Source organism: Callospermophilus lateralis, chromosome 8 (assembly GCF_048772815.1).
Source record: "Callospermophilus lateralis isolate mCalLat2 chromosome 8, mCalLat2.hap1, whole genome shotgun sequence".
Taxonomy (NCBI): Eukaryota; Metazoa; Chordata; class Mammalia; order Rodentia; family Sciuridae; genus Callospermophilus; species Callospermophilus lateralis.
In genome coordinates this window covers 101952789-102024877 of record NC_135312.1, presented here as the reverse complement: position 1 = coordinate 102024877, position 72089 = coordinate 101952789, and the positions used below count along the sequence as shown (strand labels likewise).

At 32.8% G+C, this 72089-nt stretch overlaps 1 protein-coding gene across 2 annotated transcripts; it reads left to right on the top strand.

The window, feature by feature from the left end:
* The first annotated feature begins 16354 nt into the window (after nt 1-16354).
* Mmrn1 (multimerin 1) lies at nt 16355-69215 on the top strand. Of its 2 annotated transcripts, none has more exons than XM_076864794.2 (8): nt 16355-16938; nt 29221-29340; nt 32009-32115; nt 43389-43532; nt 47067-47240; nt 52215-54200; nt 67092-67238; nt 68457-69215. In XM_076864794.2, exons 1-8 carry the CDS (start codon nt 16355-16357, stop codon nt 68876-68878), a joined length of 3684 nt encoding a protein of 1227 aa, XP_076720909.2. In that variant the 3' UTR covers nt 68879-69215. The 2 variants fall into 2 exon arrangements, with proteins under 2 accessions (XP_076720909.2, XP_076720908.2); XM_076864793.2 differs by having other exon boundaries at nt 67086-67238.
* Nucleotides 69216-72089: the final 2874 nt, after the last annotated feature.

Sequence of the window (72089 nt, the reverse complement as noted above, 5' to 3'; positions counted from 1 at the left end):
GGTATTATTATGATCCTGAGATGAAGAAACAACCAAGGATTGAAAAGTTAGATCAACTTCAAAGTCAGATTCTTAGCCAGTGCTCATATTGCAGACACAGACTCCTCTATCAAGCATCTTAAATTAAATAAAAGTTTATGTATTAGCATGTTTGTCTATACATTGATGATCATAGACAGCCATTCAGTGCCATACTGGGAGTGAGAAAATAAGGTGGTTCAAGTGGGCAGAGATTTTGTTCTCAAAGAAATCACACTTTAATTGGGGAGACAATCAGGCAATGAATGAGTATATCCTATAATATCAAATACTGACAAGAGCAGTAAAAAATAAATTGGTAATACACTAATTATGTCATTTGTATTTTTGAGCATTCATATTACAATTTAATAATTTTCCACCTTATAAATTTTGACCTTTCACAAAATATAATATAGAAAACTTATTTTCCTAGCCACCTTTTGGATAGGATGCAGGCATTATCTTGTGTTATTCCAAATATTCTAGGATAAGGTTTCTGTATGGAATCAGTAAGACATGTGCTTCATTCGGGACACTGAATCTCTTGACAGATATTGTGGTAAGGAAATCTAGATCTTCAGAAGCCATACTGGCCAATCATGACAATTGGTTCCCAACAGTATTGGGATGAGTGAGGTCCCAGAATCATTGTTCATGTTGATATGATGTGTGTTACATAATATCATTTAATAATTTTTAAGCTGTGCATGGTGAATTCTATTCTATTTGCAACTAAAAACTATTATTGATATATGGAAAAAAATTGTAGTGGGTTTGCCATAAAAGGATATTGGAAAAGGTGATATTCCACAAGAGTCATAAACGCAAAGGAAAAAGCACATGGAGATGAAGCCAGAGGATAGAGCAAATAAAAAAAAAAATGTCTAAAACAGAATTTTAATAGAGGTTGAAAAGGAGTGGACAATGAATTGAGATAAAAATGCAGAACAGACATTCCAAGTGAAGAATGTGTTTCCAGAAAGATAAGGTCACCAACCATATCAAATGCTACTAAATAACTGTCATCTTACAAGGCCTAAGAATTGACCATTAGGATTTGTCAGAATAGTGTCACTGTGCAGTCAGGTCAAGGAGATAGTGAGAATAACTGATTCAGTGGAATAAGAGGTAATGAAAAATCTTATTTGAGAGCAAGAGTTGTTGAGAAAAAGGGGATGAAGAATTGAACAAGTCGAGTATAGTTCATTGATTTTCCAAAAAAAGGAACAAAAATAGAATTAGGTCTGAAAGCACAGAGCATAGGGAGGCTTCTCTTTCTCTGCTCTCTGTCTTCATTTTATTAATCGTATTCACCTCCACACATAAATCCATTAAAATAGAAATATAGGATTTTATCAAGTTTAATCTTTTAAATTTTATTTGTTTTGACTACTAGTATCCAGTGACTTACTGAGACCAATTTAGTGGTATTAATGTTTCCTTAAAACTACTCAGAGTATTTAAAAATGGGTCTAGAGTAGACAGACAATTTTGAATTACTGAAAAACTTACTGAAAGGAAATATTTCACATTATCTTATCATAGATGTGGGTTTTTTTTTAACATGCTAGAGAAGTTATGGAGTGAAAATGCAACTAAATATTTCAGTTTAAGAGTATTTAAACTTTGATGCTCGAAACAGTATGTAGAGTATTTAGAAAATAAGACAGAAGACACAGGGCAAGAGAATGGGAAGTGTGATACCCCGCAATTAATAATAAAGCAGTGCCCAAGGATTTTACCTTGACCATAGTAGGCACTCTCAGGGGATGTCTAAATGCTGTAGAGCGCACTTGGCTGTGTGAGACATGGCTCTTTACATCAGAAAAGGTATAGACAGAGTTAGGAAGACAAGGGGCATATGGTAAGGAGATAGACAAAACAATAAATCTGAAGGCAGAGGACATAATATCTGCCATAACATTCAGGGCAGATATGGTAACCATGAGCTTGAATCATTATTCAAGTCTTCTGTATGGGCAGAGGATGGAGAGGATGCATAAAATCTGGAAGGTGAGAAAAATGGGAAACAACATTCTCAGAAAAGAAAACAGAATTTTGGAATGATTTTTGCAACAATTCAAATTAAAATAGTTTCATTGATTCCTTTTGTTTACACAGTTAAGTCTGTGCGTACAAAAAAACAATGAAGCTTTTTATATTCACCCACCTAGCTGCAAAAACTGAAATATAGCACATATCAGATGCTGGTGAAGATATGAGGAAAGTGGAATCTTCTTATTGGTGACAGGTATGTAAATGATAAAAACTTTTTGAAAAATTTGACAATTTCTAAAAAGCAAGACATTGAGTTATTTTATAACCCTGCCATTTCACTTCCATGTACAATATCGCTTATAGCAGCATTATTCATTATAGCCGAAAGTTAAAAAAAAAAAACTCAAGCATATATCAACTAATAAATTATAAACTGTTATGTATTCATACAGAGAAAATTTATTTAGCCATAAAATGGAATGAAGCACTGGTATGTGCAACAACTGGAGTAAACTTTAAAAACGTCATCCTAAATTAAAGAAACCAGACACACCAAGCCATATATGATTCTGTTCATAGAAATTGTATAGAATAGGCCAGTATAGAATATATAGAATAGGCCAGTCACAGTGACAATGTCCTCTAGTGGTGGCCAGCGGCTTAGGAGACAGGAGATGACTGTTCATGAGTATGCGGTTTACTTAAAGGGTGATGAAAATATTCTGAAATTACATAGTGGTGATGGTTGTAGAACTTCTGGGGTATCCCAAATACCACTAAACTGCAGATTTCATAAAGTTGAATTTATAGCATGTGAATTGCATCTTATTTTTTTTAAGTAGAGAGAAATACCTAATTCACAAATAAAAGAACAGATGAAAGCATTCTCCTTGACTATTATTTCAGAGTCATATGAGAAGAGAAGTAGGTTCATAAGATGGGGAAACAGACTGGACTGACCAGAGAGGAGAATTTGGGATCCTAGGGACATAAAAGTGAAATGATGGGTTTTGGCAAACATATTATTTTAAAAATAAGTAGTATAAAGTCAAGAATTTAGAAAGACTGGAAAATCCAAGTCTGTTTATTTCAAGCTGTGATAAGAAGAAACGGGAAGGTGCTTGCCTAAGATCGTACAATAAATAAATAGGAGTCAGGATTTAAACCCAGATTTGACTAACTCCAGAGTCAATACCCACGGCTATTCTTTGTCCCCATCAATACTTTATCATGATGAAATTTCTAATATAAATAAAAACCACTCTTATAATATTAGCATTTTATTTTTCTTGCATCATAAGATGAAAAATTATATTTGATTTTGACTTTACTAGAGAACTAGTTTCTCAGGAGCCAACTAATATTCACTAAGTGCAAACAAAAATCAAATTGTTTTTTAGTGTGATTTATTATCATTGAAGTAGAAGCATTTTAAAAATATGTGTTCCTAGAGTATGATATGGAACACTGCAATTTTTCTTAGATTTAGCCAAATATATTTCATAAATTATAAAATTAAAATTATGGCAGAGATATAAGTAAAGAGGAAATTGAGGCATGGTCCAATGGAATACATTTTTATAAATATATTGAAGTTCATTTAAACCAAAACATAGTATTTTATATTGCTTTTTTTTTTTTTTGCCTTTGAATGTAAATTATTAAGGTGGCAGTTGGACACAAAATTTCTGATTATAACCTATTGTCATGTGGCCATAGTTAACTGTATAGACAACTAAGACATTTATCTGAATATTGAAAATAACGAATTCGATTATCATGGAAAAGGAAGAAATGAATATTTGCCGATGTGGCAGTTCAGTTTCTCTGGGAAGCAGATTCTGAGATGGAAACTCACTAGCAAGGAAGTTTATTATAGAGTGTCCTGGGATCAATGACTGTGGAAAGTCAGTGAAAAGAGCAATTGCGAGTAGATCAGTCCCAACAAGCTTGTAAGCCAATGCAATGGGAAACTCTGGAGCAGGAATGACCTTTATATTTGTCCCTAGTTGGAGGGAGGGGGCCATGTCCTAATATTTCAACTTTGATGATTTGTTGCACAATACTACTAAAAGGTGTGAGATTGGGCAAGGCTACTGTCTCCATCTGAAAAAAATTGTGAAGAAAGCTAACAGTTGAAGGCTGTTTTCCAGAATTTGTGGGGATAAATCCTTTGTTCCTGAAGAGAATCTGGGTACATCACGGATTGTGTCACTGCAGAATGCTAGCACTGTCTGTCACTGATGATATAAAGGATGAAAAAGGAAATTTAAAAACATATCTTGCCTTGAAGACATAAGAACTTATGTTTCAGCTATATTCCAAATAACAGACAGAAAGGATTAAGTGTCTAAAAATCAATACAAGTGAAGAATTTTGGGAGTTCAGAGGTTACTTTTCATCCACTCATTTACAAATATTCATTAAATGTCACTCAGATGCTAGATACCATGCATTCTAGGCAGTACAGGTTGAGTATACCTCATCCAAAATTCTTGGGACCATAAGTGTTTCAGATGTCACTTTTTTTAAACTTTGGAATATTAGCATGCACAGTGAGATAGATTGAGAATGGGATCTCTATTAGTCAGCTTTATATTACTATAATTAAATACTTGAGATAATTAACTTATAAAAGTATTTATTTATTTTGGCTAATTATTTTAAAGATTCCAGTACAAGTGTATCATGGCAAAAGCATGTAGAAAAAAGAGCAAAACCATTTACCTCATGAGCCAGGAAAGAAACAGGAAGAGGAAGAGATCAGGGTTGCACAGTTCCCTTCAAGAGCAATAACCTAAGGTCCTCCAGCTAGGCCCCACTTTCTAAAGATTCCACCACTTCCCAGTACCATTACTTGGGGACTGAGTTTTTAACACATGAACTGTGTTAATTGCTGTGCCAAAATTATCCAACAATAACAATTTACTAGAGGAAACATTTATTTGTGTTCATGGTTTCAGAACATGAACACACATAATCAGGTAGCGCACTGATTATGTTATGACTCTCATAATCTATTCACTTCACATCTGAACATTTCTGCATTGCTGCAAAAGCTTTTGGGAGGACATCTTATTTCTACAGTATAACATGGATCTTCACAGAAAACGTATCCAACCATAGCAGAACCCAATCCTAAACACAAAATTTGTTTTTGTTTCACATGTGATATACCTGTGAAGACAATTGTATATAGTATTTTTATTGCTACTGCTTTTGAATATGATTTGTCATATTAGGTGAGGAATCTTCTACTTGTAGTATCATGCCAGTATTAAAAGTTTCCAAAATGTGGAGCATGTGAAATGTCAGGTTTACAGATTAGAGATGCTCAATCTGTATCATCAGAGAGATGAAGATGACAGATCTGTTCTTTTGCCAACATGGAATTTAGTGACTCAGTTGGAAGAATAATTGAAACTAAATTTAAAAAAGTAAAATAACTCCTAATTTTGATATGTTGTGGGAAGGAAATAAACAGCAAATAAATGACTCATTCTGAACTCTGTTTTTCAAGAAGATGCTCATAGAGAAGAGGAATATAAACTTAGTTATATAATCTGAGAAGGAAGCAGCCACAAGGAGAATGGGAAGACAGAGGCAGGAGGCATAAAATATTCCAGACTTCTGTGACAAGTTGGAAGATTTACGAATGCCAGCAAAACTGGGACATAATTAGCAAAGGAGGAGGGAGTGGTCTGAGAAGAAGGGGAGTGTGGAGAAGACCCTGGGAGCCTGAGAATCTGGGCTGTGTGAAGAACAATGGGAAGACAAGGGCTTAGCACACAGTGGAGCACATGTAATCTGATTATTGGTTCCCATAAATTGTTTCTGGCTGCAGTAGAGAAAGTGATGTTGAAGGACGGAAGGAGCATCAGAAAGCTTAATGTCGTAGATTCTGAGAACTACTTCCAACTTTTATTCAACAATTATTAAATTTATAAATGTGCCACATTCTTGATAAAGTGACATGCAATAAAAAGGCCAAATTTCTTGCCTCCTGAAGCTTACTTTTCTTTGCAGAGATTCTCCTCCACTTTTCTCTCTTCATACCTATATACATACAGACACATACATGTATATATAGATGTATACACAGAGATTTGTGAAAATGAATGGATGAAAAGAAACTCTGAACAACTCCCATAGCTATTTATTTTTATTCTTTAAAATGCTTTTTCCTTTCTACCTTCTTCGTATAATAAATTATGTATGTATTCTACATGCTGTATATTTTATTATGTATTTATGCATATATATTTGTAAGTATACACATATATATATTATTTATATACTATATGTAATATATAGTCCTATATAGATATTATATTACATATAACATACCATACCACAAATTATGCAATATATTAAAAAGTTTTTACATTTTCTGTAATTTTTGAGTAAAGATAAAAAATTTAGGGCTGGGGATGTGGCTCAAGAGGTAGCGCACTCTCCTGGCATGCGTGTGGCCCGGCTTCGATCCTCAGTACCACATACAAAGATGTTGTGTTCGCCGAAAACTAAATATAAATATTAAAATTTTCTCTCTCTCTCTCTCTCTCTCTCTCTCTTTAAAAAAAAAATTTACTCAAATTTGCAGTTGGAATCTCAATTTTGTCATGCATTATACTATATGCATTTGGCCCACACAGTATTCCCTCTTGAATTCAAAGACATTTTTATATATTGTGATGAAATTAATCTTACATTTTTATTTAATAGATAATATTATTTTAAATATGTAGTCTTTTTTTCAATTTTAGATGAAAATATACCTACCCAAACATAATTAATTTTAAAATGTAGTTTTTAACTCTAACATTAGTATCAAAGCAAAATTATTTTTATGTACTTATGATTCATTATTCAATTTATTTTCCTTGTGATGGGATAATATAATTATAATGCAATTAAGCTACATACCCAGAGTTAAATACACAGAATCTAAATAAAGTTAGTGGCACAGAGTCAGAATAAACTGGTGGCACAGAGAGAAGAGTTGAATACAGTATTCTTCATGATTTTGCTGCCTTCTGTTTGCATAAAATTCTGTGATAGAATTTGTGTTCTTTAATATGAGAGGTTTAAGGTACTATGGTATGTTTCAATTCATTTCATAAAAGAAAGTCAACTACTAGAGAATGACTAATTCATTTTATAAAGAACATCATTCTAAAATTTCTCTGAGTATTTTTTGTTTTTATCTTTCAAAAGCCAAATATTAAACATTCACCAAAATTTAGATACAATGACTTTCATTCACATGTACATAAAGTTTCCAAAGTGGTTCTGAATGTGGTAATATCTGGTGACATTTTTAACAATGAACAGCTTCAATACTGATTTCAAAATAATCAGTATTATTTAGTTGGACACTCTCAGCTATCAGAGAAAAATCAAAAGAAAGTCAAATACAGTGGGGAATTCAAACTTAAGCCACAGCTTCCACTGCTTTAGGCTACCAAAGCAAATACTCTACTTCAACACATTTATTGATCATCTATCATGAAAGTTTGGCCTTGGTATTGGAAAGATGAACAAGGCAGAAGCTCCTTCCTGTCATCAGTTTGGAGAGGAAGATCTTTTACTTCAACTTAAGAAACGTGTCAGATGTTGCAACACAGAAGTCAAATAAGTGAAAAGGGACACAGATGACTAGAGACCCCCAGCTTCACTATGATACAGAAACCCAACATATCATTTTCTATCCACTTAAAGTAGCTGTCTAAGTAACTATAAAATTCTGTAGCACATAGCATATGCATCAAGGAGGTTTAAAAGACCATGAAATATTCCCAGGAATACCGTCAGAGCTATAATAGTGGTGGGGTTAATAAAAAATCCTAGAGCACAAAATGACCTTAGTTTCTATATTTTTTTCTTGTTTCAAAAGTGAATGGCATTAACTGTCTAAATCTTAACATGTAAGATGAATGTGCCTGTTTTCAATAACGATTTAAATATTATTGATTAACAAGCTATAATATCTCAATTTTTGAGAAAAGCCTCCTAGCCTTACTTCATTCTGAACACAAATCACCTTAGTGGCTAAACCTTCAGGTCAGAGCTTCAGCAGGAGCGCCAGGACCTTGTGCAATACTGCAAGGACCTCAGCAGACTGGGGGTCAGTGCCCTCAGACACAGTAGTTTCTAGGTCTCTGCACTTCTGTTGCTAGGCATTCACTGAAAGAATAATGGCAGGGCCATTGTAAGTGTGGTTTTCTCTACCCTCCCCCACTCTAAGCTCCTTTTTCTCTGCTTTCGAAAGTAAGTGAATATTTGAATTCAGTGGACAGAGAGAGACCCACAGAGGTTTCCACATGTTTGTATACATGGGTACCAAAAGTTAAGGTAAGAGCTATCAATAATTCTTTTAAAAACTTAATATTCTGCTTAATTTTTAAAAGTAGCTTGCTATTGTTGCTTTCAATGAGATTACAGGTCTATTTTGAGTTTTAAAGAACTTTGTAAAACATAAAACGACTTTTTATTTTTTTTATTTTCTTCTGAAATGTGTGGTACTTATAATCCAGTAAGAGTATGTGCAGAGAAAATCTGGCAGAAGTTAACAAGACATATGAAAATAGCTCGAAGAAAAGTGTTTATGTAAAAAACTGTTATGTTATTATCAGTTATGGCACTTTCATTGATAGATTGAATCAACTACTAAATCAACAAACTTTGTACTGTGAGACTTCAGTCTTTTGGATGTGGTATGCTGCTGGTTTAATATTATAGATATTCTGATTGCTCTTGATATAGAAACACTGGGGAGCACAGACAATTGAGTTAGGCATATTCACACATGTGAATTGCTACTCTTTTGAAACCAAGTTCTAGATTTCTTTCTTTCTTTCTTTCTTTCTTTCTTTCTTTCTTTCTTTCTTTCTTTCTTTCCTTCCTTCCTTCCTTCCTTCCTTCCTTCCTTCCTTCCTTCCTTCCTTCCTTCCTTCCTTCTTCATTTTCTAGTGTAGCAGAGGTTGACTTCTGTGTGTCAAAGAAATTTAAATCAAATATATGAAATCAAGATAATGGGTGAGAGGATTTAGTTTAAGCCCTTAAGTGAAAAGTCGTCGTAGACTTAAAGAATAGTTATATCACTTTTCATATACCACACCCTGGGCTTCTTGACATTATATCATAGGGTTGTTAGGGAAAATAAATAAGATTACATAGTTTATATGCCATTAAACTGAGAATGTGGCACAAAACCAGTACACAGAGAGTTAAAGAATTTCTATAATTATCTTGAAAAGGTAAGTCAGTGTTAACCTAACCTTTTGTTGGTATAAGAAGAGAAAATTCAAAGAAATAGTAATCTGTCCAACAAGAATTTATAGAAAGGGGGCAGGAATATAGCCCAATGGTAGGGTGCTTGCCTAGCATGCGTAAGGCCCTGGGTTCAATCTCTGCCACTGGGGGGAAAAATAATTTACAGAAAAGGTCAGTGACACAGAAGTCTTTTGGGATTTCTGGTGCTTAGAGTAAAGCTCTGAGAATTAAATTCAAGATCAGGTGGGTCCAATACCTTGATGAGGTAGGAAGAGAGATAATTCTACAGCTGATGGATGTTCTATAAATATCAATTACATTTAGTTGGTTGATAATTTTATTAAAATATTCTGTATTATTTGCCTCTCTGTGACTATAATAATGGATTTGTCTATATCTCCCTTTAGTTGGTCAAAAGCACTTTTTATTTTATTATGAGACATTTTTCTTACTAAGTTACCCAGACTGACTGAATTTACAATTTTCCTGCCTCAGCCTCTTGGGTTGCTAGGATTACAGATTTATGACACCCTTGGCAGTTCTGTGGATTTTTACTTTATGCATTTTGAAAGTATATGTGATGCACTTAAATACAATGTTGTTATGCCTTCTTGGTGAACTTTCTTTGAAGATTTTGAAATCTCCCTCTTTGTCTTTGAAAATTGTCTTGAAGTCATTGTTGTCTAATACAAATACAGTTTAACCAGTTTTCTAATATTTAGTTGGTTTACAGTTTATATGGTATTTATTTTTAACATTTTATTTTTAACTTGTTTGTGTAATATTTATAAAATTTGCCTGTTCAAATTGGGAAATAATGTAGGCTTTGCTTTATTTGTTATTTTGGCTGTTAACTGTGATAAACACTGACTTTTTGTTTGCCTGGATTTTTGTTTTTTCGTTCAAATTCTTCTGTTGGTGCATTATAGTTGTACATAATGATGGGATTTGTTGTTGCATATTCATATGTGCATACTGTACAACAGTATAATTTGACCAGTATCACTCCCCAGCACTTCCTCCCTTCTTCCCACCTCCCTTCCCTGCTCCCTTTCCTTTAAAGATCCCCCTTGGATTTTCATGACCCTCCTTGGTTTTCCTTTTTCCTCTCTAGCTTTTGCATAGAAGAGAAAACAATGGACCATTGACCTTCAGATCTTGACTTAATTTGCTTTACATAATAGTCTCAAGTTCCACCCAAAAGTATAAAAGAAACATTGACTTTTAATTGGAATATTTATTCTCTTTATATTTAAGGTATTTACACCCTTGTGTTGGTTGTAAATACCTTACATCAGCCTGCACTTTTAATTACAAATCTGATCAATGATCTGATCATTGATCAGATTTATAATTAAAAGTGATGCATACTTTTAACACAAATGTGTGATTTTTATTTAAATATTTAAATTTTTGAAAAAAAGATATAATGTATTATAATTTACTATGTATAATAAATAATATTGATTTTTATGCTTACCTACATATATAACTGTCCCACTGGTCTTCATTTCTCCCTCCTGGTCTAATTTCTCCTTAGCAAGAACAATTTCTTTAGCATGTCTTATAGTGTGGGTGCTCTGGAAACAACCTCTTTCAGGTTTTTCCTATTATGATGGTTTCTTCTTTGCTTTTGAAGGATATCTTTTACAAGATATACAATTTTAAATAGGTAGGGTTTTTTAAAAATCTTTGAGCACTATGAAGATGTCATTCTTCTTTTCTCTCATCTGTTTGACTTAATGAAAAGTCTTCTACAATGTTTTATCTCTTTGGTATGACATTTTTTTTTCCAGACTACAGTCAATAATTTCCTTTTATCTTTGGTTTTTCAGAATTTTACCTGCATATATTTAACTCTTATTATCTATAGGGTATTCCTGAACTTTTTGAAGGATTGGGTTAATATGTGTCATCAATTTTGGAAAATTTCTACCTATTATCTTTTAAAAATAATAATTTGTCCTATTTCTTATGTTAAAACATATGAAATTGTTCTATAGATCTCAGACACTTTTTGCTTTTTCTACATATTTACTTTTTGATGTGTTTTAGTTTGGATAATTTCTTTTTAAATTTTCTTCAAGTTAATTGATTCTTTAATTTTTTTCTGGTGAGCTTTTAAGCTTTTCAAATGAGTATTTTCTTAATGATGTCACATTTTGGATTCCTAACACATTTTTACTTTTCCTTTTAAGTAATTTTGTCGGATGAAATTTTCTTTCTGTGCAGACATGTAGTCCACTTTTCTACACCATTCTAGAATAGTTATTTTAAATTCTCTGTATATTTTCAATATCTGGGCTTTTTTTTTTTTGGATCCTTTTCTATTGAGGATTTCTTACATGTCTATAGGTCAAATTTTCTAATTTCTTCATTTGCCTCACAAAATTTGATTATATGAGAGACATTATGTGTAATGGAACAATAAAAAGTGTAGTAAATAATATTTATCTCAGAGACGTATATACCGTTATCCTGTCCTGCCTTAATATGGGGACTAAGTAACCCCAATTTGTAATGAGGCAGGTCTAATCTAAACCAAAATCAGTAAAGCTGTAATTAATTTAACTCATCATGGTTTTAAAATATGTCAAAGTCCATAACTGGGAATTTCTTTTAACTATACTTGATACCTGAGCATCGGCTAAGCTTGGGAGTTCTCTTTGTTCTTTGCAATACAGAAAAAAAAGCTCTTGGTGCTGTGTGAGGCCTATAATTAAGATACAATATTATGTGCTGCTTTAACATCTAAAACCAAGGGCATTGGATGGACTAACCGCAAGTTCCTTTCCCTACTCTGCTCTTGAGGATAAAGTCTCCTAGCCAGATGATCCCTCTTATCAAGAAGGCCAGGCGCAATTCCTGTTTATCACTGATTAGTGGGTTTCAACTTTCTGCCAGCCCACAGAATTATTCAACCAAGCCAATGATACACTCTTTTGGAAGCAGGGAACATGCCACTCTTGCTCTTACAAAACCTGCCTCCAATAGTCCTTGAGTGTTCACTTTGCTTCTGAGCATGACCCTGTGTGGTATGCTATTTTCTTCTCCCCAGGGCTGTGAGTGCATGTATGAACTGGTGTTGTCTCATCCATCTATTGCTGGGTGTTACATGTTCAGTCATCCTCAGAACCCTAGAGTGGGTATTTGTCCCTCGCTAATGCAGTAGAGAGGGGTGATTAAAACACTGTGAAAAGGGCTGGTGGTGTAGTTCAGTGGTAAAGCACTTCTGAGTTCAATCCCTAGTACAAAAACCAAAACACTGTTAGGGGAGATCTCCTTCTGCTTTACTCCAAAAATGTGCTCAGCCAGGCCTCAGCATGTCTCAAAGTTATATATTTGAGTTCTCTTTCACGCTCTTCAACAAGTCTTTGGAGGGCTAGGCAGGGACCACAATGGAGCCTTATTATTATATTTTTCAGGATGAAACCCAAGACCTTTATGCATGCCAGGCAAGTATTCTACCACTGAGCTGCATCCCCTCAATATCTCCCTGTTTTTTTTTTTTTTTGGTTAGGACAGGGTCTTACTAATTTGCTGAGGCTTGCCTCAAACATGTGATCCTCTTGTCTCAATGTCTCTAGTAGCAAAGTTGCAGATTTGCACCTCTGTACCTGGCTACTGGCACTTTTCTGACTCCCCCCACCCCCATCAGCAGGAAAACAAGGGTTGTGGCACCCCAATGCATCTGGTGAGGTGGAAATTTAACCCCCTTTGCTGGGAGGGGTGGGGTTTTCATTTTAGTGTTTGGTGGGAGTAATTATCTTTTTTAAAGTTTTCTGGTGGATAATTTTCTAGTACATCTATTTACATTGCTTTCTGTCTTTTGAGGCTATGAGAAGTGCAATAGAGCTCCCTTCCTTTACTTCCTCACACATCCATAGCTACATCTATCCATTCACTGATTCAATAAATATTTTCTGAGTGCCTATGAAACACTGTTCTGGATTCCTGGAATGGCGAAGTGTTCTGTCTTCCTGGAGGCTCTTTTCTAGCAAATGAAAGGACTGTAATAATACCTGTGCTGTCAAGGACATGACATCATCAGCTCCTACAATTGTATGCAGGAATTAAAATAGATGCCCAACAGAAATGAAATAAGCAGTTACTATTAGACTAAAGGCAAACTTATAAAAACCTAAAACATTCCCTCTAATTTCATAACCTCTGACTAATAGAAATCATTAGATTCTTAGAAGTATCTAAACTCAGGAGTGAAATAAAAATAAAAAATTGAAGCTGGACTTGGTAGCTCGGTAAGGTGGCAGCTATAATCCCAACATCTTGGGAGACTGAGGCAGGAGAATAATGAGTTCAAAGGCAGCCTCAGCAACTTATTGAGGCCCTAAGCAACTAAGCAAGAACTTGTCTCTAAATAAAATATAAAAATGGTTGGGGGATGTGGCTGAGTGATTGAGTGTCTCTGGGTTCAATCCCCAGTACAAAAAAAAAAAAAAAAGAAAAGAAAAGAAAAGAAAGAGAGAGAGAGAGAAGAAAAGTAGCTTAAAATTGTTTAAGAAGATGAATTTAAAACAATTTGAAAATTATTTTTTTACAGTTTTTCTAAACTTAGAAGTCTATTACTTCTTTGGAGGGCACTAGCAAATGGTAGAATATAAATTAAAACTAAATTGTGTGTTCTATGAGTCACTAGTGTGTTACCCTGTGAAGTTATTCTTAAACACTAATTTTCTATAAGTAAAATGAGAAGAGAATATTTATATAGCATGGTTGTTATAATTATATAGCATGCCAAATTTAACTTATGCACCACATTGTTTCATCAAAATCATGAGGAAACTTGTTTCTTTCCTTTCCCAACCCTTTTGCTGCATACATGTCACTCCCTTTATTCACATGTAAAGGTAATATGTTTTGAATATTTTCAACCAACAAAAAGTGGGGAAAAATATTTTTAACAATTCCAAATGACAGAGTAAAGCTATAAGGAAATATTATTTTGAATGTTTTAAGAAAATAAAAAATTCTTATATGAAAAATAAAGTTATATAATACCCATAGCCTTTTATGAAGCATAACTCTTGAAGCCATAAAAATAGCTTCAACTAATACATAACACAATCTACAGTGAAGTCCTCAGTCTAAGGTTCTAGTTTAACTCACATTTGTATTTTTCTAACTTAATAAAATACATTTTGTATTTTTTTTCTAGTGGTTAGAAAATAAATTTATGTGAGTTGTAAAGAAACCCAGAAGAGACTGAGGTAACCCAATTTGCAGTGTGTATTCAATCCTGATAATGATACAATGAAAAATGACATTAAAATCTCCTGAGAGCTCATAACATAATGAATTTTATGTTTTATTTTTATAAAATGCTCAAAGCAAATAAGTTAGCAATATGGTAAAAACATAACTTAATATAAACAGTCTAATGGAAAATAGGGATGTAGCAGAATGAAGAGGTCCAACTATATGAACTAACAGCAAATTTAATTCAATAATAGTATTTAAAGTATCTGGAAGAAGCAATGATCTGAGTATTGTTCTGTCAGTCATTCTAGGAATACTATTTTTCTTAATTTTATTTGATGGCTATTAGTGAATATCAGCAGAATTTGAAGTTAGGTCTCTGATAGTTTCTGTAGTACAAAGACTATGTCTCTAATTAAGAGCAGATCCATATACCTAAAACCATCAAATATCCTGTGTTTAGAACTAGGGACAAGAACACATATTTACAATAACACAGGAGCCAAATGGAAGCAGGTTTCCAATTTTCCAATTCTGGAAAAAAAAATTCTATGATGAATATTTAGCAAGAACCTAATGCCTGGCAAAGAAGTTGACAAAAGATTAATTAGACATGTATCTAATCTTTAAATAACATGTAAATGACCATTAAAAAATTGATATCCAGTAATATTCCTGATTTCCTTTGTAATCCCACCATCATCTAAGAGAGAGTGCCTTGCATCGACTGAAGGTTTAGATTATTACTAAATGTGAGGATAAATTCTTATAACTTAACATATATTTGTCTAAGGTATATAGGTACATGATAAGGAATTTTGCAGATGAAAGAGGTTAATAGAATCCTAGGAATCAGAGATTTGCTGGAGAAATGATATCATACATCTCATGAAGCACCACTACTGAAAAAAAAAAAGTAAACCTAGAAAAATCTTTTGATCAATTTAGTTCTCTGTGCACTACAGCAAAGATATATGTGTGTTTTATATGATACTATTTAATTTATTTTCATATGACTCATTTTTCTTCATTTATTTCAGTGGTACACACAACCTCTAGAAAATTAGTGCTAAAAATAGATAAGGTGACATTCTAATTATTCCTTCTATTAGTCAGTGTCAGTGGCAGAGTTCTAAGAACAAAATTTAAAGCAAGTTTCTTTACAATTATTCAGGCTTCCTTTTTTGTTATTATAATCATTGAGATTAAGTTCAAGTAATGATGCAGTTGAAGGTGTTTATAAATACCCTAATTTTTAATAACTCATCTTGTGATGTATGAAAGACAGACACTGTAAAGGTGTTTTTCTTTATTTATGTGCTTGTAAGTATACATTTGTATAAAATGTGACTCTCTGGATATGGCACAGTGGAAAAGAAGTATCACAAAATGTTTTCTCCATTTCCTATGTCCAGAACAAAATGTTAAGCTTTTTCCTTTAGCCTCTATAAACAACATTCCATAGTTCCCATTATCCATGTGAAGTTTCTCTTCAAAATCATGTGTATACTTCGGAAGGAAAGTTGCTCATGGTTTTCTCATTGGGTTTTCCTGATAATAATTGTGTTCTTTTTCCCATTTTCCCTTAGTTTTGTCAGAGGTCCTTCTACCACATCCATAGATCCATCCTAGCAGAGGTCACAGATCACAAAAAGCCTGCAGAAACAGGAAATCCAACTTCCTGAGTCCACCACAAAACACAGAAACCTGTTTCCTCTACACATCTCAAATTGGCAAAGTTCTGTCTTAGCACATTCAGTATAGAAGCAGACATCCCAAAGGCTTGAAGGAATTTATCTTCAAATTTCACATGAATTTTTCTTTGTTGTTTTAATCTGTTGAGATGAAGGGCACAAAGTTATTTTTCCTGCTTTCAAGTTTATGGAGTGGGGGCATTGGGCTTAACAGCACTGAGCATTCTTGGACTATACCTGAGGATGAAAACTTCCAGAAGAATATGGCCTTTTCTTCAGTAAATAAAAAACAAAGTCTCCGAATGCAGTCAACCTCTCAGATCCCATCTGCTGAGAGAGTTATAATACCTGAAGCCAGAACTTCTGAAGAGAATCCTCTACAATCCTTGCTGCCTCCCTCTGAGACAAGCATCCTCCCTGAAGGTACGAGAAACCCAACACTCACACCCACAGGGAAGACAGAAGAAGGGGTGGTGGGGCTTCAAAATCTTACCCTCCCAACTGAGTCCAGCATCAAGGTCAGCCCTGGAGCAGAGATGGTCATTCTTTCTAATTCCACCCTGAAATTTCTTCGGAGCTTTGCCAGAAAGTCAAATGAACAAGACATCTCTTTAAATTCAGTTAGAGGCATGGGAAATCGATCGCCAAGAGAAACGTACCTCAGCAGAGGAGACAGCCCTCAAAGTCAACGATCCAGCTATCAAAAATCAAGTTTTGAAACCACTAGAGGAAAGTAAGGAACACTTTTTTTTATTTTTTTCTGTGTCTGACTAGAAATTCTATAAGATTATAAGCTAACTTTTTGCTTGAACTACCTCACTCTCAGAAAATTATTTCAAGTTCAAGATAAAATCAGATCATAATTGTAATCCCACTATTACAATTTTTACCTTACCTAGTCGAGAAAAGATGAACAAGTAAAATGCAACAATTTTATTTTATCTGATATAATCAGAATCACTTTTTTTATTCAATTATGCAAATATTGTTAACTTGGAATAGTCACTACCAAAGTAGCAACATGGTGGCTTAATTAGGTTTTTATTTAGTTCCATGTGTTATTTGTGTTCAGAACTACAACATCCACAACTTGAAAGAAAAGTTCTCCATTTTTTTAATGGAGACATAAACAGATGTGAAAATTAAAATAGGAGAATTGTAGAAAATATACAGTAATCAATCATCAGACCAAACCAACTGAGTTACAGTATGCAAAAATACTTTTTATATAATTAGGCTGAGGTTGTAATTCTAGCTCTAGGGCTGTCACAACCCATGACTTGGAGTAAATCAACCAATCTTCCTAAGTTTTAATTTCCTCAAATGTAAAAAAGATATCATATGGGGAATGCAGATAAAAGTATAATTTTATGGGTTTATCATCCAGATTCAAAATAATGAAAAATGCTTATACAAATGATTCTCACAGGAAGGTTCTCAACAAATCATATTTTATTAGCATTGTTATCATATTGTGTTCATTGTCATGAATGTGATAAATTAGAAAAGACTACTTATGTGTTGATTTCAAATTAAAGTTAGTCCAGTGTCAATTGCTGAAGTGAAATAATAAAACCAAGATTAAAGGAGTATTGTTAGAGAGGGCTTTCAAATAGACTAAAAACCAAACAAAAACAAAGAAAAAACAGTCCTGGCTCAGCTAGTGTTTTATTCCTTTTAAAGCTCATAGTCATCAATGTGTTTGGAATACTGGAAGCTGAGGGTTACAAAATTAAACTTGTAAAATAATTTTACCTGTAATAAAATGATTTCAATACACCAAACATGCTTGGGATCTAAATTAAGTTAAATTTCTTTCTAATAATATTTTAAAAGTAAAATAGTAGTTGGCACCTGCTGCATGACGACATTTGTTCAAGCTGGTGCTGATACAAAGGTGAGGAGCAAGACACTGGGAAGAATACAAACCAATGAATTTGTGAATAAGTATTTCTTATTATTTGAGTCATTTTTACCATATCCCAAAGGTTATGCAATTTGTAAAAATATAGGTGTATATCTGATTTTAATTAAAACTTTATTCCCTTAGAATTTATTTACTTGAAATTTTTAACTGTAAAATCAATACTACAGATTACAAAATGCTCAACGTGGGATGAGTAGGTTTTGTCTATAATAGAGAGTTAACGAACATGTATTAATCTTGTTTATTTTGGGGAACAGCAGAATTGTGCCTATTCAATATTAATGACATATATCACTGAGAGCATACAGGGGCATATTTTCAGTGATAGCAAAATCTTTGTGCTTACTAGGTGCACAATAAATATTTAAGAAAATTAAATGTGAAATACGTGGGTCAATTTGTGAATATGAAGAAGACTCTTTCCCAAAGACATATTATTTTTCCGTGGCAAAGTGTGGTTGATTTGTTATAAACTCATCTTCCTTTTTTTCCATCCTATCATTCTTGGAATGTTATAGTAGTTCTTAGTAAGAAGAATACTTCTATCTATGACAACTTCCTTTCCACATGGTTATTCTGGTGCATTTTTGCGTCATCATGCATTTTCTCTCATTTTAGCGCTGCAGAACTCTTAGCTACAACAGAGCTATGGTTTCTTGTGTGGCAGAGTGGGTGTTAATCAGTGACCAAGCACCTTGAAATGGTTGGGGAATAAAAGAAGAAATTAGGACTAGGGTATTTATGTGTTGAACATGTATTGGCTGAACACCTAATCTGACTCCAGTGCTATGGTTATGCTAGGAGTCAATAGTAAGCAAAAACACTTACATGCCCTGTGGGAGGGGTGGGAAGAAGAAAAACAAGAAATCACAAATACTGATGTTGAATCAAACAGCAGTACACATTCTGAATGAAGCTACTAAGTGTGTAACAGGTGAAGGAACAGCCTGCCATTCTTTTACAGAGTCAGTGAGCCTAACCTGAGAGGACAATAGGTACAATGAAGTGTTGATGTAATCCAACTTCCTTAGCTTCTCCCACATTCCCCAACCCCTGCACACATGCATCTCAATCTTCATCATTTCAGTAAAAGATTAATTGCATAATTGTAGAATTTAGATATATCCTTTACATTTTTCTCTCCTTTTAAAAAAATCTTATCTATAAAGTCCTTTAAGCCCTTCAATATTTCCCAAATCCCTCAACTTCTCTCCAACTTTGCTACCACCATTCTATTCCCATCCACCAATAGAGGACACAGAGACTAATCCACAAAGTTACAACTATCTTATATCTGATAAAGGGGCTAAAAGCATGCAATGGAGGAAGGATAGCATCTTCAACAAATGGTGCTGGGAAAACTGGAAATCATTTACCAATAATTTTCTAACTGGTCCATATTCTTCCACACTTGTCTTCCATGATCTATGCCCCATGCAAGTGAGAGATATTTTAGACAGTTAAGTCAGATTAATGCATTTCATTGGATGTAAGACTTCATCATTGTGACACATTATTTTAGGTACTAATAAGAAGGAAAAAGATGACATCACACCTAATTTCTTAGAATTCTTAGATTTATTTATCTTTTAGACTTTGAAATTTTTATCACATCATTCTTTTATGAACTTGAAAATACAAAAACTGGTTAAGATATTTATAAGGCAATGGCACTAACTACTGTCTGACCAATTGTGGCTGAAGAGTATCATTGATTTCAGAATACATTCTGGATTCACAGAAATGTGTGTCTTCAAATCTGTGAAATCTGGTATCTCACTGACCATCACACTCCAAACTCAGGTTGCTGGATTTCTCTGGGCACACTGGCCTTCTCTCTGCTTACTGAAAATGTCAAGTTAATATCAAGTTAATATGCATCTCTAAAAAGCTCCTTTTTTTTTTTTTTTTTTTTTTTTTTACTAGAATGCTCTTCCTTCAGCTTTTAGAGTGAGGGCCTCCTTTTCATTTGCAACTTCAGTTTTAATGTCACCTCAAAGAGACCTTCTCTGAATAACTGATGTAAAGTTGTCTATCCTCTTGCAGATTACCCCAATCTTGTGACCCTTTTTTCTCCTTCATTGCACTTATTTAAAATTATTTGGTCTATGTCGTTGCACAATAGAATATACATTCCACGAACACAGGAACTTTGCCCGTTTTATTATTCTATTTACTGCCCAGAGTAGTGGCGGGTTTGTAGAAAGAATTCAATAAAGCTATGTGGAAGCCCAGTGCAATGGCGCACACCTGTAATCCCAGCAGCAATTCAGGAGGCTGAGGCAAGAGGATCTCAAGTTCAAAGCCAGTCTCAGCAAAAATGAGGCACTAAGAAATTCAGTGAGACCCTGTGGTTCAGTGGTCCAGTGCCCAGAGTTTATTCCCCAGTACCACTGCCCCCTCCCCCCAAAAAAAATTGTGTGGAAAAACAGGTTTGGGATGGGTTTGAAACTCAGGAGGAAGATCAAGTGTAGGAGCAGAATCTGGGAAAGGGTTAGTATAGAAATATATTAAGTTATGGATATGGATGATGCTGAAGATTCTATAATCATGATCAGAGAAATTCTAATATTTGGTGGAATAAGGGCAGCAGGTACCAGGGCAATAAAGCCCTTAAATGGAATGGCCCATGGAACAAAGAAAAAAAATATTTTAAGAAGGGAGGCAAGTTATCAACAGTGTATAATGCTGCTGAAAAAGGCAGGAAAATGAAGACCAAAAATATCCACTACTACAGTGACATGAAGCTAAACAGTGAAGTGAACTCTGTGCTCAGGCCCAAGTGAATGGAGCTATGCAGGAAGGTGGAAAAAAGAGAGGGCAGTTACAGACAGCTCTGTTGAGGTTTTCACTTTTTCTTTTCATTTTGTTTTGTTTTTAATGAAACAGAGAAGAAAGAGATCAGAAATTAAGGTTTGTGCCAGGCGAGGTGGAGTGTGCCTATAATCCGAGCAGCTCTGGAGACCAAGACAGGAGGATCAGGAGTTTAAAGCCATTTGCAGATAAGTGGATGGAGTTAGAGAAGATAATGCTAAGTGAAGTTAGCCAATCCCAAAAAGCCAAATGCTGAATGTTTTCCTTGATATAAGGAGGCTAATTCATAGTGGGGTAGAGAGCAGGAGCATAGGAGGAATAGAGGAACTCTAGATAGGGCAGAGGAGTTGGAGGGGAGGGGAGAGGGCAGAGTTATTAATGATGGTGGAATGTGATGATCATTATTGTTCAAAGTACAGGTTGAAGACACGAATTGGTGTGAATATACTGTGTTTACAACCAGAGGTATGAAAAATTGTGCTCTATATGTGTAATAAGAAATGTAATGCATTCCGTTGTCATATATAAATAAAAAATAAATTAATTTAAAAAATAAAAGAGTTCAAAGCCAGGCTCAGCGAAAACAAGGCACTAAGCAACTCAGTGAGATCCTGTCTCTAAATAAAATACAAAAATGTGGCTTAGTGATTGAGTGCCCCTGAGTTTAATCCCCAATGCCAAAAAGAAAAAAGAAAAGAAAAAGAATTAAGGTTAATTCAGTTTCTATTTTTTGTATCTTATTCTTTCTTCATTTTATTTCATATATAGCTGGGTTCAAAATGTTTATGAAAAGATAAAAATTGAATATGCAGGGAAAAAAATGTTTTTTTTGATGAATGTAATGATAACTTCTTTTAAAATTTTGTTCATAGTATTCTTTTTCTATAAACTGTATAACTTGTTTATTTACAAAAGGAGGCTTACGTTGAATGAGTTGCAACTTCTAATATAATATTTCAAAAGATATATTTTTCATATCTTTTGTTATTTGTAATTTAAGAAATTAATACTGCACTTAAAAATTATCTTCAGTTATACAACCAAATCATTAAATTAAACCATCAAATTAATATAATCTTCCAAACATTATGTATTTAAACATTATGTATATTCCATTTTTTTGCATTAATCATTTACTTTATTATACTACTTTGCCATTTCTGTTCACTGTTTTTACTGAATGTATAGACCTCTAATGTATTTTATATGCTAGAATATAACAAGTCCTTATATAGTCCAGGTAAATTTTTGTATTTCCACACCTTCTGCTTTTCTGATTATAAAACTATAATTTTTAAAATTCATTATTTATGGGGAAATGCTAAGAGGGACAGTTTGCAGGAACAACCGATTAAACATAGAATTAAGCATCACATAACTGTTAGCCTGCTTTGTGGTCTGCACCCTGGGAAAGCCTGACACCTACTGGAATAAAAACAGTTTACAATGCCCTGAGAGTCTGAAAAAGAAAGAAAGATTAAAATAAAATAAAGAAAATGTATGGAAAAAGTTATAATTTAAGGTTAAACTTAATACTCATCATTTAAAAAGATGTATATATTATACCTAAATAATTCAGTGTACCACTTTTTAAAGAGTACTATCTTTGACTTTAAAACTTGGAAAATAGTTTGGATCAAAAAAACAAATCTTAGGTATTTCCTGTGATGGGAACACATCCAGTTCATTCTCCTATTATTTTACACTGAGAATATTATAGAAAGACAATATAATTTGTGTGTCTTGTGGATTCATACAGTCGTCTATCACTGAAAACTCATTACATTCACCACTCTGTGCCACTATAGAAAGAAAATTAATGATGCCTGAAAATGACTTTGATTACAAAAATTGGTATATAAAAACATGTTTCTTCTTGAAACCTGAATAACTATAAAATTAAAGTACTAAAAATTCCCCATCTGAGCTTTGCATGGCTCACTTTTGAAATGTTTTAAAATATTAATTTATTTACATTATTCTTTTATAAAACTAATATCTTTATCTAAGCTTAAATAGTATAAATAATTTTGAAAAGAAAGAGCTATAGCTACAGAAAGGTACACTAAATGAAAATAAATGACAAATTATTATTTTTATCTGAAAATAAAACTTCTACTTTTTTGAGGAGGTGTATACCAGGGATTGAACTCAGGGGCACTCTATCACTAAGCCATATCCCTAGCCCTATTTTGTATTTTATTTAGAGACAAGTTCTCATTGAGTTGCTTAGTGCCTCGCAGTTGCTAAGGCTGGCTTTAAACTCTCCATCTTCCTGTCTCAGCCTGCTGAACTGCTGGGATTACAGGCATGTGCCACTGCGCCCAGAAAAACTTCCATTCTCTTAAGGAAATAAGTATTGAATTGAACTAGTCTTTTGGACTATTAGCCAAAACGAAAATATAAAGACCACTGCTTTATTTAAATGTGATTTGCTTATGGAGAATCTTTTACTAAATGTGAACCCTTGCTTCCATTTCTATTATTTCTTCATTGATATTGTATATATTTCTCCTTGAACTATATTCTCATTTAGGACGACTGAGCTACATGTAAATTTTAGTCTCTAAAATTAATAGTTTGTTGAAGAATTTCTCTTTTAAGTGTGATTTTTAAAATTCTAATAAACTATTCTGTAACACTTTGGAAATATTTATGTTCATGGCTTCTTAAGTCTAAAGAGACACTTTGAATACTATATTTCTCCTGAGAGCTAAGCTTTATCATTTTAATTGAACACAAATGATGATATCCCTCTGTATTTTGGGGGGAATTATTATTGACTTAAAGCATACAAACAATTATGGTTAAGATGAATTTGTTATATCATTAAAAAAGTAAAAATAGAGCCATGAGGCAAGAAAAAAAAAGTATATATTCTTCAGAAAAAAATCTCACTTACCCACTTATCTCACTTAAATATCTGAGTCATTTAATTATTTACACAAGTGGTGATGGCAGCAAGTGTTTTACATATTTTTTTATTTATATGCAACAGTGGTATGCATTACAATTCTTATTACACATATAGAGCACAATTTTTCATATCTCTGGTTGTATACACAGTATATTCACACCAACTCATGTCTTCATACCTGTACTTTGGATAATAATGATCATCACATTCCACCATCATTTCTAACCCCATGCCCCCTCCCTTCCCCTCCAACCCCTCTGCCCTATCTAGAGTTTATCTATTTCTCCCATGGTCCCTCTCCCTACCCCACTATGAATCAGCCTTCTTATATAGGAGAAAGCATTCTACATTTGTTTTTTTGGGATTGGCTAACTTCACTTAGCATTATCTTTTCTAACTCCATCCATTTACCTGCAAATGCTATGGTTTTATTCTCTTTTATTGCTGAGTGAAATTCCACTTTGTATATATGCCACATTTTTTTAATCCATTCATCTATTGAAGGTTGGTTCCACAGTTTAGCTATTATGAATTGTGCTGCTATAAACATTGATGTGGCTGTGTCCCTGTAGTATGCTGTTTTTAAGTCCTTTGAGTATAGACCAAGGAGAAGATGTTTTACATATATTAACTTATTTAGTTTCAAAATAGTTTTGTGAGGTACGGAAGATTATATTTACTTGCAGATTAAGAGCTTCATTTTACAAACAAGGAAATGGCTAACAGGTTGTGGAGGCAAGCTGTAGAAGCCGACAGCCTATCTCCAGCATCCAGTTTTGTCACATGCCCCTATTAACAGGTCAACAACTATGTTACATGACTCCATTCAGGGAAACTTTTTATCATCTTCTTTTGCTTACTCCTCTGTCACTACCCAGATCCTCTCTTTTCCTGCTGTATTCTGATATAGAAAAAAACAAACTCAATGCAGAAATGGATTTTCTTTCTTATTTGCTCTCCCAGTGTGTAAAGTAAAAACAAAGCAAAAAATCTTCTCCAGCAAGCAGCAGTCTTCCATCATCAGAAATGACTTTCTAACTCTGACTCACAGAGATGGAAATAGCAAGTACTTATGACAGCTCTGATGTCAGGGGAAATCCCTCATCTTCCCTCCTTCCCCTATCCTTCTTTACCCCTTTTCAGCTCTTTTATATTCCTTTTGTCTTTCATAAAAGACAAATATGATTTCACTTCTAAGACTTACAGCACTGTCATTTTATAATCTTGCTAGTAGTTATAGTCAAACTTAGTTAAGTATTTCCATGTACTAATAATCTTATAATTTAAAAATAGGGCTCTGCATGAGATAGATTAGTGGAAATATGAATGGGTTATTTTCTTGTGAAGGGTTAATTAATATTTTCCTCTCTAAATCCCACCAGAGACCTAATTTTTCCCTAAGGCATGTATGAATGATTAATACATGTATATGTTATTATCATTTGTAATTTGTATTCATCTGTGAGTCCAAAGTAAGAAAAGGGTCAGTTATAATCTTACACTTTCTCCAGGCAGGGATGCCTAGGTAGGTAATTAGATGAGGTAAGGAGGTTGCTAACCAAGTTACCAGGTAAGCCTATTTCTTTGAAAATATTGCTTTACACAAACAGCCATGTTTGTCTTGTATTGTCTTATTTTCCTCTTGTTCCCCTTTGGATTTCTAAATTTATCTCAATAAGACGGTGATAGATTCCTTAACCTATTTTCTCCAACTTCTAAGGGTAAAAAAATGCATGTGCACACGCACGCGTGCGCTTGTGCACATACACACACGCACTCACACACACAAATACTAGTATTGGCTGGGCTTATGGTAGAGACTTTTCTGGTTTATCTTGAACACCTTCAGGATTTGATGCTTTCATACTATGTGTCAAATCAAGTCACAGATAATGAAATATGAAAGTTTAAACATTTAGTCTCTTAAGAATTGTATAACAAGAAATTAAGTAGTGTGTGTTATAACTGACCAATGTTAATTCTTGGACTGTTGAACCTTTATTTTTAAGGAAAATATCCTTGGTCATTATTTAAAGGCATCCTTGCTGCTTTAGTCCACTCCCATTCAGAATAAGAATTGATATATCTGGATTGTGATCTGGTGAGTTAGTGGAAGTTTTTCTTAATTTAATCTTTTCACTACCCCCTGAAAGATTGCCTCCAAAAGGTCAAAATCAAAAGTACAGTAGATTTTTTACAATGCCCTTTCTTAGTTCATTATACAGAGACTTCCACTTTGACAAGTCATCACAGAACCCTTTTCCCACTTTCTGTTTTATGTACTCCACAAGCTAGGTTTATACGCACAACCAAAGAAATCTGCTTTTCCCTGGACCAAACCTTTTACCTACTAACTTGGAAAATCCAAAAAAATCAATACAAGCTTTTTTCAGTACATGCTGCTGCACAAAAGCAACAGAGTTATTACCCTTAAAGAGAATCCCAAATGCAGCCTGCTGGATGGAGGGTTATGACCCCATGGACAGCTAAACACTTCAAAGTCACTGCTCTCTATTCACCATAATCAGTCTGGAATGGTACACAGGATTTCCAGGTTGGAGCAAAATACTTGTCTGGGCTCATTGCATTTGCCTTTAAATTACCTATCACGATTTTGCCATGCTTAATTTTGTCTTTTTAAACCTACATTTTCAGATAATTTGGTTTTAAAATTATATTTACATTTTTAAGCATTCCTTGGTGAGCTTATTTCATCAGTAGCATAAACCTAATTATGAGTCACACCAGGGGCTCTTTTGCTGTGGATAGCTCTTTGAATTTATGCTGGATCAAAGATTGCTGGGCCATGAGCAATAAGCTGATCTGCTGCCTTGCCTCCTTAAGGATTTTGGTCATGAGACTGTTTTACTATTTAGTATTTTAAAAGATTTCTGCAGGTGACACAGCCATTTTATTTTCACAGAATAAAACATACATTTTTTTTTTACTTTAAAAAATTGTTCTTATTATACATGACGGCAGAGTATATTTTGACATATTATACATATATGGAGAATAATTCCTCATTCTTTGGGTTGTACATGATGTGGAACCTCATTGGTCATGTAATCTTATATGCACACAGGATAGTAATGTCCAATTCATTCAGTGTCATTTCTATTCCCATTCCCCCTCCATTCCTTTCATTCCTGAGACCTTAGGACTCCTAACTTTGCTATCACTTCCCAACCTCCCTAGTCATTTGGTAAGTATTCATGTTACACACAGTCCCACTGTACTTTTGTTAAAATTGTGTCAGTGATTTAAATCATCACTGGCTCTAAATAAAATACAAAATAGGGCTGGGGAAGTGGCTCAGTGGTTGAGTGTCCCTGAGTTCAATCCCTATTACCAAAAAAAAAAAAAAAAAAAAAGGATCATCATTGGATTTGCATGATAAATTTAGTTATTCTTTTGGAGATTCCTTTGTTGTAGTTCTGTTAATTTATAAACCTATGTTTTTATTTCTTGCTTTACCCAGTTCTTTATTTTGAGATATTTTTTGCCTTAGGTATCACCATGCTTTAGGAAAATATGCCCAAATCTATCTCTTTCTCTCTCTCTCTCTCTCTCTCTCTCTCTCTCTCTCTCAACACTTAAAACATCTCATTCAAAAAAAAACCTTCCACAAGTTTTATGGTACTCAATTTATCTGCTTTGGAAGGATTTCTTAGATGAGCTCAATATGGAATGATTAAATCAAGATAATTAACATAGCAGCTTTATTTCTTTTCATATGGTATTTTTGGAATTTTAATATGATGTACTTAAGTAAGGTTTTACTTTCATTTATCCTTTAGGCATTCATTGAGCTTCTTAGATATGGAGTTGATTTTTTTTTAAATCAAATTTACAAAAACACTTTCATTCTTATTGATGAAATATTTATTCTGTCATAGTCTATCTCCTAGGCTCCTAAAACTCTAACTACGCAATCTTAGGCCAAATTCTGTTAAGCATATCCAGTCAATTTTTAGTTCATAAAGTCTATGTTTCTTATTCTATTAAATGTTTAACTGTTTTAGTCACTGGTTGCTAATTCTAACACCCGTGTCATCTCTATTTGTAGTTTTACTCTATGAATTGGTCTTATATTTCTGCTTCTCACATCTAGCTTTGTTTACTGCTTCTCGCTTGGCACTGTGGACTATTATTCAAGTGTCTCAGTTTTGTTGTTTGCAAGCATTGAGGCAGTTTGAAAGCTCTATTGAACATGGAGCTCATATTAAGTTTTCTCACTCTTTCAAGAATCATATGACTGTATCATATGCTGTCCAGCATCTGAAACTATTGCTTTATATGTCTTGGCTAAATAGAATTGTTAACATAGGCAGGTATAACCAATGTTCTGCTAGAGCTAGAAACAGAACTCTTTGAAGTTCATAATTTTAGTCAATTATTTAGAATTTATAAAATAAAATGATTTAAATTCTCATGTAAAACTAAGACTTATTGCTAAATAAATATTTAATTTATAGATTTATGTGAAGAGATTCAACATGTTTATTTTGGCTTTCCCCATCAATTGATGATTAGATTTTCATTTTAGCCTTTCAATACATTTAAAATATTTATAGATTAAATTTTATACTGCTTTTGGTGAATTGAGTCTGAAGTTCATTATCCTTGTTATTTTTTGCTATTGCAAATGATGTCTTCTTTGAATTTGTGGTTGGTACAAAGAAATGTAATTGATCTTCAAGTCGTGGGGGAAATAAATTGATTAGCTATTATGAATTTTTATATTAAACTTGAGTACACTGCAGACCTCTTATTAATTATAATAGTTTGCATCTAGAATATTGTATTTTCTTTACAATCAGAACATCTTCTGAGCTGGATATAGTAGTATATGCCTGTAATCCCAGGGCTTGGGAGTCTGAGGCAGGAGGATTGAAAGTTCAAAGCCAGCCTAAGCAACGTAGTGAGGCCCTAAGCAACTTAGCAAATCCTGTCTCTAAATGAAATATTAAAAAGGGATGGGGATATGGCTCCGTGGTTGAGCTCCCCTGGGTTCAGTCCCTAGTACCACACACACAAAAAAATACGTTCTGTTAATAACAGGCGTTTTTTTTTTTTTTCTATTTTTGTTCTTTATCATTATTCAGTTTATTTAATTCTCCCTTATTGCACATTATCCAAACTAATAGACCTAGATCTGAATATCCTATCTCAGTACTGAAATGTAGCAATCAGTCTATTCTGTCTAATATCTACATATCTTAAAGCTAGATATCATCATTAAGACAGCTAAACTACAATACTTGCAGAAGTAGATATAGGCACACGAATATAGTTTTGATGGAAAGGATACTTGCTAACAGTGATCTTTATAATGATACTGATTTATCCCCTAGGAACTGGTGTGCTTATGTACATACCAGATTATCTCCCACGGTGATACTGGACAACCAGGTCACTTATGTTCCTGGGGGAAGAGGACCCTGCAGCCGGACCATTGGATCCTGTCCCTACAGGTATGTAATGTTTCTTGAAAACACAGCTTTTACGCTATTATCATTATGACTGAGATTATGCAAAGTTAGTCATCTCATGCATATATGTGTAGTAGGGTCAAAGGAGGCCATCACATTAGACCTTCAGTAAGTTAAAATGCAGATCCTAATAATACTTGTGTCATATGATTTTAAAATCACATGAGATAATGCAGTAATATACTTGACCTAGTGCCCGGTGCACTGTGAATATTTAATAAATGTTAACACGCTTCTTTTTATTTTTATAGTCATATCACTTTCATTCTATATTCTGACCAATAATGCTATCTTTATGAAATAAAAATCCAATTTTGAAGATTTATTTATTATTTCTTCATACTAGCTCAGAGAGGATTCTGTACATACCATATTTCACTGCATAATCATTGCAGATTTTATGTGAAGTTATTTTGTAAAAAGAAGTGGGCTGTGACCATTATGTAAAGCTTTAAAAAAATTGTGCCAGTATTACTTTAAAAAATTATTTCTACACTGTCTTTTGTTTAAGATAAGGATCCATGGAATACTTGTGAATATACATTAATGCAGTGGTGACTATGATACAATGAATATGGTAACTTGGCACATATTCTAAAATTTAAAAAGCAATTGCAATTATGTATGGTAAAGCAGTTAAGTGGGGCCTTTCTTCTTGTGTCTATTTTAATGACCCATGTTATTTAGTTGTTTTTTTTTTTTTAATTTATGTCATTGCCCTAAAATGTAGGGCTGAGCACTTGATAAATTCTCTGAATTCATGTAGTCACAGTAGCTCAGCTGGAGATGCTCCTGAAGAGCCTGCAATAAAAAATTGAATTGCTATTCAGGCCATGATGGCTAATGTTATGCAGATTGTGATACAAATAACTCAGGAAATGAATCTGACACATCAGCAATCTGGAACAATGCACAGTAAGGGTACATAAAATCAAGGTGTTTCTTACTCCCATGGGGGATAGCTAAGGTTCATGGTCCAGAGAACTAAGCACATCTTAGGGATTTGAAAGAGCTGAGCTCCAGTTCTGCCTTCAGCATTTACTCACTTTGTGATAATTTTCTTGTGAACATAAGACACAAAGAATGCATTGTTAATTTTTCAGTAATGAAAATATTACCACTGTAACCCCTATCATATTGTCCTTCTGGGTTCAAGGTGAGCTCTTTGTTATTTTTTTCTCTTTAAATAAGCCGGAAATACTTATTTTTATTCTTATCTTTTTTGTACTTTTGAATGGATCTCTCCATTCGTTCACTATTTCAGTACTTAAACGTATTTGTCACCTTTCCTGTTATTATATCTGAGTTACATACAACAAATACTCAGTTTTCCAAATCAGGCAAATCAAACCCAATGGTGATTCAACTAATTGTGTGAGCCCCTCCCTACAAACTTTGAACAAAGCCCATTTCCAAACTGGCTCACTTTTAATTTAGCTGTAGTTGTTGGACTGGATATGGTATTTCACAGAACAGAATTATTTACTAACTATAATTTATTGAAATTTTAGAGATGGAAATAAATCTTATAACTCCCTTTATAATTGAGGAATAACCTTGGACACTTAGAGTTACCTGCACATTGTAACAGAAACCAAAACCACAGTCACTGAAAGCTCAGTCTATTAGAATGTGCTATCATCCACATATCCAAGGGCTTCTCACGCTCATGGATAGTAGCTGACAAATTTGAGGGTGTAAGCCTGGCCCACACAACATGGGTTAAAATTCCAGTTCTATCACTTTTAAATGTGGGACTCTGAGCAAGTTATTTTATCTCTCTGTTTTGAGGTTCCTCATCAGCAAATCAAGACAATAGTATTTTCATCATAAAAATAATATGAGGTTTGGGCAAGAAAATGTGTGACTATTTCATAGACCCATTTGATAAATATCATCTATGTATAAGAGTCATGGATAAGAATAATGTGGCCAAATTGATTTTATGACTTATGTTTACAGACATATAGTCTGCAATTTAGTAATTTAGTAACCATTCACTAACTATAGAGTGATTGTTGTATTGAAAGATTACAACATTAATTTTCTTCCATGATTTTATCTCAGAAATAATATTTTTGCACATTAGACACTTTGTCTCCCTCCCTCACTTTCTTTCTGAAATACTGTATGGCAGAAATAGTAGATAGTATAATTTTAAAACTGGGAGGAGAGAAAATAGAGATTGAATGAGACAATTAGATCTCTAGTATCCAATTCGTTTCAAGTTGCTTGATATTCTTCTAGAAGAAATGAGGATCTTTTCCCCTGAAACAATATAGGAAATAATAGAATTGAAATAAAGTAGGTTATTCCTATATAACTCTCCAAAATTTGAAATTAAAATAAGTTCTAATATTGACTTAACTAAAAAACATTATTAAAGGAAAAGCTGAAATATCTTTAGAAAATGTAATGACAGAAATTAAAAATATCAAAAGTATAACCACTAATGTTTTTTGTAGTGTATTCAAAGAAATCTAAGTTTGGCAGTTTCAGATATAAAATTGATGCTGAAGATCGTGATTATAACAGCTAACACAAAATGCTTATTATATATCAGGCATTGTTTCAAATGCTTTATACTTATAATTCCTACTGATAATATGAGACAAATAACCTATTTTCCTACAATTTCTCTCCCCTCTAGATCTCAGCAGAGAACTAATCCTGTCTATAGGATGCAACATAAAATTGTTACCTCATTGGAATGGAAGTGCTGTCCTGGATACAGTGGACCAAAATGTCAGCTAAAAGGTACACTCTGTTATTAATTTCATAATAACAATTAAAAGCATATAAAGTCTGAAAAATTGATGAATGATTTTATAGAAGAAAATAATTATTTTTTCCCTTTTGAATGAGGGTAAATAAACATATAGTCAAACTATTAGGACTATTATTTTTTAAAAATTTCTGACTTGATAGCTATTGATACCACCCTAAAATCTTAAACTATCCTTTAGTTTCTCCCTCCATTTCCATGTTGGCTTTATATGATGAGTAAATGAAGATCTTACTAAATATCTTATTTTTTCTTAACACTAGAAAAATATGTGCTACAAAATATAGCACACTATGATATCAAGAATATTCATTTTATGTTGTTAAGTAATTATTAGAAGTGACTGTAGGTATAAATAAGAATAACATCTAGCTTTGTCTCAGCTTATTTGAAATAGTGCATATATGAATGAAATTCCAAATTAAAGAATATATCAACTATATGAATAATTCTTCTGTTTAATCCTAATAGAGCAAATTTTTTCAACTGAGATTTTAAGGATTTTCTGGTGGCAAAGCTGATCAAACACATGGTAACCTGCTGTGGCCTAACATCCATGTGACTATTATTTTGCTTTTGGCTTTAAACAGGTTGCCTTTGAAAAATAAGATATGGCATCGGCATACATATTTTAAATGAATGAATATTACAAGAAAGGCCATTAGCAGTGGTGGGGAATTCAATCAACATTGTAAGAGACTGTGATTAAAAATTAATGTAAGTGTGGAGAAACCATTATGATTCACATTAAGAGAAAGAAAATTATAATACAAGAGCTCTAGGAATCTTGCAATTTAGTTAGGGATATTATAGATGGTTTTGCTAGCTGTACAATGAAAATCTGTAGGCAAATTTCTCTGTAATGCTATTTATTCTGGGTCTGGCCTGAATTTCAGAGATGATAGAAAAATCAATACATTTTCAGACCACAGCATGAACATGTACTCATTTATAATCAGATAGAATAAAATTTTAAAGAAGGCACTGGGGTTGTAGCTCAGTTGGAAGAGTGTTTGCCTTGCATGTATGAGGTACTAGGTTCAATCCTCAGTACCACATAAAAACAAATAGAGGTATTGTGTCTGTCTACAACTAAAAAAATATTTTAAAAATTTAAAGAGAATATGATCTATACTGAAAATATCTGAATATGAGATAATAAAGCATATTCTGAAAAGACCCAAATATACCCTGTTTTCAGAGGACTTCTGATTTCCATGAGACATATATTCACAATGGTAAAATATATTTGTTCTTGTTTATCTTTTACAGATGAATAAAAATTCTAGACAGTATTTAGAATCACATTTCTCAGGTTTATATTTATCTTTTTATATAAGAAAGGATATTTGAGGAATGATAAACACGTGAAGATTCAAGTGTTTGATTGAAGAATGCCTCTCTAGACATTTGAGATGTCATTATACACCTTGCTGTATAAGGGCTGAATGTAGATATGTGGCAGGGAACAAAGTCTTCAGGTCAAACAATATCACAGGCTCTAACTGCTGAGGATTGCAATTACTCCCTGCTTCAGCCTTGTGTACCTGAAAATTGATTCTCCCTGCTCCCACCCCACAGTGCTCTGGATGGATCCCAGGATCTGGCATGCTAGGCATGCACTTTACCATCCTACCACCAAGCCCCAGCCCTTGGTGAATAATTCTTAATCACTATGGTGAACTACATCCACAATGGAGAAAAAAACAAATCCACAGATTGTAAATATACACACAGAAACAAAGTCTAGTTGACAATTTTAAATATCTACTATGTACTACTATTTCCATTTGTCAAAGTATTACATCAGATATCTTAAGTGAATTTTATTGTTTAGTGACATTTTGTATTCTAATTAAAAACAACTTGTGAATATTTTTAATACAAAATTACAAATTGTTGCCTTAATTCACATTGACAAAAGTATCCCAAAATATTTTGCTTATGAATTCCTGTCACAATCATATAGTTAGAACTACTCATAATTCAGCTATCCACTGATCAAGTTGTTGTGGAAAGATCTCTTTTCTATTGGAATCTTGGTGGAAATAATTCTCTGAAGGCAGGAATACCCAGTGTGTCATGATGTCAGAGAATTCTAAGATAACTTTGATTCCAAAAGAATGTTCTATTACTTCATACCATTCTTCTCTTCACTTTTATTGCAGTCCATAAAGACTTGAGTTTTTTTTATCAGTGCAATAGAGGCACTGTTGATACCAAGAACTATTGTGTAAGTTTTCCCCAGACCAGTTCTTCATTATCTCTAGCCTAGGGATTTAGACACTTTTTCCCCTTCTGACTACCCAATTATATGCCAAGTACCCGTGCCATCCCCTCACACCCTTTCTATCACACTTGATAAATGTGCCACCAGCCTTTTATTCTCAGACAGTAAAGAAAAATTGTCCCCCAGAAGAAAAAACCAGTGTTTGACAACACTGTCATATGTTGTCTCATGTGACAGGCTGGCTCAAATATGGCAAGGATAATCAGTTTGGCTGATGTATTCTTCAAACCTCTTTCTGAACCCTCAAGGGTGTGGAATAACCTGAAAATGCAGCCACCATGACAGTCATTTCAGAACTGGTTCCTCACAGCGTCAGGAGATTTTTTTCCTCAGAAAGTCTGTAAGGTAGTATATTCACCTTACAAATTCTTCCTTCCTCAACAAGTTTCCTCCTCACAAACAAAATTAATTCCAGAACATTAAAAAGAACAGTTTCCTTTTAATTTAGATTGCAATAGGGACTATTAAATTTACAATAAGTATCAATAAATTGTAATAAAATGGTGTTGTTAGCAACTAGACACCCTTTTTCTTCTTTCCCTCACTTTTCTACCTCTTTCTTCTTTCTCCCACTCTTTTTTAGATCTTCTTCAGGTCATTATTAAGGCATCAAAATTCATGAGGCATGCCATTGGTGGCTTATTCCACAATACACTGATCCGTCACACACACACTTGTACTGCAGTTCAGATAATCAAAATAGTAGTATAGTTATAGGATATCTTATTAAAAATATTACTTACACTATCAAAAGGAACCAATTCTTAGGAAGTTCAAGTAGACTTTTATTGGCTAGGAGAAAGGATCTTTAAGTCCAAATAATTGTTTTGAGAGATTTTACATTTGATGTATCTTTTGAGGGTTACAGGATTTTGCCTAATTTCATGGTATAATATTCAAGACATTTTTTGAAATGTCAGTAGAAAAATACCAGTTAAGCCTATTTTATAAAATTTGCAATTATGCACCTTTCCAGCAGATGTCTCTAAAATATTCTGAGTGTAACAAGAAAATTACAACTTGCTCTAAATGACACAAAGGAAAGAAAATTAAGTTCAAATAATGTTAGATTAAAGAAAATGAAGAATTTTTTTGCACATCTGTTAAAAAATAGTCTATTTTACTCAGATTTTCTTTTTTAAAAATATTTTTAAATTGTAGATGGACACAATACCTTTATTTATTTATCTATTTTTATGTGGTGCTGAGGATCAAACCCAGTGCCTCCACACATGCTAGGCGAGTACTCTTTGACTGAGCCATAACCTCAGCCCCTGTTACTCAGGGAAAGATGTTTTATAAGGTTATGTTTTGTGAAATTTATCACAGATATTATGAATGCTAAAAAGATATGTGCATGCACAGATACACAGCTATTGGTTAACTGATTCCTACCAGATTTCTATTATCAATATATGATAAATATTTCATTTTACAATCCTGTGAAATAATTCAACAAGTTAATGAACCAACTGCTGAGACCAACATTTTCAATATGGGGTCCTCTGCAGTACAACTATTTTAAAATGTAATTTAAATAATTTGAAAATTACAAAATTGAAAGAGGGAAAGCCTTTATTTCTTTTCACTTATCATAAGCATTCTCATCACTTATCTAGTTCTTTTCAGTAGTCTTTAACATTTTTTTTAAAGAGAGAGATTTTTTTTTTTTTTTTTTTTTTTTTTAGTTTTTGGTGGACACAACATCTTTATTTTATTTTTTATGTGGTGCTGAGGATCGAACCAAGCGTACGGCACGTGCCAGGTGAGTGCAATGCCGCTTGAGCCACATTCCCAGCCCAACATTTTCTTTTTTAGAAAGAACATTTCCTTCTTTCAGCATCTTGCTTAATAAAATTGTTATATTAAGTTAAAGAACACTGTTCCTTAAGTCTTTGTTGCACCATGCCACCTGCTTAAATTTAACTATCTTTATATATTTACTAAATATTCACCATACAAATATTCACTTGATATTGCAGGATCAGCTGGAAATCTATCTTGTCAAGTCACACAGGAAGGTTTTCTGGAGCTAAGGGAGAAAGAGCAAGCATTCTCATTACTGAGTTGCCATTAATGACTTCCTCCATATGGCTCAGAGACCTGGAAAGAAAGAAGAAAAAAAAAACTTGCAAATAAAACCTGTCTAATTAAAAAGGGGAAAAAAAAGCACCTAATAAGGAAGCTGTTGCTCTTGCTCTTGACACTTGCTGACCTTGATTCTCTAAGTCTTTGATCCACCAAGGTCAGAGTTTCCATTGTAGGAAGAAAAACAGAGCAGTTACATTAGCAGATAAGACAGAAGGAGTCCAATTTAAGAATTCTATTGCATTTACAAAAAAAACCTAAAGTGCACAAAGATCTTTAAAAGTTTATCGATTTAAATAAATGGTGTTCTGTTCTGCACCTGTCATTTAGAAAGGACCAAGAAAAAGAGACTTTGAAATCTGCATTCTAAAAACAAAGCAAAGGTCTGTCTTTAGGTGAAAGCAAAGATAGATTGCTTGGAAAATCTAGAATCTGTGGCAGTCCTTGTGATAGAGAATACACTTGGGGTGACTGAAAGATTTCTAAATGAAAAAAAAATAAGAGTATTAATCAAAACTGGGCTGTCTATTACAGGAGAGTAACTGACTCCCCTGTCAGAGATCCTATCAGCTCTTCACAGCCTCCAGTTAAATCCCATGCAGTAAATTAGGATGAATGCAAGTATTGAACTCCAGTTGACAAACAGAGCTAGGAAAAGATAACATGAACTATTGAATTTGTAAAACAGGTATTTCCAGTTTTTAACAGCCTTGGCAGGAATCCCATGCAATAAATTCAGGAGCAAAGAGGTTCATGTGACATCTGGATCCCAAAGATCTTTGTGTGATGCTTAATGGTTATTTCTTTATTTTGGAGTAACATTTTCTCTTCTGCTTCACACACACACACACACACACACACACACACACACACACACTTATATTCCTTTATTGATCAATATTTACAAGTATTTCCCAATTAAATTTTCTTTCAAATCAATCTTTTTAAAATTTCACCAATATTTGAGAAATATATTGTATATCTACATAAAGAGGAATTAGTCATCAAATATCAGAATGTGTAAGAAAACTACAGACTTCCCTTTGATAAACCTATTTGTTATTTTTTATCCATTTCAATTTCTTTCCTTTTTATTTCTCATAGTTTGTCATTTACTTTGTCCTTCGACACTTGCCACTGATTTTCAAATTTCTTTCTTATGTTTTTAGTTTCTATTTTGAAAGTACTGGTTTTCTCTAGCACGCCACTTTCTATGACCTTGTTTATAATATAGTAGCATCTCTAGCAATTCATATTCTATGACCTTGTTTATAACACAGTAGCATTTTTGAGATTTATCTGGAATTCTTTTGAATCTAAGGTTAGTGGTAAACTAGACCTTGATGCTCTTCATTTGCTTTCTGTCTCTTCCTGATACATTACCTCTAATCTGGGTTTGTTCTGACTTCCTGAATGTTGAGGTTCTTGCTGAAATGGGTAACTCAGAGAGAACTATAACTTGATGGAATACTCTACTCAAATCTCATCTAAGACGTGAGAAGACTTAAAATACTCCTTTTACCTCCTCATATGTGTGCATTGTACATATGGTGTGTGTTTGTGTGTATGTAAGAGAGATACACAGAGACACCTAATTTCCCCAGTCCTGGAGGAATTCTAAGTAAAACATAATGTCATAGTCTCCATATTAAATGCACAATGTCCAGTACTTTGCAAAAGTTGAAATGAAGTGAAACGATTTCCTTAAAAATTAAATTGCAATTTAAAAGAAAGCTTTAATATTCATAATACATTTTCAGCAAAGTTTTTTGAGCTCCTGAAAAAAATAAAAAAGCAAAATCAACCTGCCTCTTGATTTTGAGGATAAGGTGGGAAGGGGCTGGGGTCATATTCAAACATTACCCACTAATTCAGTAATATTGATCAATATATAAAAGATTAAGAATGCATTATTTATTTTCTTCAGTTAAAACATGTAATAATTACTATGATCATCAATGATGTCTTTCTATTGAATTATCTATTAAGCACTACTAAAGTAAAAGCAATTGTATTCGATTTTTTCTAAAGTTTAAAAGCTACATTTTAAAATATTTAATATCTATATTCTTAACTATATTATGAAAATTATTATAGGAATTTCCTATTTCAATTAATCATAGAGCTTTGTAAAAATTTTTGGCCAAATTAAGGACAACGTAAATCAAGGAACATTGACTTTTTTACTTTTATCAAATAAATTTAATTTTTATATAACTTATTAGGTAAATCTGTTCATTTTCACATGTTATTGATTATTATATTTGTTTTCACATAATATATACATATATGTAACTTAAATAACATATATAAATATGTGTATAAAGTAGAATATATATGCTTCAAATATAAATATTTTCATAGTGTATATGAAATTTTAACAAAGGGAGATCAACAAGGAATGTTTTACAAAATGCCTTTTTATCCATAGGCTGCCATTAAAGTCTAAACATTCTCCCAGTGTTTATTATTTCAGTCTGTAGCATATGCTCTTCTTTTCATCTCTCTCTCTTCTGTATTTATTCCTATTGTCATTGATTTGATATATGTCAGAAAATATGGAGTTCATCTAGAAAAGAATTACAGGTTTTTACTTGAAAATGCATTTATCATTGTTTTAGTCAGGGGTGTTTGAATACAACAACCTGTAGTTTCAAATTTTTTAAAATTCAAAATATTTTGTCTGAAAAACTTGGCTTACTTTCTCAGTACTATTCTATTATCTCTGTTTAAAAAATTCAATACATTTTCATGAGCACAATTTTCATGGAAACATTGTTTACTTTAGTGTTCATATGTATGACTATAATATTAACATAGTATTAAAGATTATTTTTCCTTCTAATTTCCTGAGATAAGGAAAACTATTAATTTTATACAAATTCTTGATTTTTAAATTTTATGTAAATTACATATAAAACATTTAGGTGTAAAAGCACTCAAGTTGTATAATAATATTTAAAATTTTTATTTATTTGACTTTTAGGTTTTCTAAGAAGTTGTTCTCTAATTTTTTAGATATATGCTTTATAAAGTATAGTAACATAAAAATGATTTCCAATGATATCTCTATGTCAGAATTAATACATTAGGTAAGTTCCCTAATATTTATATTTTCTGAAATGGTTTATTACTTCAAATATAGATAAATAATGTTTAACATTTTGATTTTATTTCCTAAGTGTTTTTATTTTTACTAAAGTGATTTTTTATAAAGTATTATTTTTTGTTTTTATTTTTCATAAATTATTTTTGAAATGTTTATTATTTTAAATGGTTTGCTTTGATGAAAACTTTTATCATTAAAATTTTAATTTTACAAATTTCATAACATTCTTTAATATTTTCCTCTTCATTATCAATTATTGCAAGTGAACTTCAATACACTGTAAATGCAGTCAATACAATGTAAATGAAAGTTGGTTCAGTAATTTTAATTTTAAATGATTTATACATTTGGAATATTATTTGAATTTAATACTCACAAGGGAAAATGATACAATAATTTTTATTGAAAAGTTAATTTTCATTCCAGAAACACAATTTGTTTTTTATTTAATTTACTTTTGATATTGATATGAGATTTTTATTTTGATATGGTACAGACTGAAAAATGTTTCAATTTGATTTTTGCATAGTATGACTAAAAATCCAAATCTAAATTCATAGCTGGTAAAATTTCTACCTTTCTTTTCTTAAATTCAACAAATTCACACTCATGATACCTGAACTATTTAAAAAATTTAAACTTTTGTCCCTTTTAGTGGTTTGATAATTCTTTATAAATTCCTGAAGAAGAAATATAAGAAAACCCTGCAGATAGGACAATTAGAACATTCTAAGTAGCAAAGTCAGTACCAAATGACTTGGCTCTAAGAATTACATAAGTCACAGGTAAGGGTAAACCAGTTATGCTAGTAAAACACTACATTTCACAAAGCCTATGCAGTGCATGATGTGGACCCAACAAATTTCTAGTTCTGAAAAATAGTTCTCAGATGTTGCTGCAATAGAAATTCCTTTCATCATGTGTCCTGCAAAACACACCCTTTACTATGTATCCACAACTAACAGGGAACAAATTGCTATTATAATTTTTAAGTTAATTTTATCAGTTATTGGGTATCATCACTACTTATTTTCCAAAAAGTATACCTGTATTTCAATATTTCAATAGCTGATAGACCACACTGATACATACTAGCTAAACAGAATCTTGAATTTGTGGGAGAATGTGAATACTTCTAGGTGGAACTGAGGAGCAACAGCCTTACTTTTGATAGAAAGGGTTTTTGTTTGTTTGTTTGTTTGTTTGTTTTTAACCCTGAGACTTTCTAAGATGTCAGTGGACTCTGGGTGTGACTTCTGACAGAGTAGAACAACATGTTCCATATGCTTTGAGCTCAGCAGCACCTCTTACAAGGGTGTGTCTACATGGGGTGGGGTGGATAAGAAGCTGTGAAAAGTGCCTCCATATTCTACCCATGCCATTTACTTCTGATAATGGCCCCCTTTTTATGGAATGGTAGGAGACTCCAGGTTTTTGTTTATATGATTTTTAATAAATCATGTCTTTAACACGTGCCCTGTTTATCAACTTGCAGGCTGTTTAAATAAATCTATAAAGATTGACTTCTGGATTGCAATTTTAATAAGAAAATGATTGTATGTTTTGCCTTATAACACTAAATTTACTTAATAGAATTGGAATACTTTGCAATTTTTTTTTCAAAATATGGTAGCTCTTAAGCAGAGCTGCACATTGGAATCGCCTGTAAAATTAAAATTTATAAAGTACACACATACTCAATTCTCTAGGGTAGATAAACTGGACCAGAATCTTAGGTGGGGAAATGGAAGAACATGCATACTCTCAGCGATTCAAAGATTACAGTTGCTTCGGTGTTCTATCCATGTGAAAAGCCTGTACTCTAAAGGATTAGTAAAAACAAAGGGAAAAAACCATAGTACATGTCAAAAGTTGACAGAAAGGAACATTTGAACAGTAACCTTTTTTGTATACCTGAAAATGGTCTAGATTTTGTTTTCACCATAATTATGTTTTATGTCTTAATAAAATATTAACCTATCACCATGTTAAGGTACTGCATTTAAATACTTGTTGTCCCTATCATCTAGCTCAAAATTTAAGGAGTAAGAACATGAAAAGGCCCTTGGTCATCCTGGTAAGCCACCTGTTCCTACTGCTATCAATCCTTACAAGTTTGTGTCCTGAACACTGTCTGCTTGGAGAAACATTGAAGGTAGTGGGGTGAGAAGTTGCTAAGGAGGATTTATCTTGACACTTTACTCCAGTGGAGCATGTGTAACAATCACCCTGAGGGCTTGTTAAAACACAGACTGCAGGCCCAACCCAGAGTTTCTTAAATTATTAATTTGGGATAGGGGGATAGAAGCTGCAAGTACAAAAGTTCCAGGAGCTGTTGGTACTGGGGAATTCAATTTGAGGACCTTTGTTTTACTCTCCAGGCACACTTTTGAGTCGACAGATATAAATTTACGGGGAAAAAAAATCTCTTATTATACCATCTAAGGAGGATCCATGACAGACATTTTATACAATAATTTAATAGACCTATTTTTATGAACTAATTTGTATTTAGGTTATAAGAACCTTATTCACTAGGATTTAGGAGATTAATGCTTTTCCCCACCTACCTCAGGCCCAAATGATTACACTTCTCCCTAAACAGCACATTGTTTTTCTACCATTGAATAAATAAAAAATTACACAGTAGAGGCCAAAAGGAAAGGAAAAGAAAGCAGTATCAAAACAAAAACTGTGGACATGAATGAAAATCCATTAATTTAGCTCAATGCCCTGAAGAAAAGAAATGCAAAATTCAATCTAACAACAGCAACTAACCCAAATTACTGCAAAGTCTATTATATTTCTTTTTATGGAGTAAAAAACTTCAGTATTATTGTCATAGCCACATATGCCTTAGGGAACATAATTAACATGTGCCAGAGGTGCAGAATTTCACTGGTACATGATTTCACATGGGAAGAAGCCTAGCAGACACCAAACACTTGTTTGCACAAGTCTGATATGCAGAATTTAATGCATAAATTTGTTCATTCAAAGTCCATGAATTATAGACATACATTATTTAGTGTATTTAAATTTTTTTAAAAATCTCTCTAAATTGTTTTTCTCAATGAAGAGTCACACTACCACTGAAAATATCACTAGATATATGGGAAATAGGATTCTTTAAGAGTAGATAGTAAAATTTCCATTCTTCTGAAATTTCACTGGCATCATGGGTTAGCACCTTAGAGATGTACCTGTAAGTTTACTTTTACTTTTAGCCCATTAGAGACTATGTGCTTTTTTAAAATCTGGGAAGAACACTTTTAATTGGTTCTATTATTTAAATAACTATCTCCTCCCCCCAGGAAAGAACCTGTAGTGCTCCCTTACTTTCAAGTAGTCACTGGTCAGAAATTCTACCATTAAAAGATTAGCCTTTGTGGCGGTCCACTTATAAGGCTGCTGTACTTTTAATACAGCAGATTTTAAAGTCCAATTTTGCAGGCAGTTTACATCCTTCTCCCATCCCACCCAAATTAAAAAAACCCACCATACATTTTTTGTTTAAAGGAATTATGAATATTTTTTTTTTCCAGGCAGAGTTAGAGTGGTGTATTTCCAATTCCAGTGTGGTGTCACACTGCCCTGTGACTGGGGGCGGGGCAGTTTACTCTTGCAATCATCCTAGACCATCACGCTTCAGTACCCAGGAAAATGAATGTCAGCCACAATATTGCTCAGGACTGGGAAAAAAAAATGAGGCAGTTCCAGTGCTTAACACTCTCTCTTCTCTTTTTGTTTCCATCTAGCTCAGGAACAGCAGCAATTGATGCACAGCAACCAGGCTGAAAGTCACATAGCTATTGACAGAGGAACAGCTGAGCAGCCTCAACAGCAGCAGCAGCAGCAGCAGCAGCAGCAGCAGCAGCAGCAGCAAGACTGTGGTGACCCAGGTCATAGATTGTAATTACTATCATTTCTAACCCAATTATTGTCAACAAGGCTTATTTCAACTTCCAAACAAGAAATCTCAGCTGTCAAATGTGTGATGGTGACACATTAACATACCCCTTAATCCTTTTCTATTGGTGCTGGATGTTGGGAGAAACTGGATGTGCTGCAGATTCTAGGGTGAAAAGATGGAGAATAATTATTGAAGCATTGTGTGCAAACACAAAAGGAGAATACAAGTACTGTGATATGCAGTTATAAGGAAAAGAACACATTTCTAAAATAAATTCAAACCTTCATCCTCCAAACAGTGCAATCATGGAAGAATCTTGACATAGAAGGGAAGACACTTCGTCCCGTTTTAGAATCAGAGAAGGAAAGCTTTCCTCCATTGGTTGATAGGAGATCAGCAATGTTCTTGACTGGTCAAGAAAAACAATTATGACTAAGAAATACCAAGGACCTTGTGTTGATCAAAAGTTGGCATGTTATACTTTTTCTCATTCTTCTAATCATAAATGTTTTACCATATTTCTTGGGCTTAAATTTAAGTCTAAAAAATATAAGGGAGGTAGGTGCTAACATTTCTTCTCTGGGCTTGGCAGAGATTTGGCATATAACAGGGCAGTCAAATTGAGAAATGTGACTTAAGGGGAATCTCTTTAAGAATGCAGGTGAATATGCCTTAAAAACTGTCTTCTAATGCATTATAGGGATTGGAATTCAGTAGCTTTATAAAATACTGTCCAATCCTTGAATTATTAAAGTTATATGTAAAGGGATCGAAAATGTCATTGCTGTATAAAGTGATCCAATTTAAATCTACATATCTCATTCAGGAATGCCTCAGTAAACAATAAAATTCTCAGAATATAGCTACAGTTATATATATATATATCTATATATCTATATAGATATATATATATATAACAGTATGCTGGGTCATTGGATTTCTTTATTTTTTTATTGGTGCATAATAATTATACAGAATGGTGGGTTTCATTGGGACACATTCATAATGCATTTAATAAAATTTGATTAATTTCATTTCCCACTACCTCCCCTTTCTCTACCCTGCCCCCTCCCCTTTCTCTACCCTACTGGTTTGTCTTCTGTTTTCATGAGATCCTTTTTCTTGTTTTTTTTTCTCTCTAGATTTCACATATGAGAGAAAACATATAGTACTTTATTTTCTGAGTCTGTCGTATTTTGCTTGACATGAAGCTTTCCAGTTCCATCCATTTTCCTGCAAATGACAAGATACATTTTCTTCCTTATGATTGCATAAAGTGGTATTTTGTATATAGATCATATTTTCTTTATGCATTCATCTGTTGAAGGATATCTATAATAGTTTAATGACTCATCTTGTGAATTTTGCTGTGATAAACATTGATACCCATGCATCTCTATGATATGCTGACATTAATTCTCTTGGTTAGATACCTAGGCGTGTTATAGGTTGGTCCCATGGTGATTCTATTTCTAGTGTTTTGAGGAACATCCAAACTAATTTCCACAATGAATGTACTAATTTACATTCCCGCCAACAGTATATAAGAGTTTCTTTTTACCAACATTTTTATTGGCATATATTCTTATTTATATTTTTAATGATTGCCATTTTAACTGGAATGAGTAGAAATCTCACTGTTGTTTTGATTTGCATTTCTCTAATTACCAAAGATGTTGAACATCTTTTTCCTGCATTTGTTGGTCATTTGCATTTCTTCTTTGAAAAATGTCTGTTTAGTTCATTTGACCATTTATTAATTGGATTATCTGGTTTTTGTTGTTATTAATGTTTGTTTTGTTGTTTTATATGGTAACTTTTTTAGTTCTTTATATATTCTGAATATTAATCCTGTGTCAGAAGATTTGCTGCCCCAAATTTTCTCCCATTCAGTAGTCTGTTTCTTCATGCTCTTGTTTCCTTTGCTGTGTAGAAGCTTTTTAATTTGATGCAATCCCATTTATTAATTCTTGGTATTATTTCCTAAACTTTAGGAGTACTATTAAGGAAGTCATTGCCTACATCTTATGTTAGAGTATTGCCTCCACGTTTTCTTCAAGCTGTCATAAAGTTCCTGGTCAATCCCTAGATTTTTGACCCATTTTGTGTTACTTTTGTGCAGGGTGAGAGATTGAGATCTAGTTTCCTTCTTCTGTACATGGACATGCAGTTTTCCCAGTGCTGTTTGTTAAAGAGACTATCTTTTCCTCAATATATGTTTTTATCACCTTGGTTAAGGATTGAGTGACTGTCTCTGCAGGTTTGTCTCTGCATCTTCTATAGTATTCTATTGGCTTTCCTGTTTATTTTTATATAAATACCATTGTTGCTTTTGTTACTATAGTTCTGTAGTATCATTTGAAACCAGGTACTATGATGACTCCAATGTTGTTCTTTTTTCTCAGAATTACTTTGTCTATTCTGGGTTTTTTCTTCCAAATGAATTTTAGGACTGTTTCTTATAATTCTGTGAAAAATATCACTGTTACTTTGATGGAGATTGTATTAAGTCTGTAGATCACTTCTGGTAATATGGTCATTTTAACAGTATCAATTCTGTCTATCCATGAATGTGGGAGGTCTTTCATTTTTAGTGTTTTCTTCTATTTCTTTGTTGAGTGTTCTGTGATTTTTCTTTGTGGAGGTTTTGTTACACTTATTACTAGGTGGGATTTTTTTTTTTTTTGGAGACTATTGTGAATGAAATTGTTTATCTGATTTCTTTTACAGTGAATTAATTGTTGGTGTATAGAAAAGCTATTGATTTTTGTATGTTGATTTTTCTATCCTATTACTTTGCTAAATTTGTTTATAAGCTGTAGCTTTATTAACAGTAAAAACAATGAGTAAACTGAGAAAAGAAGTAACTTACCTCACAAAGACTAATAGGATAAATCCCAAATCAACATCATACTGAATATGGAAAGGTTGAAAGCATTTCCTCTGATATCAGGAATAAGATAATAGATGTCCCATTTCACCATTTCTGTTCAATATAGTACTTGAGATTTTAGCTAGAAATATTCAACAAGAGAAGTAAATAAAAGGGATACAAATAGGTAAGAAAGAAATCAAATTATCACTCTTTGTAGATGGTGTGATCCCATTCTTACAAGATGCTAAAAGCTCTATGAGAAGATGTGGGTCATCATATTGTGAAGCCTAAGATGAGCCATTAGCTCTGCAATCTCAAAAAAAATTATTTTGGCCTTCCAAACTTCACTTTTGTCATCTTTTGACCATGTGACAATAACTATATGAGAGGTTTTTTTTAAAAAAAGAAATTTTAAGAAAATTTGAAACACTTTAGAAATCAGATATTATAATACTTTTAAAAAATCTATCTTTAAATAGCCAAGATTCAGACTGCCTTTTGGTAAATGAATGTAGCCAGTTACTTATATTTTCAAATTTATTATTGCAAACGTGATTTATTTGAATTATCTTTAAATCTAATATGAAATTTGAGTGGTGTTAAATACATATTTTTAATGCTTTCAATTTTCTCTTCTTCTACATGCAGCAGTAATACAAAAAATGACTGACCAGATGAACCAGCAATCCATGAAAGTGATGCTTCTGCAGAAGAAAGTTGACAATATTTCTTTGGCTATGGATGACATAAGGAACACATATTCTTCCCTAGAAAGGAAAATCAGTGAAGATAAAGGCAGGGAATTTCAGTCTTTTCTAAAAGGTAAAAAAATTAAAATAAATGGCTCTTTCAGTTCATACAAAAGGAAAATGATTCATCTTTTCTTGTGTCACTTTGGCATCTTTGCTGTAGACTGGGTGATATGGAAGTCTACAACATTTTTTTAATGAGATATTTTATAATCACTCAACTTCTGAAATTACTTGAAATATTATATCAAAATATTTTTTACTATGTGCACAAATCTTTGAATATTCCATATGGTTGATTGATGTTATGTACCTAGTTACAGCTTAATTGTCTTTTTTTATGGTTAAAATCCATCATTGGTAATATCCAGTTCAAGAATAAAGACAGTGCTGAGGTAATGATTATCAAGGTTAACTAGATGCACAGATGTCTCAATATTATTGACAGAAGTATTGAGAATAAATCTGAAGTGGTTATCCCAGAAATTATCTAAGTCATGGTTTATAATCAATACAGTATATTCTAAAACATTCCAGTTCAGAAAAGTAAATTTGCAATATAAATCGGATTAAGTTTTGTCTGAAATCTATGCTCTTAAAACAATACGCTTAGAAGTATGCTGTGCTCTTTTATGGAGAATCTATAGCATAGATAATCTATTTTCTGTTAATTCAGTTTGTTGGATAAATTTATTTCCTCCCAGCTGTTGGACTGAGGTTCCTGCTTTTTTGAGATCTGAGAACTGAGGCCAATTCTCATTTTCTAGAGGCCACTGCATTTCTTGTCTCATAGCTTTCTCCCTCCACCTTCAAAGCTAGTGGGTTGTGTCCTTATAATGCCTCCCCAATATACTCTTCTGCCTTCCTCTTCCAATTTTAAGAATGGATGTGATTAAATTAGACCTATCTGAATGACTAAAGACAATCTTAAGATCCTTAAACATGTCTGCTAAGTCCCTTTTGCCATGTAAGGTAATATTCATAAGCACTGTGAGTTAGGATGTGGACCTCTTGTGGGGAGAGGAGTGTGAACCTTTCTGTCTACCATCAAGACTTATATATACATAGTAATTAGCATAGTAGTGTTATGCACAGGGTACAATGGGACCATTTGAGATTTGCAACAAATCCAGTGTAAGGGGTCAGGGAATGCATTTAGGAAGAGAAGCCATCTCAATTGATATGTGGAGGATCAGGAGGAGTTGACCTTTTGGTAAGACTTGAATATTTCAGGCAATTAGTTTGGTTACTAGGAGGATCCCAATGCACTGGGTTTATTGTATGCTTCCAAGTCTCAAGGTTAGTGTTCACGTTGACTTTGCTTTATTAATTAAAACTTTCTCACTGGATACCCCTATTTCTATACAATTTATTTATTTTTTCTCTCTTGTGGTTCATATTTAAGAAAAAAAAAACTAAGTAGTTATAGATTTGATGTATCATCCACTAAGAAAGACACTTTTACAGCTCAATAGCAACCATGACTCCATTATGTTTTCAATCATGTAAATAGTGTTATTCAGCTACTGAAATGAAGACCCTGTCCTACATAATTGGTATGGCCAAAATTACCAATTAAAACCATATAAGAAGAATTTTTTCTCCCTGAAGTGATAACGCAAGAAAGAAGTTGGGCTGGGTTTGTAACTCAGTGGTAGAGCGCTTGCCTAGAACATGTGAGGTACTGGGTGCAATTCAATCCCCAGTACCACATAAAAATAAATAAATAAGACAAGGTATTGTATGTATCTACAACAAAAAATAAAAATAAAATATAAAAATGAAAGAAGTCAAAAAGGAACAGCATATGATTGACTGTAACCATCGTAATGAAATTAGCAAAATTTGGTAAACACAACCCAAGAGATTTAGGCTTGTCAATGGCTTTTTGTAACCTACTAACCTATTTAAAAAAATCTGGCACAGGAAAAAACTGACACATGAAAAATCATACTCACAGCAACAATAATAAAACTCCCTACTCAATAGTAGAGATTAGTTATGTCCTTAGCACAATCATTAATTATGAGGACCAGAGGGCTTGTAGTTCATGAATATTCTTATAGGAAACAAAGACTAAACCCACCCCTAAGGTGCCAAGCTTGCCACAGCTTCCTCTTTTGTTTACTTCACATCCAAGGTTAAGAACAGTGCTTAAACTGCTAGTAACCATAGAAACTGTTGAAAATCAAATGTCTCAACTCCTCACAACCTATCTGAATGTTATGAAAAGACCCTATGTTCACAACCACAGAAAGGGCATGCAATTATGTCTGATATTAAATATATCTAAGTCACCAAAAACAATATTATTTTTTAAGAAAGTAGAAGCATTTAAGTCATAAGAAAGAGAATCAAAAAGAGTTCAAAATTATATTCCCACATAGATATTACCATAAGCCACCTTGGCATATTTTTTCAAAAATAGATTTACATAAATATTTTTTGTAACAAATTGTGGAGATGTAATCTGAAACAGAAACAAAGTTTTAAGCTAATAATCTGTTCAGGTTTGTTTTTTTTTTTTTTTTTTCTTCATACCTTGCTGTGATTTTCTCTTTTCTCCAATATATTTTTTTATAAAGTTTTTAAAAAATTATGGCTAAGGCATCTCATATTTTTCATTTCATAATTTCTCCTAGTTACTTTGACCAAGATTCTGACCTGAATTTTATCTGACACTGTTTTTATCTGTATTTCTTATTCTGACTTTCAGGTCATGTAGTTTTTGTTTCCCAAGGTCAAATACCTAATTGTCATTATCTACAACTAATTAATTCAATAAAGCTTATATTTTATCTTTACAATCTTGAAAAGCATCTTTTGTTAAAATTCTGAGGTTATAAACTCAAAGAAGGGTTAACCCCAACCTTATGTATGCTTTATTGCACTACATCATTTTCTTTTTGCTATCATGAGAATTAAAATTAAGTTTAACTAACAGGAGATAATTAATTACCTGTAGATAGTGCTACAAAAGTAATTGCATTATGGAGTAGTACCTCTCATTGGGGGAAGCTCATATAGTCTGTTTTTAAGACAAAAAATCTAATTTTCTAAATTTTATTTTTGGTATAGGATACAGAATGTATATATATAGAATATTTGTCAAATAAATGGTGATTGGTTAAAGGCTGTCTGAATTTAGAAAATACAAATATTTTAAAACCTTTTGTTACAATTCAAAAGCTAGGAATTTTTATGTGTAACATCTCTTAATTGTGGTTATTTACATTTTTCTAATGAATTTATTCATTCTTGAGTACTCTGTGGTATTGTGTGTCACTGACTATTATTATTCCATATTTGACATTTTAAAAAATGTTCCTATTATATACAGACTGAGTTTTCTATACTTTTTGAACTTCACAATTTATTTAAGTTTCCACTAGGTTTAGAAAATGTAATTTTTTTTCTCATTTTAGCAACATCAATCATAAAACATAGGATTTACTAGGTCATTTTTGTCCATGTAAAAACTATCTACTTTTACAGCTTTATCTTTGTACTAGATTCATTGACAGCAAGATGTTAAAGCAACACTTCATTCTATTTTTTTTTAAAGAAAGAGTGAGTGAGAGAGAGAGAGAGAGAGAGAGAATTTTTTTATATTTATTTTTTAGTTCTCGGCGGACACAACATCTTTGTATGTGGTGCTAAGGATCGAACCCGGGCTGCACGCATGCCAGGCGAGCGCGCTACCACTTGAGCCACATCCCCAGCCCTTCATTCTATTTTTTAATAATTTCTCTTTCACAATAATTTTCATGTAAGTCTCTCATGCATACTAAATACTTTTGAAAACATGCTTATAAAATAAATAAATAAAGAGCCTACACTCATTTTTTATCCTATCATATATCCTATATAGGCTACTTAATAGCCATAACTCAAATGGCAATATCCCACTGCACTGATTTTCCTTTTGAAAATCCTAAGTATTATGTTGCTTGTATCTTGTTGTATGGCCTTTGGTGTTTTTGAATTTGAATGGACAGATCTTACATTTACATTGCTAAATAGCTAGATACTATAAAATTTGGTTATCATAAACAGCTTTTTGTAACCCACTAACCTACTTAAAAAAAATCTGGCACAGGAAAGAAACTAATACAGGAAATAAACTCAATAGAAGGGATTAGTTATGTCCTTAACCCAGTTTATATATATATATATATATTTGTTTCTGAATGAAACAGTAGAATTTTGTTGCAGTTTTAAATATTCATTTTCTATTTGTCATTTATAATAATCTATATAATATACTTTTCATTCTTTTCATTTTCTATGTCTTTCTTAATACTACTTTTCAAACTTACCACAATCTTGGTTTATAATTAGCCTATGCTTTCTCATATTGGAGACACTAGTATGTAGTCATTAGCAGGAAGTTTCCTCCTCTGTTTCTGTTAAAATGTAAGTCATATTATGAAAATTAAGCATATCTTGAATTCTTGTTTGGATTTACAATTGAATTGTTTTGTGATCATCAAACCTCTTATTTTACTTTTTTATTGTTACTGTGAACCATGTTGACTCCTGTGAATGCGAATTCATCTTTTTTTTTCAGTTCATTAAATTTCTTTACTAGAGCAGATTTACAGTGTTTATGAATTCAAAACATAAGCTCTGAACCCCATTACCAGAAATCTAATAACACACTCATCAGCTAACAATGGGTATTATTTGCAAAGGCAAAAATATCAAAGCCATTTATTTTCATTCGGGACTAGACCCAGATTATTGCATAGTAATGTCTATTACTGAAGCCAACAGTAGTTCCTTCATGTCTTTTGTCTATAGAACCTTAGATTTATGGTTCTAGCATGTTCTACATTACACTTTATTTCTCCAATCAGATTCATCAATCAACAAGGTGATTGTCTCCTATAAATCGTAGTTTTTAAAATGTTGTAAGTAAATATATTAGAGTATTATTTTCACTAGTTCATGTTATTAATAGTTTCAAACATCTACCTTTTAAATATATCTAGCCTCTCATAATTAAAATCATGTATTTTTTATCATTTGTTATCTTTGTCTTTAGGTCTAAAATCCAAAAGCATTAATGATCTAGTAAAGGACATAGTAAGAGAACAATTTAAAGTCTTTCAAAATGACATGCAAGAGACTGTCGCACAGCTCTTCAAGACTGTGTCGAGTTTGTCAGAGGACCTTGAAAACACCAGGCATATAATTCAACAAGTTAATGCATCTGTGGTTTCAATAACAGTCCAACAAAAGTCTATTTTAATGCAAGAAAACAGGCCCACATTGACTGATATAGTAGATCTAAAGAATCACATTGTGAATATCAGACAAGAAATGACTTCTACGTGTGAGAAGCCTATTAAAGAACTAGAAGCAAAGCAGGCTCATTTACAAGGTGCTCTAGAACAGGAACACTCAAGGGGCATTCTGTACTATGAATCCCTCAATAAAACTCTTTCCAAAATGAAGGAAGTACATGAGCAGCTTTTATCAAATGAACAAGTGTCAGACCAGAAGAATGCTACAGCTGCTGAATCCATCAGCAATAATGTCACTAAATACGTATCTATTCTACATGAAAAGATAAACAAGCAAGGTTTGATGATGCTGCAGTTGTTTGATGATTTGCACATCCAAGAGAGTAAGATTAACAATCTCACTATCAGTTTGGGGATGGAGAAGGAATCTGTCAGGGTTGAATGCGAAGACATGCTATCTAAGTGCAGAAATGATTTTAAATTTCAACTTAAAGACACAGAAGAGAATTTACATGTGTTAAACCAAACATTGGCTGAGGTTCTCTTTCCAATGGAGAGCAAGATGGATAAAATGAGTGAGCAACTAAACGATTTGACATATGACATGGAGATCCTTCAACCCTTGCTTGAGCAGGGAGCATCACTCAAACAGACAGTGACATTAGAGCAACCCAAAGAAGTAGTAGTTACAAGGAAAAAGGTGGAAAGTCTGATAAGTGCTGTCAACAGTCTACATTTTCTGATCAAAGAACTTACAAAAAGACACAATTTACTGAGAAATGAGGTACAGAGTCGTGAAAATGCCTTAGAACAACGCATTCATGAATTTGCCTTTGAAATGGAAGATGGCCTGAATAAGACAACAACTATTATAAATAATGCCATTGATTTTGTTCAAGATAACTATGTGCTAAAAGAAACTTTAAGTACTATTAAGTATAATCCTGAAGTCCACCACAAATGTAACCAAAACATGGAAACCATTATGAGATTTATTCCTCAGTTCCAACGTTTAAATGATTCTATTCAAATTTTGGTCAATGACAGTCAGAGATATAATTTTGTTTTGCAAGTTGCCAAGGCCCTTGCAGCTATTCCTAAAGATAAGAAAGCATATCAGTTCAATTTTCAAAATATTTATCAAATGTTCAATGAAACCATTTACCAAGTGATGAAATATCAGCAAAACATGAGTCATTTAGAAGAAAATATACTCTCAGCCACCAAGATTTATAAAAACTTTGAAACTCGATTGCAAAGCATTGAATCTAAAGTGAGTCAGACACTCATTCCTTATTATATTTCACTTAAAAAAGGCAGTATGACTGCAAATGAGAGAGACCAAGCTCTTCAACTACAAGTGTTAAATTCCAGATTTAAGGCCCTGGAAGCAAAATCCATTCATCTTTCAACTAATTTCTCTTTGCTTAACAAAACTCTCCATGAATTTTTTACCATGTGTTGTAATGCTCCAACAAGCGCATCAGAACAGAATGCTGCTGTACTTAAGTGGATAAAAGGTTCTCTGCCACAAAATCAGCTTCCTCAGAAAGGTCTGACAGAATTTGTGGAATCAATAATTGAAATAAAAACTCAAGCTGCCCTATCTAACTTAACTTGGTATATAGATCGATTGTTGTCTGAAGGTCTGGCAAATGTTGTCAAGTCTCAGAAGCAAGTAAAATTGCTGAAGAAACCTAACACACTTAAGAAACCCACAGTAAATCTTACGACCGTTCTGATAGGCCGGACTCAAAGAAACACAGACAACCTTGTGTATCCTGGTAAGCTATTTCTAAAAATAACTTTTAATTTCTCTTTCTAGTTAAATGACATTTAGCAAGTCTGTACAGTCTAGCAAGTATAAAAGGTGTTCCCTTGAAACTGGATAGTCAAGTATTAGAAGATCATAGAAAGATTATTTGAATCTCATTCTATGTAAACTATTAAAACAAAACATGTACTTCTAGTGTACATATTTGTCTACATGTTTTTATTATTTTCTGATATTTGATGATTTGATCATCTGATGATCATTATAAAATAATCAAATTTTCTCCCATTCAATACATTTCAGCATAAGTAAAGAAAGGTATTCCACAGTGATTTGGTAATCAAGACCAAAAAATCATTTTGGCTTTACTGGACACAATATCAGATGTGTAATAAGAACTCAGTAATTATCTGTTGAATGACTGACTACCTTATGATGTATGTTTAGGAATTAGGGTTGGGTAGATCACAGAAGGTCATTAAGTGCCAAGCTAAGCCACTTAGATACAATTTTGCCAGTGGAGGGATATCTGTAGAAATTTGGGGCAATGGGCTCTGTGTAGTAAGATTCAGAAGCATGAAGCTAATAGCAGCACATAGTATGAGTGCAGAGAATGACATTAAGGTACTGATTAGAGCATTACTGAATAAATTTTGGCAATATCAATAAGAGTAATATCTAAGGAAGCAGTAGTTAAAAAAGAGGCAACAGAGGCAAGAAATGTAGTGAATGTATAATTAACAGAAAAAAAGAGCAACTAATTAAAATGTTCACCTATCTGGTGTCTCAGTTTCTTCCTTTGGAGAGGATTGCAACTGGTAATTTGCTGAGGAGAAATGTGTTGCAGACTGCATCACTGAAAAAATAAATAAATAAAAATAAACACCTATTCACAGACTCCATGTATGGAACTTGGAGAAGGGAGACCCTAGAATATTCTGAAGTTTTAGATTTGGGTAATGAGAGGATGTTGGTGCCATTAACAGATGTTGTTAGCACCACAGGAGAAAGCACAGAGTTGAAAGGCAAGAGGGATTCAGTGTGGTAATATAAATAACTTAATAGTATGAAAGAAGTGTTTTTTAAATGTTCAGCTGCTGAGTAATATCTAGTAATATTTTCACAATGAGAATAGCTGCTTATTCTTACTAAAAGAAATGGCTGTGTTTTTCTCATATAAGTAAGCTGCTAAATTATACGCCCATTTGGGTGAATTTTGTATTTTATTGCTTTTTAATTACAAATAGTGCTTGCTCATTATCTTAACATAAAGTGAATTTTCATATTTAATCTCCAAATGTTTTGAAAATGTTAAAAAATCACAGAATACTATTGGGATGAATTCTTGTGAATGTTTAACTAGTATATTTATTTACGAGTACCCCAAATTAGTCTGGCTAGGAGGATTAATCTTACCCCTATGGGTGTACAGAATAAACTGTTCAGAGTTATGTGTCCTCAAAGAAATTTAGTATCCCAATATAAGATGTCCTTGTAGTAACAATTTTAGAAATGATAATGATTTGTTCTTTTCCAAAGTACCATATTATCTTGGTCTTCATGTGGGATTTGCAATATGAGCTTCAGTGAAATTCTGTGGCATGTTTGATCATACATCAAGCAAGTGGTTTTTTTCTTAAACCAAAAACTATCTGGATCTATACAGTAAATATAAATTTTAAATAACCTGACGTAAAAATTTTATAGAATGTAAGAACTTATAAACATTAGTAGAATAAAGGATGCATTTTAAGACTTAACAAAAAATCAATTGAAATATAAAGTGGTTTACTCAATATTGAGTTTAATGGGCTAATAGGGAATAATTCAGTTTTGATTCATATTTTTCCAGTAATGTTTTGATTAAGTTGTTTCCTGTTTCTTTACTTATTGAGAGCAGAATGTTTATAAAATTCTCTGGCCAAACTGACAGTTAATAAAATTTCTTTATTCTATCTCTGTAAAAATATCAATAACGATTCCAGGGTAACAAAGATGTATTGGCTTCATTCTATGTGCAAGTTGGAAATTCACCTTATGTGGGACAGGTGGCATGATGTGTCTGGCCCCTTTAAGCAATCGTATAGGTTTTCATGCCCATTAAATTGGCCGTGCTCCCAGGGTCCATAAAATTAGTGGCATTATTTGGGAATCTGAATAAGTAAGGTTTCTGCAAGGTGATAAAGCCAATAGATGCAGACTAAGTTCTCTTTCTATCTCTTTCTCTTTAGTACTAGGGATTGAACCCAGGGTCACTTAACCGCTGTACCTTATCTGCAGTCCTTTTTAATATTTTGTTTAGAGATCAGGTGTCTAAACAATATGATATTGGATACTGTTCATTAATATTTACTGCATCCAAGGCACTGCATAAATTAAACTATATACCATATCCTTCCTTTACCAATATCTATGAGTTAGTATTAGCACTGTATAAATTATACTATATCCTTCTTTTAACAATACCTATAAGTTAGTATTATTATCATCCTTATTTTGAAGATGACTAGACTAACCTGCAGAGAGATTAGCCTAAGCATCCTGCTGAGGGTCGTTTACCTTGTATGTGGCTCCTGGTCTCTTGGACTTGGGGCTGTGTTCTCATCCACTACATTAGTTTGTTTTTGTTTTTGTTGTTGTTGTTGTTGTTCACATGCCTTCCCCTTCCTTCTGCTTCTGTCCCATGCATCATGTGCATTACAGAGTCTCACCGTATCTGAATATTCCATAATGACTACAATTGATATTCTCAGGGAATTTCCTTTCTTGGAAATTCAAATCCTGATAACTTTTTGTGTGTTGACGCTGAGGAAGTAAAGGTACTATTTTCAGTTTGCTTTTTTATGTTATATGGCCAGTGGTTTATGTAGGAGGTGTCCTCCAAAAGCTCAGTTACAAGACAATACAAGACTTTTTGGAGATGAAATGATTAGATTTTGAGAGGTATAACGTAATCAGTGGATCAATCCACTGATAGAGATTAACTGTGGGCAGGTAAGGTGTGGCTGGAGGAGTTAGGTCACTAAAGGTGTGCCTTTGGAGTATATATTTTGTTCCTGGTAAGTGAGATGCTTTCCTTCATCATGCCCTTCCATCATGTGTTTTGCCTCACTTGGGGCCCAGAACTGTGGAATCGGCTGGTCACCGACTAAACTTTTGAAACTAAGCTCCAATATTTTCCAACTTTTCCTCTTCTACATTGTTCTCGTCAGGACTTTTGGTAAAGCAACAGAAGAGCTGACTAAATCAGGATCTTTCTTTACCAGATGTAGGAGAATGGCAACAAAGTTCAGGGTACTCATCCTCAGCACTTCCTTTTCAAACCATGCTTACATTCAGTTATGCTAATTCTGATTCCTAGTAGGCCAGTGCTGATAAGCTGTTCTGATTCAATTGCTAAATATTTGTCTTGTTTCTAAACAATATTCCAATAGACATCAAGAGGTTTTTTATTTCATTTGTGAAGATTTGTTTGTACAGCAATTGGCAGACTGGTCTCTGCAGAGAGAGTCTGGCTGCTTGCCCTTCCAAGGACAGCTAAATCCTGCCTCGGCATCATTTCTCAGTTCACTGTGGAGCATGGGCACTCAGGCTTGTGGCTCATTCATTCACTTTTTATTAACCATCTCCCTGATATGTAACAGTTTAGCTATCCTTGATATTTGTCTTGTTGCTAAACAATATTCTAATAGACATCAAGAGTTTTTTTTTTTAAATTTATCCTATTCATAATGATCCCAGTACTCTTACGAAAGATTGTTTTCTATAAAATATTTAGTAGTATACAACTTTAAAAAATCATTGTTGTGAATATAAGCAATTTTAAAAATTGTGTCAATAAATCATCAGTGTTGAAGAGAATATTAAATAAACTACTTGTTGTCCATGGCTCCCTGGGACAAGAAAAATACCTTCCCAGCTTTCTATGTAGATTTCCCTTCATATAGAAAGATGATCACAGGTGAAGAGAGAAGTCTGACACAATTAACAACCCTTTCCTGCACCTTGTCCTACAATACAATGACCAGCATATCTCAGGTGAACAGTCAGATTTCCATGCATGGGATGGACATTTTCTGATCCAAAATTTCTAATATTTAGCTTAACAAAAATGTAGCAGAATGTCAGCTTCTGTTTACGTAGTTGCTGCTTATGTTTGGATTTTTCCTAACTAAGCAAGAGTCACAGGAGTCATTTTTCTAAATTAAATTTAAAAGTACATCAAAGATTTGAAACGAAATTTGATTATTAAGTGATCTGTAAATTGAATATAATGAATAGATGTTTTTCTATTGGTCATTAACTGCATTATTTATTTTAAATCGTGCACAATGGTATTATTTCATGTTGTATTGATTATCATACCATAGTTAATTAACAATCCTGCTAGAAATATTTTATAATTTTAAGCAAGTGATAAAACTATAATTTGTTTGTAGACTTAATTTTAAGAGACTTCAGCACAAAGACCGTGTTGGAAAACTCTGGGCATGGTGAGATAAACCAAGGGAAAACTATTTGACCTTAGAACTGGAAACAGGATCAGAGTTAGGGCAACAATAACCTTTAAAGGGTAGCTGGAAAGAGAGAATATTGGGGAGGAACAGAGATAAGAGAATAAGCAAATCTTATATGAATATTAACATCCAATTTTGATTTCCAGATTTTTCACAGTGAATTAGAAGTTATAAAAAATATTCAATATCCCAAATAATTTTCTGAATAATGATAATACTTCAAAACTACCCTTCAAATGTTAAAACTACCTTTTAAACATAAATTAAACTCATTGAATTTGTTGTCAGCTAACAAATTATTGAACATTTATTATAACCCAAGAAATTTGCTTGAAAAATATCAAACTGCAGATTTAATTCAAGAAAAGTTTTGTAAAACACCTTACTAGATTGAAGATGCAATAGAGGTACAGTAATTTTTTAAAGTGTGTCACATTAGTGCATAGTATTGTGTTAAAACATTTATTTATATGCACAAATAAATAAATAAATAAGAAAAATAAAATCACAGATTTGTGCCATTAAGAAAAAAGCCTCATATTTAAGTTATTTTTGGCTTGGGATTGAAATAATTTATCTTTAGAATTATTTATATTTAAAAATTATAGCAATCATAATTGTCCATTTCAGTTCAACAATAATTTAAGTGCCAAATGGAATCAGGTACTATTTTTCATGCCTTGAATGTACCACAATATATATTTTTTAAAAATTTTGATCTCCTAGAGTTCACTTTCTATCAAGGATAGAGAGAGGAAACAAATCCACAATAAATAAGTGGACAAATAGTATGCTAAAAGTTGACAGATGCTATGCATGAAAGAAATGCAGAGAAAAGTAAGAGAAATCAGAGTATTATGGGATGTGTTTGGGTATGTTGGAAGTAGGTAGCATTATTAAATTAGACGGTAAGATTGGCTTCATTTGTTGGAAAAAATAGTGAACTCTGTAAGGAATACATAGTGCTGTATGTATTTCTCTGTAAGGAAATGATAATAAGATGAAATAGCAAGGATCTGGCTCAGAAAGCCTTGTAATTTTGTTCTAGAAAATGTTGATAGTTCTGAGCTCCATAGTGCATACCTGTAATCAGAGTGATGCTGGAGGCTAAGGCAAAAGGATAGCAAATTCAAGGCTAGCCTCAGAAATTTTGCAAGACCCTGTCTGGAAATAAAAAATAAAAAGGGCTGTGTATGTAACTCAATGCACCTCTGGGTTCAGCCCAATACCCTCCCAACACACACACACACACACACACACACACACACAACAACAACAACAACAACAACAAAAGAAAGAAAGAAAAGAAGAAGTTGAGAGTGAAAGGTTCCTCTACAGAGCTTTTTTTCTCCCCTTTGCCCTATCTAAAGTTTCTCATTCCTCCCATTCTCCTCCCGCCCCCATTAAGGATCAGCATTCATATACTAGAGAAAACATTTGGCCTTTGTTTTGGGGATTGCCTTACTTCAACAAGCATGATATTCTCCATCTCCATCCATTTACCTGCAAATGCTGTGATTTTATTCTCTTTTAATGCTGAGTAATATTCCATTATGTATATATACCACACTTTCTTTATTCATTTATCTAATTAAGGTCATCGAGGCTGGTTCCACAATTTAGCTATTGTGAATTGTGTTGCTATAAACATTGATGCAGCTATGTCACTGTAATATGCTGATTTTAAGTCCCTTGGGTATAGACTGAGGAGTGGGATAGCTGGATCAAATGGTGGTTCCATTCCAAGTTTTCCAAGGAATCTCCATACTGCTTTCCATATTGACTGCACTAATTTGTAGTCCCATCAGCAATATATGAATGTATCTTTTTTTCCCACACCCCTGCCAACACTTATTGTTGTTTGTATTTTTAATAGCTGCCATTCTGACTAGAGCAAGATAAAAATCTTAGAGTAGTTTTGATTTGAATTTCCCCTCTCTTCCCCTCCCTCCCCTTTGTTCTATCTAGGGTTTTTCTAATCCTCCCAAACCCCATTATGAATTAGCATCCGTATATCAAAGAAAAAATTCTGCAATTGTTTTTTTTTGGGGGGGGGGATTGACTAACTTCAGTTAGCATTATATTATCCAACTCCATGTGTTTACCTGCAAATGATATGATTTTATTCTCTTTTAATGCTGAATAGTATTTCATTGTGTATATAGTCCCATACACCTTTGTAGGCAGATTCCACATCACTCCCAGGCACTGGTAACTGTTTTCTTACCACACATTTTTCCCATTACAAGAATATCTAATAAATGAAACAACACAGTGTCTGTAGACTTGTGAGTCTAACCTCTTCCATTTAGTGTGGTAGGTTTGAGATTACCCTTAGTGCTGCATGTATTCCATTGTAACATTGTACTACAGTTTATCTGCTGTCCTGTTGAAGGATATTTTGGATGATTCTAGTTGAGGGTATTTATGAATAAAGATGCAATAAACATTCACATACAAGTTTTTTGTATGAACATAAGTTTTGATTTCTCTTGAGTTAAAAAATAGGGGTAACAAAGCTTGGTTATAAGATAAACCCAGACTTAACTTTATAAGGAATGACAAGCCACTTAGTATTTCTATCAATAACATATGAGAGAATTCAACTTGCTGTATATTCTTGCCAGCACTTGAAATTGTCAATATCTTTTACTTTACCATTTTTAACAAGGGTGCGGCTATATTTCCTTGTGACTTTATTTTGCATTTTATTAATGACTAATGATGTTAAAAAATGTATTCAGGATTTTACCTGAGAGCGTTTTTAATGCTTTTGATTGTGGGTTTGTGACTCTGAAGAAAAAGGAGAAAACAGTTGATAATGTCAAATAAAACATTTAATTTTCTAGTTCATGGCTTAAGATCACATGATGATTGTTTAATGATAAAGGTTAAATCTTCTGGGACAGGGTTAATATATTTGGTAAAAATTGATGATAGGATTAAATGTGCTTTAAAGTGACATTTGAATGGTTGAGAAAAAAAATCCCAGGAAACAATGTCAAGAACAACAGATGTCAAATAAAAAGAACAAAAATAAAAGCTGGGTATTTGAAGTAAAAGCAATAAATATGATTGGAAATAACATTTCCATTCATTTATACATCAATGAAGAAAATATGAGTATTTAGATCAATAAATTTGAATATTTAATATGGACATAAATATTTTCATTTCTAGGAGTTGCTGGAAAGGAGAATATGAACTATTTCTAGAGTAATAGAAGAATAAATCTTATTGATAGAAACAGTTTTGATTGTTTCTATCAAATGTAAGAATGTATTCACAAATATTAGAGTTGAAGTATTTTAGAAATCATTGATTGGAATCAGTATGAAACATAAAGAAAAGTGGTAATGCTATGAGGTTGTATTACCTAGGAGCAGAGTGATGTAGTGGTTTGTATAATGCTTTCCTTCAGAGGCAAAAGGAAGGTCTTCTCACTAATCTGTTTGGTAACTCATTTCAGAGTTATGTGCCCTTTGCTACGTACGTTATTGTTCAAATGAAAAATTAAAAAGTAAGATCTTCAAGCTAAACTATAAGTAAGAAAAAAAGTAAAATGTTAAGCAAAGTTAAATAATAAATAACAATATATTATCTAACATATATGTATATTACAAAGATTATAAATATTAAGTTATATATAAAATAAATGAGGATTAAGTAGAAGAGCAGCACAGAGTGTTCTTTCATTTGTTCATGAACTCCCTGTTGAGTAAGTTCTGAACAAGCGCTGAGAAAGGCTGAGTGCATACAGTGTCAATTCAACACAGTCCCTCTTCTCATGGAGCTCAGACATTAAGCAGGTACTTACAATAAGAAACTGACAAATGTTAGCCATGGCAGAGTGCTTTGAGAATGTAAAGAGCTCTCCAATCTGTTCAAATTTAACATGAACATTTATGAATCTGAAAGTAGGATTAAGGGGAAAATACAACTAGAGTACATATTAAGGTCCAGAAAGCAAAGGCCAGAACAAATAGTGATTGATGAAATATTCCAAGACAATGGGAGAGGAATTCTAGTCATACTCAAAGCAGGGAAATGAATAGTGAAAGATTTGTCATGCTACTTGCACAAGATAGTAGAATGCTGAGTTGGTAGAACTGTTCAACTAATTGTACTTTTCTCCATCAAAGAAATTAAATGGACTGAATAGGGTTTAAGAAGTTACTGAAACCCCAGGGAGGAGGAAAGTCGTGCCTGAGCTTTCTTGAGATAATTCCATGTCTCTACAAAAACATGTCAATGATACAGCAGCAAATTCTGTGATTTTGAGAAACTGTAAAGAAGGGATAGAGTCGGGTAAAAGTGTGGTCATCTACTCTATCTTTTGTTAACTTCTTTATTCTTCTTTAAAAAGTCTTTAAACTTTCTATATGAAAGTTTTGTGATAATCAGTAGTGACAGCAGGTACTCACAATAAAAATATGACAAATGTTAGCCACGGCAGGGTGCTTTGAGAATGTAAAGAGCTCTCCAATCTGTTCAAATTTCACATGAACATTTATGAATTTGAGAGTAGGATTAAGATAAAAGTACAACTAAAATGAATATTAAGGTCCTATTTAAGAAACAGAGGTAAACCCTGACCTCAAAAAAGCTCACAATCAATTGGATGAAGAACATATGAGCAAAAACACTATCAAACTAACAGTAACTATGATACTTATTATGAGTATCATATAATAATCAGTTCAATGAGAAAACTTATCCAGAGCATCATGCAATAATTGAGAGAATTAAAATAAAACTCTAGCAGCAGGAATGAGGAAAGATGTCAGAAATGATGCTTTATTGGATTGTAATTTTTGTTATCATCTCAGGAACAAATACTTATTAAGTATTAATCTGTACAGGAGATATTAATAAAGGTATCTGACCACTTTTAAGTATTTTAACAATAAAATGGAAAATGTGAATCAGAAGATGCACAAAATCTAGACAATCTATAACTAATTTTTTCCCTCTGTTCAAATACAGGTCTGTTCAAGTCTTTGGCTCGCTTTTTTTCTTTCTTTTAATTTTATTTTTTATTTTATTGAATTTTTTAAAAAAATGATTAGCAAGTGGAATGCATTACAACTCTTATTACACATATACAGCACAATTTTTTATATCTCTGGTTGTATATAAAGTATATTGACTCCAATTCGTGTCTTCATACATGTACTTTGGGTAGTGATGTCTATCCCATTTGTGTAACATATTGCAGACAACTTCAACTGGCAAATCACTGCCAATGAAGTTTACTTGTCTTTTATAAGGTGCTGTACTTGACAGTGATTCATGAAACACTTTTATTAATGATTTGGATTAACACAATGCAACATAAAATCGGAGATGATAAAATGCTGGGAGGAGTGTCTAAAACATTTCTTTACCGAATAAAACAATGAGTCATGTCTGTGCACAGAAATGACAACTCAAGTATAAAAAAATTTAATTGTTATCTGTAATAACTGTAAATGTATGTTTAAATGAATGACATAAATATGGGACTTTGGAGCCTTTCAATAACATCAGAACATAGACTTGTTATGACAAAGTATGATACCGATGCAAAAATAATGAACACCTAATACATAGTTTGCATTGACAGGAGATATAAAGTCATTTTAGTAAGGTACTTAGCAATTATTGCCAAAGCCTGCACTGCTTAGATTTTGTTGGCATAATAAGTCGAGTACAAAACGCCAAGGGCATTGCTTAACTAAAATGTGGATTATTTTGGCTGGGATTTACAGAACAGCAATAACATAAAATAGCAAGAAAGGCAAAGAAAGTAACTTAAAACAGCAGTAGAAGCAGGTGCAGCCAGGCGAATGAGGCATTCCCTACAGATGATCAGTAGGTACCAAGAGAGATGTGGGAGAAGGCAAATTGTGCTCTCGAGAAGTTTGGGATACTATATCAATAGGAGAAAATGCAGGCCCTCATACTAAAGTGGACCCTCATCCAGATAAATGACACTAAAAACAGGTCAGAGGGAAAAAAAGATAAAATAACAGTCTCTGAATTGCTAAAAGAACAAAAGAAAGGCAAGACACCATTCCAGGAGGTAATGCAACATAAAGAGGAGAAAAATAGAATACTCATTCTGGACATTAAATAGAAGTCAAAAACTTTTGACCTGAAGAATCAGAGTAGCAAAGCTATGCAGAGCAATGCATTGTTTCTAGTTTTTTGAATTCTCCCTAGAACGGATTTGGTCATTCATGAATAGGCTGTGTTTACAGAGGACAGTAACTTTTTCTCATCTGGGAAAATGAGAATTATAGAGTTGATCAAATTGCATAACTACAGTGTTTCCCCAATCCTACTGCACAGTTGATCCCTTCCCCGTGAAACACATAACTGAGCACTCTCCTTTGAATCAGTAATGGTACTAGATTCAGAGAATGTAACAACAAATGGAGCAGTGCTTTGTGCTGTGAAGAACTCACATTTCTACAGGTAATGGAGAATCACTGATGTGATTTATGCTTTTGGGGCATGGTGTACTGGGGATTGAACCCAGGTGCTTTATACTGTGGCTGAATAGCCAAAACCCCATTTTCTTATCTTTTATTTTGAGACAAAATGTCCCTAAGTTGCTTAGGGTCTCACTAAATTGCTGAGGCTGGCCTCAAACTTGGGATCTTCCTGCCTCAGCCTCCTGAGTTACTGGAATTAAAAGGTGTGCATCATCAGGGTCAGCTACACTTTTCTTGATGAGGGAAGTAGTTTATAGACCATTGCAGAGAATATATCAATATAATTCAAATTAGTTTCTAGTTACATATTATATTTTCTTTGCAAAAAAATCTTAATAATATAAGAATATAGTTTGAATACATTTTATAAGAATTTAATATAAGCAGATAGGAAACAAAATGTATTAAAAATGTTTATATATCTCACTTCATGAAAAAAAATCAAATAAAGAAAATAATCCCCAATTTAAAAAAACATCAAGAAACACATAATTGGAAATGAGTGAATTGTAAACTTATTTACATTGTTGCCACAAGGTGGTGGTGTAGTGTAAATATGGCAAGAAGGGTAATGATTCTTCCAGCATTTTCCCAGCATTTACTTAATTATATATCATGTATTATGCTCTAACCATATTTATAATTTGAAGCTTTATAAATAAAGGGAATTAGTCTATGTGCAAAATACAAATGGTAATTTGCTGATGTTGGTAAACCAAATGTGTTGGGGGATCTACCTCATTCTTTAACTGCTATGTAATATTTCTTAGCGGGCATATGTCACAATTCATTTAATCAGTTCTGAATTACTGCTTATTTAGTTGTCTTTAAATTTTTCACTAATGAAAATAATGCCATAGAGAACACCTTTTTAAAATTATCTTTATATACATAGACAAGTAGATCTCTTTCTGCCAGAAGAAATTTCTGGCTCAAAGTCAATATGATCAAATTGTTCTATTAAAAGGTCAAATCATTTAAGTTCAAAACCAACATTGTATAAGAAGTTTCATATTTTCTCTTTTGAAATATGAAATAATATTATCATGGTAAATTTTATTATTACTTGATTAGTAGCAAATTGAATGTGTTTTAAAACTTTTGGTAAAATTTTGCAGTTTTTGTGCAGTGACTTATCTGCTCATACCATTTGCTCATTTTTCACTTTATTTTTCAGGGAACTGTGTTCTATTTCAATTAGATTTATCAGAGCTTGTCATATGTTATTAGATATTAGTCATTAGATTATGTCTATTAAAATATTGTCTCTTAATTTTCCCCTTATCATTGAACTTTTGACAACTTTCATTTAAAATTAGTTTTAATTCTTTCGTAATCAAATGTGGAAATTTTTTCTTATAGCATCTGGGTTTTTTTGTTTTGAAAGAGTTTTCTAGAATTTAAAAAAACTTATAAAGATGCTCTCCTTTATTTGATTGTAATATAATCAAAGGTTTTTTTTAAATAAAAATATAGTTTTTTGTACTTGTAGAATTTGCATTTTTATCATTATCCAATAATCTTAATATTATGTATTGAGCAGATATTTTTTGTTCTTCAGTGATTTGCACCATTACCTTTATCCCATACCAGTTCCAATTATAAATGATCTGTCTAGGTAATAATACTCTCTATCACAGTTGATCAAAATCTTAACATTTTCACACAAGTAAATTCAGTAGATAAAAGAATTATTCCTACTTCACAAAAAGGAAGAAAAAGGTCAGAGCTAAGTGATTTGCATGGAGTCCCATTACTACATTGGCAGGAGATCTGTGCCTAGGAACCTGGTTTTTAAATTGCAAATTCAGCGTTTTGCCTATTCTTTTTCAAACTATGATTTGAGATGAATAGGAAAATAGAGTCACTTTATTCTCTTTTATCATGATTCTTTTTCAGTCACAGAGGAGTATTCAGGCTGTAGCAGATTCCCATGCCAGAATGGGGGCACGTGTATAAGTGGGAGAATGAGCTATACCTGTGCCTGCCGGCACCCTTTCACTGGTGACAACTGCACTATCAAGCTGATGCAAGAAAATGCTTTAACTCCAGGTAAAAGAGTCTGCATCCTTAGATTTGCTCAATGTCAGATATGGAAACATATTCTGAAAATATTTGCAAAAGAATATTAAGTTGATCTATTCTGGATTCACGTGAGGATTAATTACTTTTCTGTCGGAAACTTATTGAATAACGTACCTGATTTACAAGTAGAATGTCTTTATGTCAGGAAAATTTATATTTGCAGGAACTTTTTGACATTTTTGTGTTGGTATTCTAGAGGCATTGTATCGAAAGTCCTACCCCCATCAGTTTTTCTCTCTTGTGCATATTAAGAGAAAATGCAGACGTACATATCTGACAGGTATAAACTCTCCTGGAACAAGTTGTTAAAGAAACACCTTTGAGTCATGTCAGATATGGTCATTTAAATGAAGTTTTAACATGTGCTTGGCAGTATGTTTTCCATGAGGGTTGAGCTAGCTGCCATTCTGATGACATGGGGATTATTGGAACATGCTTAAATGTATGGAATAAAACAAGATGCCTTTTTTCATCATGTCATTTGATAAGCATTAGTTGCTTTACATTTACTTTAATAGTACATTTCTGGTTTTATACAAGAAAATATGTGCGGCATTTAAATTATATTATCTTTAATAGAAGCAAAAAAAAAACCATTTCAAATAGGGCTTTATTTAAATATGCTGCATACCGAAGAATAAATTTTTTAGCCTGTTTTTTTTTTAACTGAGCCTTTGTATGTACATTTGGCATTAATTACACAGAAAATTTCTTTTGTCTCCTTCCCTATAGTGAATATGACTTCATTTAGTTTCTGTTTTAGCCTCTAGAAACAGTTTGACAAGGTGCTGGAAAAATTGTTTCTACTTGATGTCAGCTTCAATTCTTGCAAGGGACTTTAAAACATTCTGGCATACCATAATAATCATAGAGTGCTTTGAATTCCTTTATCTCTGGGGAGATCAAAGAAATATGCAAATTAAACTTTGAGGCATTTGTATGAGAAAGATAACAAATGTTATTTTCCTCTATCCTGATCTAAATGGAGAAACTGAGGCTCTATAAAACGAAATGATTTAGGGTAATTCAGTCAAGAGAAGAGGCAGACATTCAGGAACATAACCATTGTTAAAGTTGCTTCTGTAAGGCTTTTTGTAGCTAAGACAAAATGATAATGATATGAGAAAAAAACAAAACAAGATACAAACATGAAAATTAACTCTTGCCATTTTTTTTCTATAATAGATTTTTCCAAAGGATCTTATAGATATGCACCAATGGTGGCCTTCTTTGCATCTCATACATATGGAATGACTACACCTGGCCCTATCCTGTTTAATAATCTGGATGTCAATTATGGAGCTTCATATAACCCAAGAACTGGAAGATTCAGAATTCCATATCTTGGGGTGTATGTTTTCAAATATACCATTGAGTCATTTAGTGCTCATATCTCTGGATTTTTAGTGGTTGATGGAGTAGACAAGCTTGCGTTTGAGGCTGAAAATATTAACAGTGAAATACACTGTGACAGAGTTTTGACTGGAGATGCCTTATTAGAATTAAATTATGGGCAGGAAGTGTGGTTGCGACTTGTTAAAGGAACAATTCCAGCCAAGTTTCCCCCAGTTACCACATTTAGTGGTTACTTGTTATATCGTACATAAGCTAGTATGAAAGATACTATCAACTTCACTGAGAAACAGTAAGTGATTTTATTATCTTTGTATGAACATCTCATCTATCTGGGATTTTCTACACTAAACAAAAACCAACTTTCTTTCTAAACTTAGTAAAGCTATATGTTTGTTTATTTTACAAAATGATCTCAGTATACCTGCTTGTGGAGGTGTTCTTGCTCCTGAAGAAACTTAGCGGCACAGAGAAGAGCATCTGTTAGCCCAACTAACTATTCCTACTTTTTTCCTTGATTTTAAGTCATTTCAATGTATTGTACAATGATAATCATACAATATTTGCAGTCATGGTACCCTTAATTTTTGTTACATTCTGTGTATATAAATATATAATAAACATTTCCTGATTTAATAAACTCAAATAAATTACTAAAAGACAAAACTTGCTTTTTAAATTTTTTTTTATTGTTTACTATTGAAGTGAACTATTTAATATATTTAAATGTTCATTCATCCTCAATTTGGAATAGTTAGAAGCATGAAATGAAATAAGTTTAACTATTGTTTCCTTCCTATAATTAATGGATAAAATAATAATTGATACATATGGGATATTTCCACCTATTTCTAAGGATACATAAGTGGATTATATATCTACCTCCATCATATAACATCTGTAGTGAAAAAAAATAAAATCATTTTATAATAAGTATCCTATTACAATACATACAGATCTGCCTCTATTCTTATAAAGGGTAATACTGTAAAATGCTATGGATTATGGCATGTTCACTATGCCTTGGTTATTTTCTAAACAATTTACATTTCATGTCTAGTTGATTTCTCACAATAATTCATATAAGATGGTACTATCATTATTTTAATGGCATAAAATATCAAGCATAAAGAGATTAAGAAATGGACCAAGCCCATAGCCCACCCACTGAAGCAATATCTTAACTGAGTTCATGTCTTCCCCATTGCCTCCCCCATTTGTCCCAAAATTTATTTAATAAACCCTTATCAATGAACATTTAGGTTGTCTAAAATTTTTACTATAAGAAATTGTTCTAGTAAAATGCTTAAAAAATTTTGCCTTTTATAATTAGCAAAGGATTTCAGAAGAATATATTTTCTTAAGTAGTAGTAAAAATAATAATAAAAAACAATTGTCATGGCCAGCATTTTTCATGAATTAATTTATTTTATGTTCACTATAACTCTATGAATTATACATCAATGTGAAATACATATTGCATGTTATTATCCTCTTTATGGCCCTGAGGAACAGAGGCACATAAAAGCAAATATTTTTTTCCAATATTACATTAAATGATGTAGAATTTCAGGAACAAAGGACTAGCAATTTATTATTTTGATAGATACTACCAAATTACCCTAAAAATATGTCTCCACAATCTGCGGTCATAAAAAATATATATAAAAAGATTCTTTATGCCCCATACATCCAAAACTCACAATTTTTAAATATTTGCAGTCTTTAAGATAAAAAAAATTATCTCCATATAACAGAAACTTAAATTAAAAAAAAAATTTGCTTAAACTGGAATGAATACCTCAATACAAAGACTTGTACACAAATGTTCATAGTAATTTTGTTAGAGCCCAAAACTGGGATTTGCCCACATGCTTTTAACAACAGATAATGAAGCAAACTTTCATTTATCCATGCAACAGAGCACTATCAAGTAATAAACAGAGAATGAACACACTGAAATACCTATGAATTTTACAATAATGATGCAGAAGTTTACAAACTGCAGTCTAACAAATCTTGAATAATCCTGCAAGTAGACTATTATCCTTGAGAATGTCCCATGTTGAGACAGAATAGCTAGGGCTTTGTATCCCACTCAGGCTCCAAGGGGAAAGTGTGAATTAGTAGCTGAAAACTGAAGACTGGGTGAATATTTCTACCCTGTTATGTGTAAGTATGTCATTTTCAAAAACATTTGAAAAATTACTATAACTTCTTCAGTTGCTGCATAAAAATTTATTATTTAAGGTTTTTCATTTCATTTTTCAGGTACTCATTCATGGGTTAAATACATAATTTTAATTTCTAAATACACTTTTCAATATATATTTTCGTGCTTTCAAAATACTGCTTACCTTTAACAGTGCCGGAATAGAAGGAAGTAAATCATTTGATGATATTCGTCATTGCCATGCCCAATTTATTGATTTTATAATTAGATAATTAACAGTTAGCATTAAATGGTGCTTTGATGTTTGAGATTTTAATTATTAACATTATTCTTTATTTTTATAAGTTTTTTTAGGATAGATAATTAGATATCAAATGTCTCCCAATAGCCAGGAGGCATTATAGCAGCTTTGAAGTTGCTGTGAACTTGTTTGGTATATTTAAATACCTAACCAATATCATGTAAGACAATTGAATAATGTATTTCTAATTGTCAAGGTCAAATTTATTCATGGAGAAGCAATACAGTACTGAGATTTTTCTGAATTTCTTTTATGGAGACAGCCCTCTAGCTTCAACTTTGCTTTGTAGATTCAATTTCAGAGGCTTTCTTTTTCACCAGACCTTCCTGCCTAGAGAGTTCCCAAAGTATACCAAGACCATAACTATTGATGACAATCTCTTATCCATTCATCAATTATTAACAAATTATAAATCATACATACCATATGATATAAATATAAATATCGAGTTAAGTCAGTGTAAACAAATGCTGAAATTGAAATACATTATTCAGAGTCATAATATTGCTTACTGCAATCAATACCATGGGATTCTCTACAACACAATGGGAAATTTATCTCTAAAATCATCCATCTCTTTTTTCTTAACCAAACTTCTATATTTTTTGATTCTATCCACAAGTTGAGACTTCATATTCAAATACAAGTGTGCCTAATTTTTTTTCTTGTACTATTTCACAGTCAAACTCTTATTTTGGAAGAATGGGCTAATATTACTTAGGCATTAAAAAAGGATTCAATAAATCATAATCTTTTGTTATTTGCCTACTTATTCTACTTAAGATTTTTTTGGTTATTTTTAATCTATCTCAAAATAAATTTCTGAACTCAAATGAATCTATGATTTGTACTCAGCTAAATTTATATGTAAATATATAAAACATTATATAAAATTATTTAAATATGACATGTAAATATAAGTAACTGATATATAAATATGTAAGTTAAGGTATAGTCACAAATGTTATCAATAAATATATAATTTATATAG

Coding starts and splice junctions, on each gene's coding strand:
- Mmrn1 (XM_076864793.2), top strand. CDS start 16,355: ATGAAGGGCACAAAGTTATTTTTCCTGCTTTCAAGTTTATGGAGTGGG. Junction 32,116..43,388: donor ACCAAAATGTCAGCTAAAAG/GTACACTCTGTT, acceptor GTTTCCATCTAG/CTCAGGAACAGCAGCAATTG. Junction 67,239..68,456: donor AGAAAATGCTTTAACTCCAG/GTAAAAGAGTCT, acceptor TTTCTATAATAG/ATTTTTCCAAAGGATCTTAT.